At 39.7% G+C, this 72,089-nt stretch overlaps 5 protein-coding genes across 7 annotated transcripts in view; 3 read left to right on the forward strand and 2 right to left on the reverse strand.

Moving 5' to 3' along the window:
* The first annotated feature begins 2,533 nt into the window (after positions 1 to 2,533).
* On the forward strand, positions 2,534 to 3,484 carry LOC131488869 (olfactory receptor 5G3-like). The gene has a single exon (XM_058690716.1). It carries the CDS (start codon positions 2,534 to 2,536, stop codon positions 3,482 to 3,484), a length of 951 nt encoding a protein of 316 aa, XP_058546699.1.
* A 5,788-nt stretch (positions 3,485 to 9,272) lies between these two features.
* LOC131487852 (olfactory receptor 5G29-like) lies at positions 9,273 to 31,930 on the forward strand. Its single transcript, XM_058688999.1, has 4 exons — positions 9,273 to 10,440; positions 16,843 to 17,024; positions 17,265 to 17,533; positions 31,534 to 31,930. The coding sequence occupies exons 2-4, from the start codon at positions 16,946 to 16,948 to the stop codon at positions 31,540 to 31,542; spliced, it is 357 nt and encodes a 118-aa protein (XP_058544982.1). The 5' UTR covers positions 9,273 to 10,440; positions 16,843 to 16,945; the 3' UTR covers positions 31,543 to 31,930.
* Positions 31,931 to 33,663: 1,733 nt separating this feature from the next.
* Positions 33,664 to 36,552, forward strand: LOC131487853 (olfactory receptor 5G25-like). Its single transcript, XM_058689000.1, is given in 2 exon segments — positions 33,664 to 35,788; positions 35,790 to 36,552. Coding segments are annotated over 2 exon segments (945 nt in total). The 5' UTR covers positions 33,664 to 35,527; the 3' UTR covers positions 36,474 to 36,552.
* A 15,859-nt stretch (positions 36,553 to 52,411) lies between these two features.
* Positions 52,412 to 56,347, reverse strand: LOC131487854 (olfactory receptor 5G25-like). The gene is given in 2 exon segments (XM_058689001.1): positions 52,412 to 54,221; positions 54,223 to 56,347. Coding segments are annotated over 2 exon segments (945 nt in total). The 5' UTR covers positions 54,484 to 56,347; the 3' UTR covers positions 52,412 to 53,537.
* Positions 56,348 to 56,376: 29 nt separating this feature from the next.
* LOC131487855 (olfactory receptor 5G29-like) overlaps positions 56,377 to 72,089 on the reverse strand; it is a 20,033-nt gene continuing 4,320 nt past the window's right edge. For 2 of the 3 annotated variants that reach the window (XR_009249999.1, XM_058689003.1), the window contains one exon: positions 56,377 to 58,477. Coding sequence is in view for 1 of the 3 variants with exons in the window: in XM_058689003.1 (XP_058544986.1) it covers positions 58,469 to 58,477 (9 nt within the window). In the remaining 2 variants the exon portion in view is untranslated. Of the gene's footprint in view, positions 58,478 to 72,021 lie in introns of those variants that run through there. The other variant, XM_058689002.1, reaches the window with a different exon arrangement.

The raw sequence follows: 72,089 nt of genomic DNA on the forward strand, positions 1-72,089 counted from the left end.
CACGTTACTTGGAAGAAGTTACCACCACAAAGGAAGTTAGTGTTCCATTCTTCTAGAAAATGATCACTTCCTTTGAAGCAGTTAAAGGAGCTACATGCAGGATATCCTTAAAGAAGTGAGTACAGGGACACCTAGATGGCTCAGTTGGTTAAGTGTCTGACTCTTGGTTTTGGCTCAGGTCATGATCTCAGGGTTGTGAGATGGAGCCCAGTGTTGGGCTCCATGCTGACCATGGGGCTTGCTTAAGATTCTCTCCCACCCTCTCCCTCTGCCCCTCCCCTGCTCATTAGTGAGTGCACGCTCTCTCTCTCTCTCTCTCCCTCTCAAAACAAAAATAATAATAACTGAGTACATTGCATTTTGGATAATGTGAAGTTTTGAAATCTGGTGGAGGAACATCAGGATGAGTTTGAATGTCAGGAAAATAACCTTCCTAGCACAGGCTCTCTAAAGAGAGCAGACTTTGGCATTTTGTTCATATCCTCCTGAGACTAAACAACTGTTTTGTGTGACTTTTTTAAACTCAATTTCCTGCTTATTTCTTTGTAATATAAAGACATGGCAATGTTCATGAGGATTTCTAAGATCACAGAATGTAGTTATTGAAGGGGCATAGAGATCATTCTTGTTTTGTAAACACTCAAAATAACTTATTCAAAGAAAGAAGTAAGAAAGAAGGAAAGACAGAGAAAAGAAAAGAAAAAGAAAGAAAGAAAGAAAGAAAGAAAGAGAAAGAAAAAGAGAAAGAAAGAAAGAAAGAAAGAAAGAAAGAAAGAAAGAGGAAGAAGAAAGAAAGAAAGAAAGAAAGAAAGAAAGAAAGAAAGAAAGAAAGAAAGAAAGAAAGAAAGAAAGAAAGAAAGAAAGAAAGAAAGAAAAGAACTTAGGAAGGGAGGGAGGGAGGGAGGGAGGAAGGAAGGAAGGAAGGAGGGAAGGAAGGAAGGAAGAAAGGAAGGATCAAAGTTAAAAGTAGTGTGATTGTGCGATGCCTGAGTGGTTCAATTGATTAAGTGTCCAACTTCAGCTCAGGTCATAATCTCACCGTTTGTGAGTTTGAGCCCCACGTCGGCCTCTGTGCTGACAGCTCAGAGCCTGGAGCCTGCTTCAGATCCTGTGTCTCCCTCTCTCTCTGCTCCTCCCCTACTCATTCATTCTCTCTCTCTCTCTCTCTCTCTCTCTCTCTCTTTCTTTCTCTCAAAAATAAATAAACCTTTAAAAATTTTTAAAAAAAAGAAGTAGTGTGATCGTACCATCCCAAACACCACACACCTATATTATCCACATTTGGATTGCCACAAACGAAAACATTTATGCCCTGTGTAACGCTCCTAAAGCCTATAATTGCCTTTTTGACTGCTGAAAATATATGCCATATGGCATGAAGCAAATAATCATGATAATGATAAAGCAATCATAAATTAAATACATACAGTCACTACTTATATCATGTATGAAGCTCCAAATATAATTATAGTATAATTCCACTGTAGTATATTGCTTTTATTTTAAGAGGACATTAAATGAAGTGATAATACATGTTACTTAGAACCAATTGTTTTTCATATAAATTATCCTACATAGTGATCTTTCCTAGGCATTTTGAACAGCTTGATTTTTTCTTCCTTTACTAATGAGTCAAAACCTAACATTTTCTTGAGGGTATTTGCTGAATAAAGTATTACTCATTTGATATTTTACATACATAATTACAGTTATAGTTATAATGAATAAATTGTAATTGCCTGACAAATTTCCAGAAAAATGTCTCAAAATCAGTTTACGGAATATATGGGAAATCACAAAAAAACAACTCTACATTATTTAGATGCACCAAAGTCTTAATTTTCTACACAATTTCCATGAAAAGTTGCCGTCTCACATTTGCCAGATCACTTGATCTCAAAGGCAAGGCCTCTCTATTTCTTCCATGACACCATATGCCTTTATATGAATCACCTCTTTGTAAATTGTGTATTATCCTTTCCACCTGCCATTACCAGTGAAAGTACAGAGTAGACTGATAAGCCCATCTATGAACTATGTCCTAACAATAATAGAATGGTACTGATCTTTCAATAAGAACAGGAACTCTCCTGCTTAGTCTTTCCCAGATGTCTAATGTCAGGATCTGAATATCACACTGGTGAGATTTGGCAGCATTCCCAGTAAAGATATTCTAAGAGAGTTTTGTTATCCCATTATCCAGTAAAATGAAATATGGAGACTAATTCCCATTTCAAATATGATTTTATGACTTGAGGGAGATTTAAACCATACACTTGAACTCTTCTTTTTATGGGAGAGAGTACCAAATCCAAAGAGATCAGGGATGAATTGTCCAAGTTTACACAGTATCTTTGCACAACTCCCAGAACTAGTACATGGAAATACTGTCTTCCAGGTCAATAATATTTCCATAACTTCCTGTTAGAGACCTGTTTAGGGTAATCTGTCATTAACTTAAAATATTATTTGTAACTATTGATGATTGATTTTTTAAATGTTTTTGCTTCTTGTAACAGGTTAAAACTGACCAATGGAAAATAAGAATCAGACCGAAGTGACTGAATTTCTTTTCTTGGGTCTCACAGACATTCTCCAAGAGCAGATTGTCCTCTTTGTCATGCTCTTCATTGTCTATCTTGTCACCCTGGGGGGTAACATAGGGATGATCATTCTCATATGGACTGATCTCAGATTCCACACTCCTATGTACTTTTTTCTCAGCCACTTGTCCTTTGTAGATATTTGTTCCTCTTCTTCCATTGCCCCCAAGATGCTGTGTGATATCTTTGCAGAGAAAAAAGGTATCTCTTTCATGGGTTGTGCTACACAGATGTGGTTCTCTGGTTTCTTTGTGGCAACTGAATGTTTCCTCCTGGCTTCCATGGCATATGACCGGTACATGGCCATCTGTAAGCCCTTGTTGTATACACTCATAATGTCCCAGAGGGTCTGTGTGCAGCTGGTAGTAGGGCCTTATGCCATGGCTCTTCTAAGCACAATGACCCATACAATTCTCACTTTTCGCTTACCCTTCTGTGGTACAAATATCATCAATCACTTCTTCTGTGACATTTCACCATTGCTTTCCTTAGCATGTGCAGACATCTTGATCAATAAATTAGTGCTGTTCATCTTGGCTGGAGCTGTAGTAATGCTCAGTGGCTTGATCATCATGGTCTCCTATGTTTGCATCCTGGCAGCCATCTTGAAGATGCAGACTGCTGATGGGAGAAGGAAAGCTTTCTCCACCTGCTCTTCTCACCTGGCAGTTGTCTCCATCCTGTATGGGACTCTTTTCTTCATCTATGTTCAGCCTGGCTCAAGTCCCTCCCTGGATATCGATAAAGTGATTTCTCTGTTTTATACCGTGGTGATCCCCATGTTGAACCCCCTCATCTACAGCCTGAGGAACAAGGAGGTAAAAAATGCACTCAGGAGGAAGTTTGAAAGGAAAAATTCTCTAATGGTTTTGGCAAAATAGAACCCTGCCGTGTTGTACCATAGATGTTGGTGCAGGCTGTGTAGGAGAAAGATCACTGAAGTGGAAATCAGAAGCTGCATGTGAATTTGTCCACTGCCAGGTCATAAGTGATTTGAAAAATGGACTAGTACTTAAATATTTTTTCTGCCCCATCTTGTTGTCTGTGACATGACAAGAGTTTCAAAACAAAATAGTGAAATATTGAGAATATTAATGTGAAAATATACTGAAAGAAAACTTAGGTGAATATTTTACTATCATGGATATTTGAATACTATTTTATCCAGACAAGAAAACCAAAAGTTATAATAAAAAGTTCAGAGTACCACAAACAATATTAAAAAGTAAACAATAAAATGAGAAACTGTTTGTGACATGTGCCAAATAATGAGATAATATCCCTAATAATGAAAGAACAGTCTAAAATTCAATGGAAACAAAACTAGATAAATGGGGAAAAAATGAACAAGCAATTCACAGAAATGGTGATCCCTACACAGAAAGGTATGGAAAAAAGGTTCACTATCATCATTGGTCAAGTAAGTGAAATGAAATTAAAATGTCAGTGCAGTGCCTTTTAATAGAGATGAAATATTATTAGTTTTCAATGACAATGAAGTTCCTGTTTGGCCATGTACATTCTGTATTTTCTGTTTATAGTATGAATTCCCCATTACCCAAAAAATCTGGTAGTTTCCATATAAAATGATCAATTTACACAGCATTTGACCTAGAATTTCTCCTTTATAAATCTGAACAACAGAAATGTAAAGGCCAATGAATAAGATTACATATATATAACTATTATGCATGGAAAAATAAAATAAAGAAAATAGTCTGTTTTACATCATTATAAGAAAAGTCAACTTGTGTTTGTGTGTGTGTGTGTGTGTGTGTGTGTGTGCAAAATGCACAACAAATGAAAAGATTAGATAAGGTAATTATGGACTGACCTGGAGAAGACAATTGTATGCAGTCACTGTCAGGTGGAAAAAAACTCAAGCTGAAGATCAAAGTGTAGTTATGATCACTAAGAACAAGGACGAAAGCTGTATAATAAAATGTGCATGTGCATGCAGGTGTAAATGAGTACAGGGAGAACTATAAAGGATGCACAGCAAGCTGTTGACATTGATCACTTCAATGGGAGCTGCATTTGAGGTGGGAAAGGAGAAGTTTTATTCATGTACATTTGAATTGCTGCTTAATCACGCCCTCTGCCTTTACTTGGGCTCCATTTATATGGAGTTCCATTTACATCTTATGATTTCTGCTTTGCCAATTGTACTTTATTTATTGGAGGATCTGACAGGACCCACGGCATTAGAACAGTCCTGGATACATACACACATGGCGGCTTCTGGGAAAGACTTCGCTTTTATTATGGCCCACAAACATACCAGGAGCTCTTTCTCAAAAGCCATAGCATTCTTTTTGCCAATGGTATAGAATGGCTTCTGAAGCTCGGGACCAGCAGCATTCCCACTGAGGTTTGTAATAAGCTCCATGTTGCTTTTTTCCCATGACCATCACTTTCCTTATAGATCCTGTTGTATCACGTGGCCCAAGGGGCAGGGCTGCTTGCACTACACCTGGACCTGCTGCAGAGCCTCTCCTGTTCTGCATCCCACTTAATGCCTACAGCCTTCTGTGCCATTTGGTATCCTTGTTGGAGATCTATTCCTAGCTGTGGAATAGGCTGCCTCCAAGACCCAAAGAGGCCTACTGGGACCCTCTGGTTCTTTCTTCATAAATTTTACTTCGAATGGAGTATTCTAGCATATCCCTAACCACTGGACCTGTAAAACTCACCCGACATTTCACGTTCCTGAATCCTAACAGGTGTTTGTGTGTTTGTGTTCTGTCTCCCACCGTCTGGAGCGCAGGTGTCTTATCAAGGTCTCCAATGTTCCAGCATCTGCTTGTGTAACCTGCTCTATCAGCATGATATTACCAATATAGTAGACATTACAATTAGTATCCACTAAGTGTAGTAGGTAGGAGGCCAAATACCTTAGGGGGCCACATACCTGGAGACTATATTAAGGAGGGGAGGCGAGTTAATATAGCCTTGAGGAAAAATTGTAAATCAATATTGTTGTTCATCTCATATGAATATAAATTGTTTCTCATCCTCCATTCTAGGCAGAATAGAAAAGGATACATTTCCCAAGTCATTAACTGCATACCATGCATGGGAGACCTTGTAAACGATCCCATGTAAGGTGTGGAGCTGCTATTGGGCCACTATTTGGTTGAACTTTAAGCAGTCTACAGCCATTCTCTAAGAGCCATCTGATTTCTGGATGGCCAGACTGCTGACTTAAATAGAGAGATAATATGATTACTTCTGCTGTATCCTCTATGTCTTTGGTGGTGGCATTAATTTCTTTATTCACGTGTTCTGGAATCCTATCATTCTCCCTGGCTCTAGGAAGCCTGGATGCATAACAATATCTCATACCACTGGCTTCCCACCAGCTGGAGCCCCTCTTATTAGTGCCTTTCTTTATTGTTTCAGTGGAAGAAGTGTCCTCTCAGGGAACATAGTCCCTTGGTATCTTTTTAATGGATTCCTGATAGCATCATCATCATCATATATATTTACTTATATCATAATTCCTTTCAAGCGTCCTAACATCTCTGAGCCTTTGGGCCCCTTCTTCAATACTCTCCCACGGTAATAATGGTATTTCTACTGCACTTACTGTAGGCTGTCATTCGTTTCAAAGCTCAAGGAGATACCCTGATAGTACATAAGAATACACTCCTGGTGTCTTGCCTAGAAGGTAACTTTTGAGTCACTGGAGTTCTGCATCAGTAAATTCTTCCTCATCCAGCTTTATATTCCTCCCTCCCTAAGCACATTACCTTCAAGCTGTTTTCCATTTCTGGCTGGTACTTATTAGCCAAGCCCTGTAACTCTTTTTGTGGCCAATTCTCTTTAGTCTTCAGACCAAACCATTCTAAGCCTTGCTCTTGGTTTAGGTCGAAAAGCTAAAAGGGGAGGTGGGACAAGATATTGAGAAAAATATTTATTATCTTGTGTCACACCTCCCTCAGGTGAGGGCTCTTTATTGTCTCTGGCAGTGGAAGGTTGGTCTCTTCCAGCAAGGGGGAGAGGGCTACTTTACAGGGTCAGAAGATTTGGGAAAAATGGAATATCCCAAACACATCAGATGTCTTATTCCCTATTCTCAGTGTCCAACTCCTTCCCTATCAGAATCCTGACTTTTATACAGGAAACTTGCAGAGGTATGAATTCAGCTCCTTTCTTATTCTGTTTTCCAGTATCAGGTTGTTGGATTGAGCTTCTATGCAGTCTGGTCTCTAACTGTAGGAGATGAAGACCTTTTTAAATGTTGCCTATCTGATTTTGACATCATATCATGCATTGGAAATTGGCCTGTTATTTTCATCCTTTAGCATGTGAGAGGTATTCATTTAACAACAAACTTCATAGTCCAATAGTTACCATATCTTCTGCGCTTTCACAGCCTAGAGATAATTAAATAATTCAATGTGTAGGTTTCACCTGTACCCCAACCCAATCCACTGGTCTTAGTGATTGCAATGCTTGGGCATGCTAGTGGTTATGACTGCCCCATTCCACCATTAAGGGACTCTTCTGCCAGGTGTCCAGTGAGTGATCTGATTCCAGAATTCCGCCCAAGAATCTGCTGAATTCATTGATCAAGCAAGTTACTAAGGGCAGCCTACATTCAAACGCAAGGGAAAAAAACCTCAGTCTTTCAATGGAGGAATAGCACACATTTATAAGAAAGGAGGTAATAAGCTATGGTCATGTATGAGGTAACCCAATAAAAGCTGTTGGAATTACAAAGCTGAACAAAATTTAGCACCCATATTATAAATAAACAAAAAAACCCTCATAGTTTAACATGGTACAGGCATCTGAAATAACTCAATCCACTTACCTGGATAGTTCAATGAATTTATAATACAAAGAGATATGGAAAACAATTCCTAATAAAATTTTGGATAACTATATTACAAAAAAAAATATCCTTTAGAAACTGCTTGCCCTTAGGCATTTTAACTCTCATTTACCTCTTGGACGACAAGAGGAGACTCCATTAAGAACAGACTCAGCATCTCTAAAACTTGAACCTAGCACAGAGTTCTCTAAAGAGTCTGGCTACAAGAATAAAGGACAATTCACTTAATCAATTATAGCATTTGGAAACTAGTCAGTCAGAGAAAGACAAATATATGACTTCACTCATATGAGGACTTAAAGACACAGAAGAGATGAACACAAGGGAAAGGAAACAAAAATACTGTAAAACAGGGAGGGGGACAAAACATAAGAGACTATTAAATATGGAGACAAACAGAGGGTTGCTGGAGGGGGTGTGGGGGGGGGGATGGGCTAAATGGGTAAGAGGCATTAAGGAATCTACTCCTGAAATCATTGTTGCACTAAATGCTAACTAACTTGGATGTAAACTAAAAAAATAAATAAATAAATAAAATAAAATAAAAAGTAAACTAAATGAATAAAAATTTTAAAAAAATAACAAGTACTTCAAGCTAAAGCTAAAAAAATAAATAAAATAAATTATAGCATTTGTAGTTTATATGCACAATAGAAGTTCTCGGCCATTAACTGAGCCACAAAATAAAATGTTGCCATTAGTAATCAAATTTATGTGTCTAGAGGGTTTAATGCTAATGAAATAAGTCAGTCAGAGAATGACAACTATTATATGATTTCACTCATATGTAGAATTTAAGAAACATAAATAAGTAAGTAAATAAATAAATAAATAAAGAGGCAAACAAAAAAACCCAGAGTTTTACATATAGACAACAAACTGGTGGTTTCTAGAGTGGAGGTGGGGTGGGGGGATGAATGAAATAGGTGAAGGAAATTAAGAGTACACTTATCATGATGAGAACTGAGTAATGTATAAAATTGTTGAATCATTATAATGTCCACCTGGCACTAAGAAAGCACTGTATGTTAATTATACTTGAATTGATAAAAAAAAGTAATAATACATAATGTGAATTAAAATGTAGGTTAAAGGGGTGTCTGGGTGGCTCAGTCGGTTAAGCACTGGACTTCAGCTCACGTTTCATGATTCATGGGTTCAAGTCCCACATCGGACTCTGTGCTGACAGCTCAGAGCCTGGAGCCTGCTTCAGATTCCCTCTCTCAAAAATAAGTAAACATTAATTTTTTAAATGTGGATTAAAAAGTCATAATTATGAAAAAGTAGCTAAGCAGAATAAAAAACTGAAAGAAAATTGGCTCAAATGTTATAATTGCTTGTCCTTGGATGGTAAGATTCTGGGTAACATTTTTCTCCTCTTCCTTTTTTGTTTTCTAAAATTCGTAAGATAAAGGTATTTTCATTTGAAAAAAAAAAAGGAAGTGCAGCATAAAAATTTTAGTAAATAGTGTATGGTGACAGATGGTGACTACATTTATCATAGTGGGCACTGAGTAATGTATATTGTTGACATAATATATTGTACACTCAAAACTAATTGTATATCAAATATACTTCAATAATGAAAAATGAAAATAATAAAATATAAAAATTAAAAACATTAAACAACAAAAAAGAGATCTGGATCTCAAGTGGCATGGCTTAAGAATAAACTTCACAAGCATCTTCCTTTACAAATGCAAGGAATTCATTGCCACTGATCTCTTCTCTGCCAAGCCTGCTTCCCTGGGCAGAGAAGAGGACTCTGCCCAAATACTTTGCTGCAGTCCCACAGACCAAGTCAAAGCAAGGTTGGCCTTTCCGTGGTTTGAAGTTTCACACACTGTTTCCCTGGGCACTTTAAAAAGTAAATCCACTCATTGAATACAGGCATTTTTCAAAGATGTAGAAGTCTTTTATTTAACTCTAAAAACTTGGCGTTGACCAAGGAAAGAGGCAAAGCTAAAATAAAACCAAGCATTATATTTGGGGGTCTCAGAACTGCAATTTGGGGGACACAGATTTGGGTAGCAGCCCAAACTGTGTCCTCTCAGAGAACAAAAGTCAAGAGGTTATGAAGACATAAGAGATGGCTTGTATTTGTTGTTTACAAAGAATTTTGATTGGTGTTGGAGGCAGAAAACGAAACTGAATATAATTTGTTGCTAAGGCTATCACTAAGCAAAGTTTCCTAGTGTAGCAAGTTGCAGGTGTTTGGGCTGAATCCTTGGAATATTTGTGGTTTAGCCCCATCCAAAAGTTGATGGTTTCACTGATGAGGACGCACAAAAGGCCCATCTCCTTTCTGGCCTCCTGGCTCCATTTAAAAACCCCTAGACATATGTGACCTCATTTCATCTCCCATTTCAGTGTCAAAGGGTAAGACTACAAATTTTTCGGCCTTCTTCTAACTGTGACGGTAAAAAATGCTCTGTTATTACTTGTATCCTAATGGCAGAGGCTTACGTGGCAGGAAAGGACCTGGCTTGTTTCTAGAGGCTTGAGACAGAAATCTCTAACAAGAAGTCTATAAAATTCCCTTTCGAAAATGCCGGCAGGCAACACGGAGATGTGTATCAGTAAAGAAACAACGGCCTGAAACCTGCAACACTGTGTGGTATCACCAAGGAAAACAATAATTTAAGCATCAGAGTAATTTGCTGTTTGCATTTCAGTTTACTGCTGGCAATGTGCCCTACTGTTGGGTTTGCTCTAGCCTCAAAAAGTTTACTGTTCCACTGTGATTGTTCCAAGTCGCTCCCAATTATTGGCGGTTTCCTTTCCTAGGCTTCATCATCATCGTCATCGTCATCATCATCATCGTCATCGTCATCATCGTCATCGTCATCATCGTCATCGTCATCCTCCGATGAAATCAGCTACAAATGTTTTTAATTATTGGAAGCATCAGTATTACTACCGTTTATGGAGGAACTGCTATGAAGCCTGTTCTCTGCTAAAATGTTTGCTAACATTTTATATTTACAACTCTTTAAGGTAAATCCTACACTGAAAGAAAGAAAATATCAACCCAAAGTCTTTAATCAAGCATGTATTAAGAGTGCTAAAATGTGGGGAGTAGCTTAACATGAGTGTTCTGTGGGGAGCAAGTAGCTGAACGATTTTAAGGCTGATTGGGGATGGTCATTCGAAACTTAATTTTCTTCTAAGAATTGTTCCCTGTGCAAATTCTTGGAAAGTAGGAGGAAATGAGTCATCTTAGTCATGGGACAGAAGGTACGAACAGGAAGATGGAATCTCAGGGTAACAGTTATTGGCTGCTCAAGTGCATTTAGGGATAAGAGGTTGCGGGAACATTTGGAAGCTACGAATTTTGCAGGATAGCTAAGGTTTAGTATTGTGATTGTCTGGGATGATTGCACTTATCCCTTGAGTTAGTAGTTAGCAGATACACAGAGGCATTTACACTCTAGGCACTATAAAATATGGGATTACAGTGGTAAGGAACCCACGAAATAGTATCATTGGTAGACTGTGACACGTCTCTTTAGTCCCCCCACTTATCATTCCTAGTCTCAACCAAGAAAGCACATCCGAAGGATTGAAGGCAATTGTTTAAAATGCATTTGCAGGGTGCCCGGGTGGCTCAATCAGTTAAGCATCCGACTTCGGCTCAGGTCATGATCTCCCAGCCTGTGAGTTCAAGCCCCGAGTCGGGCCCTGTGCTGACAGCTTGGAGCGTGGAGCCTGCCTCAGATTCTGTGTCTCCCTCTCTCTCTGTCCCTTCCCTGCTCGCTCTCTCTCTCTCTCTCTCAAATAAGTAAACTTTAAAAAATAAAAATAAAACAAAATGCGTTTGCGATGTTCACATGATCTTTCTGCATTGGGTCTTGCCTGTGCTCTACCTTTACACTTTTATCAGGGCTATAAGTTTGGCTAATGGAACATGTTATAGAAATATTCTCAATAATTTTAAGTGAAATTGCCCTATCAATGCTGATCTAAGATTTTAGTCAATTTTCCTCTGTTTTGTGAACTAGCAATAAAGCAAAGACAGTATAGAATCCTCTGATGAGGGATAACACATAATTAACCAAGAGTTAGTCTGTTGATTACCCTGGAAGTAATCACATATAATAAACATGGAGGACACTGACCATTCTCCAAAGCCTTTGATGGACTAATAAAACATCCACACACGATTGCCACTAACTGCTTACTTTTGAGATGTGATTAGAAACAAAATTAACCAGTAGACAGTTCTTGTACCAATTTGTATACTTGAACCTGAGGACCGTCCTTTTCACCTAAGATGTATACAAACATTGAAACATATTTATGTTTGTATCTCTTACTTTCACTAATAAAACATTGAGGACAGTATTTTTCTGATAGTCTCTTAGTTTTTTCCTGTAAGTCTAGTAAAGATGGATTCTTAAGTAATCAAACACTTGAGAGAGACAACAGAAAGCACAGGAAATAATTCTGATAAAGCACAGATTACTTAGAAGAGAAAGAAAAACTCTCACAATCTTATCAAGATAGAGCAATAGTCCAAGAAACCTTCATGGCTTAGCAGATGAAGGAAAATTAAGTTTTAGTTCTACGTAAGCACACCTCAGCTGCCAGCCCTGAAGACAGCAGAGGGTGGACACCTGCCCTTTCTTCTCTAACCTCAGCTCTTCTAACTTTCTAACGCAAGCGTCAGTCTCTAGCTGTGCGTAGGTGACTAGGCAGGCTTCCCACAGCAGAGGCCAGCCCACCATGCAGCCACTTCTTTCGTACTTTGCAGCAGTCCCACAAACAGGGGCATCGAAGCAGCTGGCATCTGGGGGCATCTCTGCACTCAAGCGGCGGTCCACCAGCATCTACACACAGGCCACCCCTCCCCATACAGAGGTCACGGGCCAACTTGAGATTTCCCTCCCAGTGCCTCTTTCCCGAGACTCCATTCTTAGGTCTCCTAGCTGGCTCACCAATTGTTGGTTCCTAAACTTGGGAATTACCTAGGTAACATCTAAAACTGGCCGCTGTAGTCAGAGGGCAGGAGAGACTGAGGAAAGAGGCAGCCCACATCGTATGGCAGGTGGCAAGTTTAACAAAGAAGAAAACTTCCAGATAATGCTTCTTTGGGACAGCAGCATGATGAGCATCTCTCCACACCTGCCTGCCGGAATCTTTTAAAGTTTATTAATTTTTTGAGAGAGATAGAGAGAGAGCATGAGCAGTGGAGGGTTAGAGAAAGAGAGAGGAAGGCAGAAGATCTCAAGTGGGCTCCATGTGGTCAGTGCAGGGCCGGATGCGGGGCTCAAACCCAGGAACCATGAGATCATGACCTGAGCTAAAATCAAGAGTTGGACACTTAACCAACAGAGCCTCCCAGGCGCCCCCTTAAACGTTTATATAGGGGCCTTCACTGGGTTCAGTCACATACGCCATCCAGATCGTCTCAACAACACATTACTCCCTTGAGGCTGCCTCCTTGAAAACAGCTCCCGCTCTGGACAGGTGGGCAGAGTGTACACTCCAAGGACCGTGGGTGGGGGCCTCAGAGCCTCTGATTGCCCAGGTCCAGCTAGACAGTCAATGGGTAGCTACATCCTCTTGACGACCACCTCTAGTCAGCCAGTTAGCTAGCCTTTATATTAAGCAATTATATCTTTTTTTTTAGTGTTTACATTCTTCAGAGGGAAAATTTTTCTCAATGTCAAAGTGAAGCATTTTCCTATAATAGAATTTGCTTTATCATATTTTTCATATCATATCATTTCCTTCTCTTGAAGTTTCATAAAGTGTCATTTTCTTTATCTTTTCTTGTTGTTATTGTCCGTTTCCTTACCAGTTTTGGTTGGTTTCAAGTGGAAAAATGGGGCAAAATGGCTTTATACTACTTGATTAAAAAAATTAAGTTCATTTATTTATTTTCAGAGAGAGAGATAGAGGGAAAGAGAGAGACCTGAGGAGGGGCAGCGAAAGAGGGAGAATCTCAAACAGGCTCCACAGTTAGCACAGAGCCTGATGCAGGGCATGAACCCACAAACCCTGAGGTCATGACCTGAGCTGGAATCAAGAATCAGATGTTTAACTGACTGAACCACGCACGTGCCCCTATTCTACCTCCTTTAAGCAAAGTGTATGATATAATTTAAATGCTACATTCAAATTATTATGGATTGTGAAATATTTTTGCTTTAATTTACACGTCGCTCAAAAATGCTTACAGAATATGTCTTCTCTGCAACTCTCTGACATCAGGACTTCATAGGATATAGACCATTGTAAGACCATGTCCTTGACTCTAAAAGTCAGATGACACTGGAGACGAGCTACTGGGGAAATGTTATGGCAGTTTCAGAGGTGGGAGATCATAACCCTTTTAGGGGATCATAGAAGGTTTTTGAGAGAAAGTGGTGACTGAGGTCATCCAACCTATGTGTTTTAGTTTCTCAATGCTGTCCTGACAAATTACCACAAGTTCAGTGGCTAAAACAACATAATGTTGTATACACAATGTATTGATTTAATGCTCTGCAGGCTAAGGAGTCCTACATGGGTCTCACCGGACTACAATCAGGTGTTGGCAGGATTGCATTGCTTCCTGGAATCTCTAGAGGAAAATGTTTCCCGCTTTCTCCAGCTATTAAACCGTGCCCACATTTCTTAGCTGATGGCCCCTTCCTTCATCTTCAAAACCCTCAGAGTTGCATATCTGCCCATGTTCCTTACTTACATCTCCTGAGAAGGGCTCACAGATAATCTCCTCATTCCAAGGTCCTTAAGTTAATAACATGGGTAAAGTCACTTTTTACCATGCAAGGTGACATGATCACCGGTCCCTGGGGTTAAGAGGTGGACATCACTGGAGACCATTATTCTGCCTATGCCACTATTCCCTCAATGTGATATTTTCTCTTCTCCTTCATGAAGCTTTATTCCAATCAAGTTGAATGTTCCTGCCTCCCTGCCTCTGTTCATCTCCTTAGTTCTACCTGAAATGTCTTTCCTCTCAATTTCAGGTCATCTCAAACTTGTCCACCTTTCCAAACCAATCTGCCCATGAAATATTTCCCAACCATTTTCGTGCACAATGACATCTCCTTCTTTGAAAAGTCTGTGCTTTGATTTACCTTGAACTCAGCCAGGGGTACTATGAACTTAAAGAAATGAGTATCCCCCATATTGATTAAAAGCAAGTTTTGAAATACACTAGCAAGACTTCGGAATGAACCTGATCTGTGGGAACATAAACTCATTGTCCCAGTACCCCAGAGAGAGTGGTCTTTGGTTTAGTCCAGCTCTTCAGGTCACTAAATAACTGAGGTTTTGATCCCGATTTTAAGCCGGATCTTCTTCTCTCTTTCTGATACTTCACCGTCCAGGTAAATTCTCGGGTCACCGAATGTAGAAATGCAAAGGTCATAGAAATCGTCCCCCTTACAGGGGAGGCGGAGTCTTATTCCTGTTTGCGTGCTGAGCAATGGAAGGATGGAAGCACGTTCCCCTCACCAAACGCCCTCCCCTGGTAGGTCCACAAATGTCCACAACCACTGCCTGCCATTGCACGTAGATTTTGAACTGTGTTAGGCATGAAACGAAAGCAGTGTTTTTCCAACCACTTCAGCTCTCAGTGAAGAAGGGAGCTTTCTCTGAAATGGTGCGGCATATGTCGTCTTGGATTTATCAAGCACTGCTTTGAAAAGTGGGCTTTCTTTTTATGCCCAGGCACTATTTCCTGCGATTGATTTTAGTGCTGCCATTAATAAGCAATTGCCCTGGGGAAAATGCATTCCACAGATAATTCTCAAGTAATGATAAACTCAGGGGGCACAAACATTATATTAACGATTGTTTTGTCACGGTAGCATTTCAGGGTTCACATCTTAATCACTGTATCTTCAAAGTGTGAATACTTTTTTTAATATAGGAAATTGTTTGACCTGGTAACAAACATATGAATCTGGACTCTTTCTTACGGATAATCCGACACCTTGTGTTTCTTACTGGCATTTTAAACAGCTTGGTGTGTTTTTACTCAGTTGATGAGTCAGAAAAATACTTAAAAATTTTGTAACAATAAAAATGGTAAGCATTTCACACATTGTGTTAATAAAATAGAGATCACCTGTCAGAATTTATGCCTTAAATAGGTTTATAAACATTACAGGGAATTAGGGGAAATAATTTTATTTCAATGAACAAAATATATTCATATATTCATGGAAATGTATGGTAACATTGCCGCTAATGATCACGTCAGTTGAGACTAGAGTGGCTACTTAGTTTTCTTTTGATTTCCATGGGAAGTTCCTATACAATATTTGATAGATTAATTAATCTCAAAGGAAGGGCATCTCAGTGCCTTCCAAACCATTATATTTCATTTTTTGTATTATATGATATGATTATATGAATTACATGATCTGGAAATTTCTTCACTTCATTTAATCCCAAACATGAATCCTCTGTTCCTATTTCTTTCTGCCATTCCTGTATTCATGATAGTTAAAGAGTAAATGTATCGAATCTCTCATTTTCAGGCCTGTCCTTTATAAACATAAGAATGACTATTATGTGTTTCCATGGAACTCCCCCTTGTAAATAATGCTACCGACATTTGTTGACATTTCTCTTTGTACCTTTTATAAGGGAAGAGATTAATATACACAGATATGAATGTTGTCCTCATTTCATCTGAATGGCACTATCCTCTGCATCAAAACAGGAACTGAAAGGGCTTTATTTCTGTTCTGTTTAGCCGGTCCCAAATGTCTATTATCAGGGTCTGAATTTTTCATCATTTCTTACAATCTCACTGGTTGCGGTATTCCTAGGTATGCATTGTTATTCTATCATGTGATAAAGTTGAAATACAGATACTTATTCTCGTTTCAAATACAATTTTAGAACCCATGGGAAATTTAGATTTGATACTTAGACTGCTCTTTGGATGGCAGAGGGTGCCGAATCCAAAAAGATCAAGTATAAATCGCCCAAGTTTGCACGGTGTCCCAAGGGACAGGAACTATTCCTCAGGAATACCGTTGCCAGTCCAGTGCTGTTTTCCTAACTGCCTCCTTTACAGATTGAAAAACACTTGTAATACATTGAAGAAGCTATGATGAATATGGGGCGCCTGGGTGGCTCAGTCAGCTGAGCGACTGACTTCAGCTCAGGTCAGGATCTTATGGTTTGTGGTTTCAAGCCCCGTGTCAGGCTCTGTGCGGAAGCAGGAGTCTGCTTCAGGTTCTCTGTTCCCCATCCAGCTCTCCTCCTCCCCTAAAAGTTCTGTCTCTCTCTCTCTCAAAATAAATAAACATTAAAAATTTTTTTAAAGAAGCAATTTTGTGTATGCTAACTAACATTGTAAAAATAAAATGTACTTTTAAATTTCTTACACAGGTTACAACTGACCAGTCAAAGACTATGTATGTTTGTTAGCCCCTCATCCTTTTAGGTATTGTTCCTCTTCCATCGCCCCCAAGATGCTGTGTGATATCTTTGCATAGAAAAAAGTCAGCTCTCTCAGGGTTGTACCACACAGATGTGGTTCTCTGGTTTCTTTGTGGTATCTGAATGTTTCTTCCTGACGTCCATGGCACATGACTGGTATTTGGCCATCGGTAAGCCCTTGTTGCATGCCCTCATTATGTCCCAGAGGGTCTCTGTGCAGCTGGTTGTAGGGCCTTATGGCATGGCTCTTCTAAGCAGCATGACCTATACGACATTGACTTTTTGCTTACCCTCGTGTGGTCCAAATATCATCAATCATTTTTTCTGTGATATTTCCCTTCTGCTTTCTCTTACATGTGCAGACACTTCCGTGACTCAACTTACATTTTTCTTTTTGGCTGGATCTACAGGAATCCTCAGTGGCCTGATCATGATGGTCTCCCATGTTTGCATCCTGGTGGCCATCTGGAAGATCCAGACTGCTCATAGGAGGCAGAACGCTTTGCCCACCTGCTCCTCTCACCTGGTAGTTGTCTCCATCCTGTATGGGACTCTTTTCTTTATCTCTGTTCGACCTGGCTCAAGTCCCTCCCTGGATATCAATAAAGTGATTTCTCTGTTGTATACTGTGGTGATGCCCATGTTGAACCCCCTCGTCTACAGCTTGGGGAATAAGGAGGTAAGATATACATTTGGGACGAAGTTTGAAAGGAAAACTTCTCCAGCAGTTTTGGTAATTAGAACTCTGTCGTGTTGTACCTTAGACATTGGTTTATAACATGTAAAAGAACACTGGGCTGAGAACTACAAGTTCCCTTTATTCCTGAGTACTTACCAGGTTGCTTATAGACTACGTATATTTTTTTTCATCAGTCTTCTCCATTCCCCTTCCATAAAGTGAAGGGGAATACAAAATAATTTACAGATATATTAAAGGTACAAATGTACTATATGCCAACAGAAAGTACAGAGGAACATTTATATAGTCTCATATGTGGGAGGACATTTATTCCAGATTAGAAGAGCAAATGTTGTAAGAGAAAGGTCAACAGTGTTCATTAATAAAGGTTCATACACCTTGTTCTGTTGAACAATGGAAAGTGAGAGGGCTTTTGCAAAATAGGTGACTGACAATAAGGTAATGTCCCGATGAGAAAGTCCTGAACCCAAATGTACGTGTGTATGACACACAGTAGAGACATGGACCAATAAATGGCTGGATGAGCAATGGGTACAGCAGGAAATGGGAATGGCCAAAAATATAAATATACTAAAAATTGCTGAACTTCACAATGGCTGGGAAAAATGAAATCACAATGACAAGACAGTGTTTCTTTTTCATTTGTCACGTTAGCAGACATCACAACGATTTGTGCAATGCTGGTAAGGTTGCCAACGAATGTTGACCACGACATTACACTTAGCGACAGTGGCTAAGTATAGAACAGCTACATTTTCAGAAAGTAATTTGATGATTTCGGTTAAAATTCACATACTCGTTGACCTGGCTCTCTTACATTTGGAAATCTGTGCTGTCGCAATATCAACACCAGATATAAATGCTGCAACATCATTTGTAGGGGGGAAAGAAAGGAAACAACCTCAATTTGTATCATCAGGAGAAACATACATTCTCTCCTTGAAGTGTTGGGTGGCTAATTATTAAAAAAAGTAAATTAAATATTAATGTTTTGGTTCGGAGGAAACGTCCTGATACAATCATTGATAGATGAGAAAAAAAATCAGGTCAAACCTTAATCTGTAGAACCGATCACAGTTTGTGTGGGTTTGCAACTTCCTGGGGAGCTTCCGCTGAAATCCACAACCGGCCCCATCACCAAAGGCAGGGAGAGACCAAAGAGAGAAGCAGGCCGCTCCGGAATGGTAGGGAGCAGGTTGACCAGACAAGAGAACTTACTTGTGAGGTTGTCCTGGGCGCAGCAGTAAGACCATAGCCCTTCTGCCTCCCGCCGAAACTTGAAAGATTAGATAGAGGCAGTCACACATGCCGTCCAGAGCGTCCAAGAACACATCACTGTCTCAAGGCTGTGTCCTTGGGGCAGCTTTTGGGAGCCGAGAAAGCAGGCAGAATGCACGTTCCAAGGACAGGGTCTGGGAGAGGAGCCTCCAGTTGCCAGGGTCCAGATCACAGTTCAACCAGAGGTCAGATCTTCTCGTTGACCAACCCCCCAACATGTAAACAAAGGTGAACAAGGGGGGGGGGGGGCGTAAAACCTACCTCATGTGTAAAAGACATTGGTGTGTGCCTATGGACATGATCATAGAGAGAATTGTGCAAAGTCACTGGCCACGCTGTTAACATTGGTTACTTTAGTAACATGACATTGAAAGGAGCCACAGAGAGTGGGGGTGCTTCATGCTTGTCTGAGTTGTCGGACTTGTTTTGCAACAAATATGCTCAATTTCATAACTAAAATTTACTCTTGAAAAGCTGCCATCTGTGTCAAAACTGAATGAATGAATAAGTGAATGAATGAAAATAGCCATAAGTAAATAGATTTAGGCAGATGGACTCAATGACTTCTGGTAAAGCTATTTCTCCATCCTAACACTCTCTGGTTTAATGAAACACTTTTACCTACTGGTGATTGAAATCTTTGTCAAAAACTAAGTAAAAGCGAGAGATTCTTAGCAACTCTCTGCTCCCATGTCACTTTTTCCTCTGAGGACCTGTATCTCCCCTCATCCCTCACCCTTCACCCCAGAATCTGTCATTTTTATACAAGGTGGTATGTTTTCTCTTTATTAAACACTTTGAAATGATAAAAAAAATGCTGAATTCAAAATGACACAATGCAAATGATGCAATTTGAAAAGTAAACTACTAAGTGAATTAATTACTAATATTCAGGTAAATTTTATAGTTTATGTAGCACAGCATTTCATACAAAGAATGTATGCTTCTCCTAGTGATACCCCTTCAGCTGGTTTCCTTTTATTCTCCCTACAAATGACGTTGCCACATGTGTATCTGAGATTTATATTTCTGTAGCACAGATTTCCAAATGTAAGAGAGCTAGGTCCCAGATTATGAATGAGTAACTTTGTTAGTTGTTGGGGGCACTGGGGTGGCTGGGTCGGTTGAGCGTCCGACTTCGGCTCAGGTCATGATCTCACAGCTCGTGAGATGGAGCCCTGCGTCAGGCTCTGTGCTGACAGCTCGGAGCCTGGAGCCTGCTTCCGATTCTGTGCCTCCCTCTCTCTGCCCCAACCCACTCACATTCTGTCTCTGTCGCTCTCAAAAATAAATAAACATTTAAAAAATTATAATTTGTTAGTTGCCAGTTTTGTGACATTTCCCAGCACCATTTTACTAAGACTTTTTTTTTTTTTTATTAAAGATTTTGAGTGTTTATTTTTTTTTTCTTTTTTTTTTTTTTATTTTTTAATATATGAAATTTACTGTCAAATTGGTTTCCATACAACACCCAGTGCTCATCCCAAAAGGTGCCCTCCTCAATACCCATCACCCACCCTGCCCTCCCTCCCACCCCCCATCAACCCTCAGTTTGTTCTCAGTTTTTAACAGTCTCTTATGCTTTGGCTCTCTCCCACTCTAACCTCTTTTTTTTTTTTTTCCCTTCCCCTCCCCCATGGGTTTCTGTTACGTTTCTCAGGATCCACATAAGAGTGAAACCATATGGTATCTGTCTTTCTCTGTATGGCTTATTTCACTTAGCATCACACTCTCCAGTTCCATCCACGTTGCTACAAAAGGCCATATTTCATTCTTTCTCATTGCCACGTAGTATTCCATTGTGTATATAAACCACAATTTCTTTATCCATTCATCAGTTGATGGACATTTAGGCTCTTTCCATAATTTGGCGATTGTTGAGAGTGCTGCTATAAACATTGGGGTACAAGTGCCCCTATGCATCAGTACTCCTGTATCCCTTGGATAAATTCCTAGCAGTGCTATTGCTGGGTCATAGGGTAGGTCTATTTTTAATTTTTTGAGGAACCTCCACACTGCTTTCCAGAGCGGCTGCACCAATTTGCATTCCCACCAACAGTGCAAGAGGGTTCCCGTCTCTCCACATCCTCTCCAGCATCTATAGTCTCCTGATTTCTTCATTTTGGCCACTCTGACTGGCGTGAGGTGGTATCTGAGTGTGGTTTTGATTTGTATTTCCCTGATGAGGAGCGACGTTGAACATCTTTTCATGTGCCTGTTGGCCATCCGGATGTCTTCTTCAGAGAAGTGTCTATTCATGTTTTCTGCCCATTTCTTCACTGGGTTATTTGTTTTTCGGGTGTGGAGTTTGATGAGCTCTTTATAGATTTTGGATACTAGCCCTTTGTCCGATGTGTCATTTGCAAATATCTTTTCCCATTCCGTTGGTTGCCTTTTAGTTTTGTTGGTTGTTTCCTTTGCTGTGCAGAAGCTTTTTATCTTCATAAGGTCCCAGTAATTCACTTTTGCTTTTAATTCCCTTGCCTTTGGGGATGTGCCGAGTAAGAGATTGCTACGGCTGAGGTCAGAGAGGTCTTTTCCTGCTTTCTCCTCTAAGGTTTTGATGGTTTCCTGTCTCACATTCAGGTCCTTTATCCATCTTGAGTTTATTTTTGTGAATGGTGTGAGAAAGTGGTCTAGTTTCAACCTTCTGCATGTTGCTGTCCAGTTCTCCCAGCACCATTTGTTAAAGAGACTGTCTTTTTTCCATTGGATGTTCTTTCCTGCTTTGTCAAAAATGAGTTGGCCATACGTTTGTGGGTCTAGTTCTGGGGTTTCTATTCGATTCCATTGGTCTATGTGTCTGTTTTTATGCCAATACCATGCTGTCTTGATGATGACAGCTTTGTAGTAGAGGCTAAAGTCTGGGATTGTGATGCCTCCTGCTTTGGTCTTCTTCTTCAAAATTACTTTGGCTATTCGGGGCCTTTTGTGGTTCCATATGAATTTTAGGATTGCTTGTTCTAGTTTCGAGAAGAATGCTGGTGCAATTTTGATTGGGATTGCATTGAATGTGTAGATAGCTTTGGGTAGTATTGACATTTTGACAATATTTATTCTTCCAATCCATGAGCAGGGAATGTCTTTCCATTTCTTTATATCTTCTTCAATTACCTGCATAAGCTTTCTATAGTTTTCAGCATACAGATCTTTTACATCTTTGGTTAGATTTATTCCTAGGTATTTTATGCTTCTTGGTGCAATTGTGAATGGGATCAGTTTCTTTATTTGTCTTTCTGTTGCTTCATTGTTAGTGTATAAGAATGCCACTGATTTCTGTACATTGATTTTGTATCCGGCAACTTTGCTGAATTCATGTATCAGTTCCAGCAGACTTTTGGTGGAGTCTATCGGATTTTCCATGTATAATATCATGTCATCTGCAAAAAGCGAAAGCTTGACTTCATCTTTGCCAATTTGGATGCCTTTGATTTCCTTTTGTTGTCTGATTGCTGATGCTAGAACTTCCAGCACTATATTAAACAGCAGCGGTGAGAGTGGGCATCCCTGTCGTGTTCCTGATCTCAGGGAAAAAGCTCTCAGTTTTTCCCCATTGAGGATGATGTTAGCTGTGGGATTTTCATAAATGGCTTTTATGATCTTTAAGTATGTTCCTTCTATCCCGACTTTCTCAAGGGTTTTTATTAAGAAAGGGTGCTGGATTTTGTCAAAGGCCTTTTCTGCATCGATTGACAGGATCATATGGTTCTTTTCTTTTTTTTTTGTTAATGTGATGTATCACGTTGATCGATTTGCGAATGTTGAACCAGCCCTGCATCCCAGGAATGAATCCCACTTGATCATGGTGAATAATTCTTTTTATATGCTGTTGAATTCGATTTGTTAGTATCTTATTGAGAATTTTTGCATCCATATTCATCAGGGATATTGGCCTGTAGTTCTCTTTTTTTACTGGGTCTCTGTCTGGTTTAGGAATCAAAGTAATACTGGCTTCATAGAATGAGTCTGGAAGTTTTCCTTCCCTCTCTATTTCTTGGAATAGCTTGAGAAGGATAGGTATTATCTCTGCTTTAAACGTCTGGTAGAACTCCCCTGGGAAGCCATCTGGTCCTGGACTCTTATTTGTTGGGAGATTTTTGATAACCGATTCAATTTCTTCGCTGGTTATGGGTCTGTTCAAGCTTTCTATTTCCTCCTGATTGAGTTTTGGAAGAGTGTGGGTGTTTAGGAATTTGTCCATTTCTTCCAGGTTGTCCAATTTGTTGGCATATAATTTTTCATAGTATTCCCTGATAATTGTTTGTATCTCTGAGGGATTGGTTGTAATCATTCCATTTTCATTCATGATTTTATCTATTTGGGTCATCTCCCTTTTCTTTTTGAGAAGCCTGGCTAGAGGTTTGTCAATTTTGTTTATTTTTTCAAAAAACCAACTCTTGGTTTCGTTGATCTGCTCTACAGTTTTTTTAGATTCTATATTGTTTATTTCTGCTCTGATCTTTATGATTTCTCTTCTTCTGCTGGGTTTAGGCTGCCTTTGCTGTTCTGCCTCTATTTCCTTTAGGTGTGCTGTTAGATTTTGTATTTGGGATTTTTCTTGTTTCTTGAGATAGGCCTGGATTGCAATGTATTTTCCTCTCAGGACTGCCTTCGCTGCGTCCCAAAGCATTTGGATTGTTGTATTTTCATTTTCGTTTGTTTCCATATATTTTTTAATTTCTTCTCTAATTGCCTGGTTGACCCACTCATTCGTGAGTAGGGTGTTCTTTAACCTCCATGCTTTTGGAGGTTTTCCAGACTTTTTCCTGTGGTTGATTTCAAGCTTCATAGCATTGTGGTCTGAAAGTATGCATGGTATAATTTCAATTCTTGTAAACTTATGAAGGGCTGTTTTGTGACCCAGTATATGATCTATCTTGGAGAATGTTCCATGTGCACTCGAGAAGAAAGTATATTCTGTTGCTTTGGGATGCAGAGTTCTAAATATATCTGTCAAGTCCATCTGATCCAATGTATCATTCAGGGCCCTTGTTTCTTTATTGACTGTGTGTCTAGATGATCTATCCATTTCTGTAAGTGGTGTGTTAAAGTCCCCTGCAATGACCACATTCTTATCAATAAGGTTGCTTATGTTTATGAGTAACTGTTTTATATATCTGGGGGCTCCGGTATTTGGCGCATAGACATTTATAATTGTTAGCTCTTCCTGATGGATAGACCCTGTAATTATTATATAATGCCCTTCTTCATCTCTTGTTACAGCCTTTAATTTAAAGTCTAGTTTGTCTGATATAAGTATGGCTACTCCAGCTTTCTTTTGGCTTCCAGTAGCATGATAAATAGTTCTCCATCCCCTCACTCTCAATCTAAAGGTGTCCTCAGACCTAAAATGAGTCTCTTGTAGACAGCAAATGGATGGGTCTTGTTTTTTTATCCATTCTGATACCCTATGTCTTTTGGTTGGCGCATTTAATCCATTTACATTCAGTGTTATTATAGAAAGATACGGGTTTAGAGTCATTGTGATGTCTGTATGTTTTATGCTTGTAGTGATGTCTCTGGTACTTTGTCTCACAGGATCCCCCTTAGGATCTCTTGTAGGGCTGGTTTCGTGGTGACAAATTCCTTCAGTTTTTGTTTGTTTGGGAAGACCTTTATCTCTCCTTCTATTCTAAATGACAGACTTGCTGGATAAAGGATTCTCGGCTGCATATTTTTTCTGTTTAACACACTGAAGATATCGTGCCAAGCCTTTCTGGCCTGCCAAGTTTCAAAGGAGAGATCAGTCACGAGTCTTATAGGTCTCCCTTTATATGTGAGGGCATGTTTATCCCTTGCTGCTTTCAGAATTTTCTCTTTATCCTTGTATTTTGCCAGTTTCACTATGATATGTCGTGCAGAAGACCGATTCAAGTTACGTCTGAAGGGAGTTCTCTGTGCCTCTTGGATTTCAATGCCTTTTTCCTTCCCCAGTTCAGGGAAGTTCTCAGCTATAATTTCTTCAAGTACCCCTTCAGCACCTTTCCCTCTCTCTTCCTCCTCTGGAATACCAATTATGCGTATATTATTTCTTTTTAGTGTATCACTTAGTTCTCTAATTTTCCCCTCATACTCCTGGATTTTTTTATCTCTCTTTCTTTCAGCTTCCTCTTTCTCCATAACTTTATCTTCTAGTTCACCTATTCTCTCCTCTGCCTCTTCAATCCGAGCCGTCGTGGTTTCCATTTTGTTTTGCATTTCATTTAAAGCGTTTTTCAGCTCCTCGTGACTGTTCCTTAGTCCCTTGATCTCTGTGGCAAGAGATTCTCTGCTGTCCTGTATACTGTTTTCAAGCCCAGCGATTAATTTTATGACTATTATTCTAAATTCACTTTCTGTTATATTATTTAAATCCTTTTTGATCAGTTCATTAGCTGTTGTTATTTCCTGGAGATTCTTCTGAGGGGAATTCTTCCGTTTGGTCATTTTGGACAGTCCCTGGAGTGGTGAGGACCCGCAGGGCACTTCCCCCGTGCTGTGGTGTATAACTGGAGTTGGTGGGCGGGGCCGCAGTCCGACCTGATGTCTGCATTTTACTAAGACTTGATAAAACTTGGGCTTAGGTGAGCCAAAGGGAAATGTATTTTCATCTAGAGAGATCAACACTTTCTTCCCAGTCACACTTTGCCTTAAAATGACTCTATCCTGCGTCTTCATTATATGACAGGCGTCAGATCTGTCACCTATTGAGATATGCATTGCCTAGTAGGAGAGCTGAAGTGTTTTCTTTGGTCCTAATTGCTCGGTAAACATTCGTGATGCAGGTGCTATTGAACGGGGATTGGGAGGAGAACAGCAGGAGGCAAGTGATAATTATAAATTTCCTGAATTGCCGTAAGGTCCTTGTCTAAGTGTATGCAAATATATTCAAACCAACTGTCTTCCTCTAGCTCTGGTTATTGCTGTTCTGATCTGCTCATGTAGTCTGCCTACAATTCTCTTCCTGCCATATTCACATGGATTAACTACTTGCTTTTCATATACTGTTTCAGTGTTACCTCCACTGGGGACTCACCCTAAGGGAGGATTAGAGACAGTGTCACTTAGAGCCCGTGTATTGTCCTCTTACAGCACCATCTCCTTTTCCCTTAGACTTTATAGCTGTAACCCAGTGCCTCTTAAAATAGATTTTTGTTTTGTTTTTATTAGTAGGAAATGTTCCCGACTGATTCTTCCTAGACGGCAGGGACAGAAATTCAAGGGCAGGTGCATTTTGCCGTTCGTTTGTTCACCCCGGAAGTCGTTAAGCGGTTGTGCCTATTTTGTAAAGAATCGCCAGTTAGTCCCAGTATCAGGGGGAAATTGCCTGTCAGTTAAGGCCTCCACTCACTGAAGTCTCCCGATTTGTAAATTTGGCGCCCAGTACAAGGCCACTGACTTTTAGGAGGGGCGGTTTCTGAGAGATCAACTGTGATCCTTTGTTCCTCTGTAGGTGATGTGTCTTTCTGATTCTGCCTTCTTTGAAGATTGTTTTCTTTATTTCTGATTTTCTGTACTTTAAAAAGTGTACGCCTAGGGGTGGTCTTTGCTGGCATTTATTCTGCTTAGTGTTCTTTATGTTGTCACGCGGGGTGGGAACTCGGGGATGGTCACCCTGATGTGGATGGATTCCTGACTCCAGAAACCCATGTAGTTTCTCCTTGAAACGTTGTCCTTTGTGGGCGTATGCTCCTCTTCTTCCGCTGCTCCGTCGATGTGGTGTGATCCCTTTCGGGAGAGAAAAGTCATCTCCTTTGTGAGCTGTGCTGTACTGATGTGGTTTTTGGTCAGCCTGTAGTGACTAGCCTGTTTCCTCATGGCCGCCAAGCATGTGACCGGTACACAGCCATCTGCAAACCCTTGCCGCGTACAGTCATCATGTGCCAAAGGGCCCGTGTGCAGCTGGTGGCGGGGCCCTGTGCCACGGGTCCTCAAAGTGCCATTGTCCATGAGACCTTCACTTTTGCCTAGGCTTCTGTGGTCCAAATGTGGTCAACCACCTTTTCTGTGACATTCCCCCTTTTCCCTCCCTGGCAGGTGCTGCTACCCAGAAGAGTAAGTTGGTTCTTTCCATTATGGCTGGATTCATAGGAATCCTGTGTGCCCTCATCATCCCGGCCTCCTGCATTTTTATCCTTCAAACCTTCTGAATATCCAATCCGCTAAATGCAGGCAGCAAGTTTTCCCTACCTGCTCCTCGTGCTTGGCTGCTCTGGCCATCACACATGGGACACTTTCCTTCCTTTGCATACTTCCTCGTTCAAGTTCATCTCAGTACGCTAATAAATTCGATTTTGCATTCTATTCCACATGGATGCCCACGTTGAGTCTGCTCCTTTACTGCCTGAGGAAGACGGATGTAAAAGAGGCATTTAGGGGGACATTTGTTAGGAAGAATTTTCCGCTGGGGAGGGAATTCGGACGGTGCTTTTACCAATGTTCAGGTGGAATTGCAAAACGTGTACTAAGAAAGAGGTGGACTAGACTTAAGGAGTTGTCAGTTTGAACCTTGACTCTTCCCATTAGAAAGAGGATTAAAAGTTAATGTGCAGTGTTGGGTTCGTTTCCCGTGTACAACCTAGTAATGCGACAGTCTTCAATTTGCGTGTGCCTGGATATTAATTGGTAGTTACACTTTAATCATTCTTATTTCAGAGTGTACAGGATCATGACATGCTGGAGTTCTCTTTCAGATCGAAATAACTTTTAGACTAAAACCGTGCCATTTAAAATAAATTTCTCTGGCATTTCAAAAAGAAAAAAAGGATGAAAAGAGGATAAATTCTATACCATTTCTGGTTCTCAATGTCTTACTTTGTAAACTGAGGGCAATAGACTCAATGTCATTTATATTACTTTTTTCTCTAAAGTTCTGCGATTGTACACAATATGTCCAACTCCTATGAATGCCATCTTTTTATACACTGGGAAAAAAAGAAAAAAAGAATTTCCTGGCAATGATACCACCCATTTTTCCAGTTTTCCTTTCTAGGGACTTGTTCTCCATTTCCATTCCTTGATTCAATATATCAAATGCGAGACTTTACAACTCAGTATCTTATAGTCTCACACATCTTTGTTAAAAATAACTGAGTGCAAAAAAAGTGTAATGAAACTATAACCCTTTAACAACAATACATTGAAGCCTTAGATGGAAAATTGCAAGGAGGCCAATGTCATGTGTGGTTTGCACACAGATTAATCGATGATACATATAAGAGCACCTAACACATAGGAAGTTCTCAAGAAAACATGTTAAGTGAGCGAGTGAACAAAACAAATATAAGGCACATAGTTACTTTAAGTCCTAATTATCATCTTTCTTAACAACCTGGACCCAAGTGTGGTTTAAGGTCATACGTCTTTCCATATCAACTTCATCTCATTCTTTTTCTGCTCATTGATGTCTTACCTCTTTTAAATTTTTTCCAGCTTTATTGAGGCATATTGACAAATATAATTGTAAGATATTTAAATTGCAACGAATGTAATAAGGAAGGTTTGATATACGTGTACCCTGTGACGGGATTCTCCCCATCGAGTTAAATCGCACATCCCTCACCTCACATAGTTGCCTTTTGGGGGTGGCGAGAACCTTTCAGTTCTACTCTCTTGGCACATTTCACTTCATACAATACAGTGTTGTCAACCACAGTCACCATGTTTTCCATTAGATCCTCAGGCCTTATTCATGTTACAAGGGAAAGTGTGTGCCTTTGATGTCTTTTGCACCCAAGCTGTCGGAGGACCCTCATCACTCCTCTGGGAAGGATCACGCGCCAGGATTACTCTGCGTGCAAGTGCTTCTAGGTCACAGTCGAGTGTATTCCTGACGACTTTTATTTCCACTGCTCTAGCTGCCGTGGTACTAGCAGCCTACTCTGCTCTTACGTGGGAATTTGAAACTAAAGTTGTCTGTCCTTTCTTCCACTCTTCAAAGGCCAGCCATGGCCATTCGTCTCCTCAAGCAACATTTGTTCTTTTCTCCTTTCTTTTGTTCCCTTTTCTCTGCCTCTTTTCCCTCTGTTCCCATCCTTTCCCTTTCTGATCTTTCTCATGAGATTGGTGTATGAGAGATGATGTAGATTGCCCTTGATTTTCTTTGTTTTTTTTTTTTTTTTTTTGCCCTTGACTTTTGAGGAACTATCTCACTTCTAAACTGAGTCCTCCACAAATAGCCCAAATCATTGGCTCTATTTTTCTTTTTAATGTTACAGCATCTTGCATCTTCCTATGAGGAAACTCTTTTGTTTTTGCTTTTTTGAAGTTTTCTCTGAGACCTCAGATCAATTTCTTGGGTATTCGGAATGATTTGATATTTATCTCCCTGTGTTTGAAGGATAAGGCAAGCCTAGGGTCCTGCTAGTACTCCGCCATCTTATCCCCCCCCACCCGCCCGTTTTTTGTTGTTGTTTTTTGTCCTTTGATGTCCTGAAAATAGCAAGTTTTCTCACTAAATGGTCCATGATTAGACTTCAACTCTCTCATGTGTTTCATGAGACCCTTCTTCTTTGAGGCTGGCACTCTTCTCAGAAAAATCACTTGCACACTATGGCTATTTGCATTAGTGCCTGTGGATTTGTAGGCTGGCTAGATCTAGGAAGGACCGGAAAATACTTTTATCGAGTTTTAAACTCAGTCTCTTGCTTTCTTCCACATTAGGGTCACACTTATGGGTTGTTTCTTCTGATGGTTCATGGAATGATAAATGTACAATGTCAAATTTATTTATAGACTCTTAAGTGTATAAAGAAAAATAATGGGTTTTCAGGGAAGAGGAGTGGGCATATTTTAGATGTCGTAACAGGAGGACCTGTGATGCAATGTTTATCCAATGCAGCAATTTGACTAGGCCGCAAACAAGCTCATGTGATTGTTGGTGAAGTTAGTTGTCCTGTTTCTTAGGAGGTTGATCATATTTTCAGAAGAGGTTTTGTGAATGCTGACACGAGGACTGACACATTCAACATACATGGAGCCCCAAATATTTTCATGGCTGTGATGTTGAGGATTTAATCACATCAATGGTTATGTTTTTTTTTTTTTTCCTTTTAACTGATTTGCTCACTGATGTATCCAAAGCACCTGGAACATGCTTGCTACATCATGGGTAATCAGTAAATGTTGATGAATTGAATGAATACATACAAGGGTTTCATATGGAGCCAAAATATAATCCAGCATTTTCCTCTTAACCCCTTGTTCAATCTGCTTCCACCTCTGTCCCCTTCATTGCTGTGACAACAGGGGAAATAAGAGGGGAAGTTCTGGGTCAACCTCCAAGATTATCTGGTCTATCATCAATATGTTGTGATGTATACATTTAAATGGTCATTTAAGCTCAGAAATCTCTGGTATTCTCAGAGTTCTCAGCTGTCATACTGTGCTGTCTATGGCTTCATGAATTCTACACCTCCTAATTCAGATATATTAAATTCTGTTAACCTTACATAGCTGAAGCAAGAAATATCAAAGTGTAGAGAGTGAGAGAAGATAGTCTCTCCCATAAAAATGAATTCCTTACCATGACACTAGCTGTCGTGATAGTAGAACCGAAAAAAAAAAAAAAAACACCCAATATAACAGAAAAGGATATCTAAAAACAGATAGATGAGTAGTTTGGGAATTTATGCATGATATGTTTAGCACTTCACATTCCATTTTTCAGTTTTCTTGTATAGGAAATTCACACCAGGCATGACAATTGGAAAGATTGGAAAGATTCTCCATAGTTATGGAGAATCACCCTATTAGATAGAAAATATAAGATAACACATTAGCAATTAGAAATGTGGCAGTAAATTCCTTATTGTAGTATAACTGGGATGGCAGGAAAATAGTAAAGCATTCGAGTAAATACTAGAGAAGATGGGAGAATAAAAGATTTATGTTCTTTTAGTTAGATCGTCTCTGCCTGCTTTCTGGTAGTTTAGTGCTACATACTGGTCTTTACTGTCTGGGGATCCTATTATCACCACGGACATTAGTTATCTCTGTGTTTCTGTAACATTGTCTCCTACTGCCGGTCTGGTATAGAGAGAAGAGATACCACTAATCATATCAGTGAGACTAGTGTCCCATGTCTTTTCCAAAGACAGTAGAAATGGACCTGTATCTCTAAAGCCCAGTGATCTGTGCGGTGAGACCAAGTTTTGGTCTTTTGGGCCAGTCGTGATCTTGGTGGAAAATAATTCCAGAAGGTGTATAAGGGAAGAAGTCAAAGTTCAGCTAGGCAGTTGAGGCCAAGGAAGATAGATAAGCATTGTCCCAAATCTGGCTCTTAGAATTGAACCTTGGCTCATCTCTCTCTCATCCAGCTGCAAACATATCCATTCAGGTTTGATCTCTCTAGGATGGTCTCCCAAAGAAACAATTTAATTCCTTTCCATTCTCACAGGAAGTTCACATTACCCAACACCTAGAAGAAGTTAATCTCCTGATTTCTCTTCCTGCAGCCACATTCTTAAAATCATGTGCCCACTTATTAATGTCCTCATTTGTGTAAAAATATTAATTGAACACTTACTCCTTAAAACACTATTCCAGAAGCTGGAGGTGTATTGTGGAAAAACGAAACAAAATTTATACTTGTTGTGATAGAGTGCTATGATGCAATACAAATTCAATGGTATGTAACGGTAATTGATTGAAGAAAAATAAACTAGATAAAGAGGGGAAGTGTAGGAGGGTTGGGGTGTGGTGAACTGTACTCTTTTACAAAGGATGATTAAAGGTGGTCTCCACGATGAGCAGAAGTCTGAAGAAAATTGCACAGATACCTGGAGCACAGATACAACAGGAGCCGAAGGAAAAGAGAGGAAGATTCTGAGGTAGAATCCTGTTCTGCCTGTTCCAAGAATAGCAAGTGGACTGCATGAGGTGATGGCAGGTAAGAGAATCTAGATCTTTCTATTCATCCCCTCCATTGAGCTCTTAGGAGGACTGAATGGGTTAATACTCTCAAAGCACTTTGAAGAATGCCTTGCATATAGTAAACTTCTCCTGTGACAAGACTGACGTTCTGTGGCAACTTTTCTTGTGTGTGTGTGAATAAATAGATGTCACCTGTTTTCTGAAATTCCTTGAAGGATTCCTTACTGCTTACAGATATAAATTCAAACTGCTTTGCTTCATGAAGTGTTTTTGAAGTTTGATCCCAAACCCAGTCTTCTACCTTTGTATTTGAAATTTTTGTACGTCCAATGTCGACTGCTTTTGTCTCTCAAAAATTCTGTCCAAAGTGATAGCTGTCCTCTGCTGCATAACACCCCAATCCACCTTATTTTTATGTGCCTATAGCTTCCTTCCCTTTGAGATTAGTCACAACTAAGAGACTCTTTTCAACATCTCTGGTCACAACGATCCTACCATCCTTGTAAGTCATGGACTGACCACGGGGTCCCTCGTGCTGCTGTGTGCCCAGACTCACCTTCTGATGACAAACTTTCTGAGACCAGGCTTAATTTTAGATTCCCCAACCTGCACAGCACCAAGGGCCGGTGCTCATTATGCAACAGGGAAGGCTCAAAACGGGATTTGGAAGTGTGTGAGGGGGTAGTCTCAAAGGGAGAGGTAGGTTTATTTTGTACAATGACAATGGATTCAAGTCACAGTACTGTTCTCTTGAGAGAACTTTAATATCTTCTCTATAGGCCCAATCTCCTGAGCTTTTGATGCCCTGAGGGACTTGGCTCCAATTTACACACAGCCCTTTAGAAAAATCTCTCTGATGTGTTGTGCAGAATGGAGTCAATGAACCCCGTTTTAAAGCGCTATTGGAATGCCCAGGCTTCAAGATGGTATCATTGTGTTGTTTATCTCCCTAGACACCTGAAGAAGCTGAGACGGATGACCAGTCTACTACGTTTGTAGGGTAATTCATTTTCATGTCAGGGAATGCTACTTTCATAACTTACTATGACATAAACAGGCAACGGCTGTAGGGAGGTTTCTTCAGATGGGTACATTGAGTGAATTCCTAAATGGCTTTCAGGAGCCTAGGTATCAAAAAATATCAAAAAATGATTTTAGATGTCTGCAAAAGCATCGTCTCTAAGCTTACCACGAAGAATAATTTGGTGCAAGGGAAACATTCCATCCGTGTCTCTTGCTTTAAATGACCTAACTTGAATGAACATGTCGGTTGAATTTTGTGTTTGGCATAGAGATAGTGAAATGTGCTGCAAGATTTATGGCGAATGGGACGCTCACGGGAACGAAGAAGAGGCCTTGGCCTCTTTGGCTTTTAATTTCTTCACTTGCCCTACATGGAGTTTGAGAAGTAGAAAACAAACCACTGAATCTGCTGACCTGAATTCCATGCTGCTCTTACCCGAAGCCACACGCATATCTAGGATCACGATGGCTCTATGCTAGAATTTTTGCATTAAGCAAGGTTGGAAAAAAGAAAGCAATATGCATTTTGACAGTCAGAAACTATGGTTTTCACACGATAGTTGGAGTTGGTTGAGATCCTAGATGGGGAAATTCTAGTTTCATCCTCATAAAATGTTTTCATAGCCCAAATCTACTGTGGCACTGAAAACACTTTGTTTATATCTTCTTTGAGTGAATAGCAAATACACACATAAATGACCTGCAATGGCTTTGCATGTTTAGAAAATACTAAACTCTGGAAACATGTCACTAACTACAGTATAGCTTTTCTGACTATTCTTAAATTCTGCCCCACCAGGCCTTTCCTTTCCAAGCTCCATTGCTTCTGGGACAACAGGAGTGGGTTTTCATTTCATTACTTCCTGTTATTCAACTTCCTGTTAAGCAAAACCCCTTTCAAGCTTTCTTACCAGGGAAAAATGTTAGATTTCTCCTGCTGCACAGGAGGGTACTTCTCCTGCCGCACAGCCCATTGGTATTTTTGTGTGATTGTGCTGTTGTAATCATGATGATTATTTCAACGTCCAGAATGTGCGTTTGTCTTCCTCAGTTTCCCGTTTTATTTGGGTATTACCCTTACTTCATGTTTCTCTCACTTCCCGTTCATTCACCCCCCTTTTCTTTTATAAAAGAGTGTTATTCTGAAATAAATTTTCATAAGCAGCTTCAAAGGTAGTACAGAGAGGCTCCCATCCCCTTCACCCAGGTTTCCCCAATGGCTACATCTTACCAACTACAGCGCAGCATCAAATACAGGAAATGGAGATTGGTGTGATGTGTGGATTGCTCTATACCATTTTACTTCGTGTGGAGAGAGATTTGTTTAACCAACTCAACCATCAAGGTACGGAATTCTTCCATCTCTACATGGATGTCCCTGTGCTACACCTTTACAGTCGCACCTTCACCCTCCCTGCCTTTCCCAATCTCAGACAACTACTAACCTGTTCTTCCTTTCTATAATTTTACCATTTTGAGAAGATAATGTAAAAATAGAGTTCTGAACTTTGAGATGGGCTTTTTTCAACTCAGTGTAATGACCTTGAGACCCATTCAGGCTTGTATCTGTATCATATTTTTTCCTCTTTCTGACGGAATAGTATTCCCTGGTATGGACATTCCAGATTGTTTAACCATTTACGTATGGTAGGAATTTGCGTTGTTCCAGATTTCTGGCCATTATGAATAGAGCTTGTGTCAACAAAATTTACAGGCTTTTGTGTGGGCATAAATTTTCTTTTCTTTGGGATAAATGCTCATGTGTGTCCTTTTCATCCCTAAATTATTGTTTTTCTTTTCCAGCTCCTATTACTACTTAATTGGTTACAACACTTACTCAATATTTAAGAACTAGTTTATTCTTTGATGAACTAACAAATTTGATGGACTTTGATGAGATTAATGGGTACATACACCAATGGCTGGAGGAATGTAGCTGTTTGTAAGGTGTCACCAAGGAGATCCTGTGGAAGATTTTAATCCCTGGTCAAAGCCATCCTCCCAGGTATGAGCTTGCCCTCCTTTTTGGAATCACAAGTCTGTCTTTTACACACCACAACTGACTGTTTATCTAGAGTCTAAAGGAACCGGCAAAGAAGTTACATTTCTAATACCCTGAACCTACAGTTAGGGTAGATAAGGTATTTGCCTGAGTTCATAAAAATTCACATAATGCTTCTTGTCTAGAAGATGTTTCTTAAAGGATACTCTGTGCAATGTAGGAATTTTAAAGAATGGGATCTGGCACAGTTAGAGGACTTGCTTTAGAAGGTCACCAAAGGTCACATCGCGGTCTAAACTTCTGTGATTTTCTTCAAAAATCTTGTGATCGGGAATAAACTCAAGTGCTGAGAGAGGTTCAGTGTTTAGTATCACACAGATAGCAAATACTGAGGATGGCCATTTGGAGGTAGAAGTCAAGAGTGTGATCTCTCAGTCTATCTACCCTATGAACTTGAAAAATGGTGGGAGTTAAATTCAGTTTTTTACATTGATTTGTTTATTTTGAGAGAGAGGGTGCACGCCCGAGAGTGAGGGAGGGGCCAAGAGAGAGGCGAGGGAGGGAGTCCCAGGAGGGTCCATGCTGTCAGCTTGGAGCCTGACTAGGTGCTCAAATCCAAGCACCATGAAATCATGACCTGAGCCAAAATTAAGAGTCAGACACTTAGCCAACTACTTAGTCAACTACTTAGCCAACGACTTAGCCAACTCCCAGCTACCCAGGTGCCCCAAAGAAGTTAAATTCATTTTTAAAAACAATTTAATTATAAATTAATTGTAATGAAAAATCTTTCTCTCATTACAGACTAAATCAGAGAAATGGAATTTAGAAATCAAACTTTGGTGACTGAGTTTTTATTTGTGGGCTTAACAAATTGCTTCCAGCACCAGGTTGTTCTGTTTGTGGTGTTTCTCTTGGTTTATCTGGTCACTCTTCTGGGAAATGTGGGGATGATCACCCTCATTGGGATGGATTCCAGGCTCCACACTCCCATGTACTTTTTTCTCAGCCACTTGTCCTTTGTGGATGTCTGCTCCTCTTCTGTCATTGGTCCCAGGATGTTGACAGACATCTTTGTGAAAAAAAAAAGTAATCTCTTTCTTGGGTTGTGCTGCCCAGTTATGGTTTTTTGGTCAGTTGGTAGTGACAGAGTGTTTCCTGTTGGCCTCCATGGCTTATGACAGGTATATGGCCATCTGTAAGCCCTTGTTGTATACACTCATTATGTCCCGGCGAATCTGTGTGCGGCTGGTGGTAGGGCCTTATACCCTGGGTCTTATGAGCGCCATGACCCACACGACGTTCGCCTTTCGCCTGCCTTACTGTGGTCCAAATACCATCAATCACTTCTTCTGTGACCTTCGTCCTGTTCTCTCCCTGGCATGTGCAGACACCCAGGTCAATCAGGTTTTACTTTCCATCTTGGCTGGAGCTCTGGGAGTGCTCAGTGGTGTGATCATCCTGGTTTCCTACATTTACATCGTGGTCACTGTCTTGAGGATCCGCTCTGCTGAGGGGAGGCGCAAAGCCTTCTCCACCTGCTCTTCACACCTGACTGCCGTCTCCATCCTGTGTGGGACCCTCTTCTTTATCTACGTACGCCCCAGTTCTAGTTTCTCCCTGGACATCAATAAAGTGGTTTCTGTGTTCTACACAGCCGTGATCCCCATGTTGAACCCCCTTATCTACAGCCTGAGAAACAAAGAGGTCAAGGATTCATTCAGGAGGACGTGTGAGAAGAAGAATCTTCTTCTGAGTAGGTAAACTACATGCCATTTGTACTACAGATTGAGAGGTGATATAGACACAAGATGTAGGGCATGGGTTGGGTGATGGGAGTCCTACTTTTGTGTTGAGATTCAATTTTTATTACTGTGTGTCATTGAGAAGTCACACAGCAGCTGTAGGTCACGATGTTCTCATTCAATGTTTCTATTTCTCAATTCACAGGACTGAAATGATGAGCTTTAAAGTGCAATGAGTGGCTTAGAGAACTCCAAAGCTTTAGAAAATATATTTTATAGTGGAAAATGAGATATGCTTTGTTATATATGAAATAAGTGGAAAAATCTTAACCAAAACACCTAAGAGTATCTCTGTTTTCCTTTACAAGATGTTGAGAACTGTCAATTCTTTGCAAGTTTACCTTTCATTATTTTAGTAAAAATGGTATAAAGGGTATTTTTCTGGTGATATGGAACCATTGCACTCCCTAATGACACCTGCATGCTTGGAGTAGATATTTGAGAAAGGCCTTGTATATATGAGCTATAGTTTCTGCTCATAGTAACAACTTGTTGAGGTTTTGCCACTGTATTCATGTGATTCATGAATGTAAAGTGAGGACTGTATTGCACATCTTTAAGAAAGTGGTAGTAATTATTATTGTTATTTGTTTATTTTTTATGTCATCAGCAGGGAATTAATTTCCATTTTATAGATGATGGGCCTGATAGCTAAGAAGACTCAGTGGATTGCCCATGACTTCTTACTGTTCCCACATTTTTCTCTGTGCTTACAATGTTCTTGCAACTCTCCTGTTTTGTTTTTGTTTTGTTTTGTTTTGTTTTGTTTTTAACACAGCAACAAATGCTAGAATGATGTGATGGAGCATGTGTCTTATATAAATTGAAAACTCATACAGAATTTTAGTGCCTTCTCTTGAAGGTCTTCTTCCAGAGGCATTTAATTTTAATCTGCTGACTTTGAAGAATGTAAATAGCTTCTAATGCCTAGAATTTTGTCTTTATTTTTTTCCACTTTTCTTCCCCATGCTTTCTGCCAGTGATGGTGCCTGTAATGGCTAATGACTCAGGATGAAATGCAGTAAGATGCCATTTAATCAAGAATGAATGGAACTCAGTTAATGGTGCAACATTTAATTAACAACTAATTGTTACATATGCCTCTTATGTGCCTGACACTTTATTGGGTGGTATTCATATTGAGTGAAAATATCTTCATGGAAGTTAGAGGCTTGTGAAGAAACAGAAACAAAAATAAAAATAAATAAATAAATAAATAAATAAATAATTCAGTGTATATCCATGGTGATTTTTATGACAAAACCAATCCAGGAGCCAACATAGAGATTTAGGGTATCGTTAGAAAAGGGTAGTACAGAAAACTCTCTGTAAAGAGGAAGGGGCTAGAAAACAGGAATAAGTTGTGTTTTAGGTTAAATTTTCCGCAGAGTATGGATGTCATGAGTTAGGTCAAGAAAGGAAAAGAGCCCTCCCCAAATAAGTAACCAAGTTTTCCAAGGCTGCGGGCAAAGACTGAGAGCTAATTTGTTCTGACTCTCAAGGTATTTTTCCTCATTGCCTTATGATATGCAGGTTGTGGGATGGGCAAGTTTGCATAGCACATAGTGCCTATTGGGAGAAGAGACTAATTATGAGCGGTATGAGTGCTGACGCAAACGATCACTTTTGAGCATAGAGTGAAATACTTGTTATCTCTCACCAGGTGACTCTTTGCTTCATCAATCTGTAAGATCTTCCAGGCATTTGATGCTGGGTTCATTGTGGTCTAGTTCCTCCTCACTCCGAGTCTCCATGCATCATGAATGTAAAACCAAACAGAAAGCTGAGCAGATTGCCTTGGTAGCCTTTAACAGCACAGTCTGATTGCTGTTTTTGAGAGGGCCACATCCCTTAGGGCACATTCCCATACAGTGATCTGTGCACCATCCAGAGGCTTCCTCTGTGGGATATCTTCAGTCATTCTTGGGGTCTTATGTGTCCTTTCCATTTTCTGTTTCCTCATCCTGGGGCAGTGTTGCAGGTCAGTCTTTACCTCCTCTGCATCTCTGCTCAAATGTGATGCCATCGAAGAGGCCATTTGGACCTCTTACACTAAAACAATTCTCCGCTCCTATCATATTCCAAAAATTTCCCCTTTTTTCTTTCATATTTTTTGAAATACTTATACATACTCATTATTGTCTATTTACTTGTTTCATTATTTTGTGTCTCTCCTTGCAGCGCATGAGATTCACGAGAGAAGGATGTTTACGTTCACTGCTTTATCCATGCCTCCATAGCCCAGCACATAATGGGTGCCCAATGTGTTAGTGGATTGAACAATAAATTTGTGGTGAAAACAATATTCTTTATGCTCTGCCCATTATAGTTCAACAGGCCTATGTTCAAGTATCCACTCTGGCTCTGTTTCCGTGGATGCAAGGCTTGTCCGAAGGATGAATAATGTTTCATCATTGGAAATATGCATACATATGCACGTGTGTGACTTAACACAGAGTTTGGCAAGCAACAGTAATAAGAGTGGTAATTTTTTGGAGCATATTTTTAAAATTATGATTTTATTCCATTTTTCACTGTATGGAAATTATAGTGATATGATTTAAGTATGATATTTGGTGGAGTGTCATATGTTGCAATTTTTTCCTATAATTCGTAGTTGTTTCTCCCTTACAGACATCCATTCGCTCTATTTATGTCTACAATAGTAGATACCTGATTTCCTTTTGGAGATTTATCTCTTACCTATAGATAACAGTCATGATAGGATTGTAACTCAGGTCCCTGCCTTCCTATAGCAAGTTAACAGCATATGAACTAAACTTGAACTACTTCTACTTGGATTTTGAGAGGTCAAGAGAATGACACAATGGCAGGGAAATGATTGGAGCTCATTCATTCTGGCCAAGGTCTCCTGAGTAAACAAATGGTCTCTGCTATGCTCAGAGTTTTCTTGGTTCTTGTCTAGCTGATGCTCCGAGCTACCCAATATACTTCTGGTGAATTTCCTAGGTCTGTTGCTCACAACTGAGGAACTCTGATATATTGTTTAATTTTTCTTTGATTACCAAAGTATTCAGTATTTATTGTCCTTCTCTGTAATAACGTCTTCCATATGATCTAAGCTTAGCATTCATTATTTAGCATACCTCAGGAGGGGGGACTAGCTTAAATTGGGATTTTATTTCAATTAAAATGTTAATTGAGGCTCTCGGTCATGTTTAAATGATTCTGTTTTGATAGCCAGCATAATTCCACTTGTGGAATAGTCCTGATAACAAATATCATTGATTGAACTTCCACAGTGTAGGAGGAAGCACACTATGTTCTTTCCAGAATTGTCATCTCTGATATCTCTGTTAGTATAGATATGCACTCAAGGAAAATATGGCTGTTTCCATTATTTTAAAGATGAACATGCTCCTGTAGTCAGTTTCTACTGCTGCACAACAAATAACCACAAAGCTAGTAAGTCCTAACCACACGAAGGTACCACCTCTCATTTTCCCTGGGCCTTGGGTCTGGATCCATCGTGGTCTGATTATCTGCTCAGGGTCTCACAAGGCTGAAATCAACATGTTGGCAGGGCCTGGCTCCTTTCTGGAGGTTGTGGGGAAGACTCATTTCCAAGCTCACTGGTGTGTTTGAGGAAATTCAGTCCTTGTGGTTGTAGGGCTGTGGTGCCTGGTTCCCCAGGAGCTGTCAGCCAGCTGCCTCTCTCAGCTCCTTAGGTCTTCCCTGCTTTCCTTTTGTGGTCCCTCCAGCTTCAGACTAGCAGGGACTTGTCTAGCCCTTCCCATATTTCCAGCCTCTCTGACTCTTCTGCACTCAGCTGGAGAAAGCTTGGGACCCACCAGCTCATCTAGGTTCATGTCTCTTTGAAGGTTAACTGTGCCTCATAGTGTAACATAATCATATGAGTGGTATTTCATCATATGCAGAGATTCCTGGGATCAGGGCAAAGATTAGGGATCTTAACAGGACCCTTTTAGGAATTCTGCCACCCATCCTCATACTCACAGAATAAACATTATGCTAAAGAACAGTAGTCTGTAAGGGGTAGAATTGACATTTGAGGTTGTTCTTGCTAATTTGTGATGTGTGCGTGTGTGTGTGTGTGTGTGTGTGTGTGTATTTTCCTTCCTGAGCATGCAGTTGTGTTATTTTTATTTTTATGCTAATATAAATTTTAAATTTATGCTAATATAATTTTTGAAGCACTCATTAATACAGAATATTTATTTCATAATAGTAATGCTATTTCATCCATTTGGTGAGGATTTGCTATATCATACACACTGTGGTAAAGGTTTCATTAACATCTCAGTGAATATTTTAGTCCTCATTTGTGGTTGGTTTCTTAGGTCTTCATTAGAGCTGGAGAAACTGGGGCGTCAGAAAGCTTTAGCACATGTTTTAGGTAAGAGATCTTCTGAATAGAACAGGTGGTTTTTAACTATACTTGTGTCCTCCAAAGTCTGAGTCGTTTCATGTAGACAGAGTAATGTCATTCAGTAGGATAGGAGTTTTGTATTTTTCCCTCAAAATTTTTCATACATTTATTGTTCCAGACAAAATGAAGACAAAATGATTTAGAAAGTATTCTTGAATAATGTTCTGATAATATTTTGTAAAACTATGCAATAAAAGGAATAGAATCTTGCCAGTTGGAACAATATGGATGAAGTTACAGAGTATAATGTTAAATGAAGTCAGTCAGAGAAAGACAAATGTGGGGAATAAGCTTTGGAATTCCCTGAGCCTGCACTGATGGGTTAACAAGGCATAGAGAATTAGAAAGCCATAGGATGCTCACACCCAAGTTTGGGTAAACAAGAATAGGTGAATAGGTATAGAGAGGGCAGGGCAAAGGCCCCAGTGTAGAGACAGCAGGCAAGGCCCCAATATAGTACAAAGGTATATGAGGTAAACAAGATTAGGTATTCAAGGCAGATATCCCACCTCCCCCCCTCCCCACCCCCCAACTTAGTACAATAACAGAAAGCTGCTTTCACAGGAAGGAAGGACCAACGTATGTAAACAGGTAAATAGGCTATAGACCACTGATGGGGAAGTTGCCCAGAATGGAGCTAATTAACAACAGAAAGGTGCCTTGTTGACCCTGAGGTGGCAAGCTCTGTCTTTCTTGTCCCTTAGGCCAGTTTAGGTAAACAGAGGTAAACAACCTGCTATAAACAACCTTCCACCCAGTGCCAGGGTTTTGTTTTATATTAACCCAAACCCCTAACGCTGCATATTTACAAAACCTCCATTCCATCACCCCCCTGAGTTAATGTTCACAGTTTTATTGTCTCTTTGTGCACATCCATCACCTTGTTTGTAAGCCTTCTGATCCTAATAAAAATGGAGCAAGTACCTTTAATCGGGACTCTTGTCTTCTCCCAGACATTAGCCATCTCTCACATTTTAATCCTGTGTCCTGCTTTATTGCTGGACAAGAAAGAACTCTAGACCCAGAGTCTACGACAGACAAATAGCATATGATTTCACTTATATGTGGAATTTGAGAGACAGAAGAAAGGGGCACATGAAAAAAGAGAGAGAGAGAGAGACAAACCAAGAAACAGACTTTTAACTATAGAGAACACAATGATGGTTATTGGAGGGTAAGTTGGTTGGGGGATGGGTGAAATAGGTGATGGAGATTAAGGAGTGCACTGTGATGAGCACCGGAAATTATATGGAAGTGTAGAATCGCTATATTGCACATTTAAAACTAATATTACACTGCATGCTAACTGCAATTTATTTATTTATTTATGTATTTATGTATTTATTTATTTATATTTCTTTGTTGATTTTTTTTTGTTTTTTTAATTTTATTTTTAATTTTATTTTTAATTTACATCCAAATTAGCATATAGTGCAACACTGATTTCAGGAGTAGATTCCTTAGTGCCTCTTACCCATTTAGCCATCCCCCCTCCCACAACCCCTCCAGTAACCCTCTGTTTGTTCTCCATATTTATGAGTCTCTCCTGATTTGTCACCCTCCCTGTTTTTATATTCTTTTGGCTTCCCTTCCCTTGTGTTCATCTGTTTTGTCTCTTAAAGTCCTCATATGAGTGAAGTCCTATGATTTTTGTCTTTCTCTGACTAACTAACTTCACTTAGCATAATACCCTCCAGTTCCATCCACGTAGTTGCAAATGGTAAGATTTCATTCTTTTTGATTGCCGAGTAATACTCCATTATAGATATATATACCACATCTTCTTTATCCACTCATTTATCGATGGACATTTGGGCTTTCCATACTTTGGCTATTGTTGATAGTGCTGCTATAAACATGGGGGTGCATGTGTCCCTTCAAAACAGCACACCTGTATCCTTTGGATAAATTCCTAGTAGTGCAATTGCTGGGTTGTAGGGTAGTTCTATTTTTAGTTTTTTGAGGAACCTCCATACTGTTTTCCAGAGTAGCTGCACCAGCTTGCATTCCCACCAACAATGAAAAAGAGATCCTCTTTCTCCGAATCCTCGCCAACATCTGTTGTTGCCTGAGTTGTTAATGTTAGCCATTCTGACAGGTATAAGGTGGGATCTCATTGTGGTTTTGATTTGTATTTCCCTGATGATGAGTGATGTGGATCATTTTTTCATGTGTCAGTTGGCCATCTGGATGTCTTCCTTGGAGAAGTGTCTATTCATGTTTTTTGGCCATTTCTTCACTATATTCTTTGTTTTTTGGGTGTTGAGTTTGATAAGTTCTTTATAGATTTTGGATACTAACCCTTTATCTAATATGTCGTTTGCAAATATCTTCTCCCATTCTGTCGGTTGCCCTTTAGTTTTGCTGATTGTTTCCTTCGCTGTGCAGAAGCTTTTTATTTTGATGGGGTCCCAATAGTTCATTTTTGCTTTTGTTTCCCTTGCCTCCAGAGACGTGTTGAGTAAGAAGTTGCTGCGGGCAAGATCAAAGAGGTTTTTGCCTGCTTTCTCCTTGAGGATTTTGATGGCTTCCTGTCTTACATTGAGGTCTTTCATCCATTTTGAGTTTATTTTTGTGGATGGTGTAAGAAAGTGGTCCAGGTTCATTCTTCTGCATGTCGCTGTCCAGTTTTCCCGGCACCACTTGCTGAAGAGACTGTCTTTATTCCATTGGATATTCTTTCCAGCTTTGTCAAAGATTAGTTGCCCATACATTTGTGGGTCCATTTCTGGGTTCTCCATTCTGTTCCATTGACGTGAGTGTCTGTTCTTGTGCCAGTACCATACTGTCATGATGATTACAGCTTTGTAACATAGCTTGAAGTCTGGGATTGTGATCCCTCCTGCTTTGGTTTTCTTTTTCAAGATCACTTTGGCTATTCGGGGTCTTATCTGGTTCCTTACAAATTTTAGGATTATTTGTTCTAGCTCTGTGAAGAATGCTGGTGTTATTTTGATAGGGATTGCATTGAATATGAAGATTGCTTTGGGTAGTATCGACATTTTAACAATATTTATTCTTCCTATCCAGTAGCATGGAATCTTTTTCCATTTTTTGGTATCTTCTTCAACTTCTTTCCTAAGCTTTCTATAGTTTTCAGTGTATAGATTTGTCACCTCTTTGGTTAGATCTATTCCTAGGTATTTTATGGTTTTTGGTGCAATTGTAAATGGGATTGATTCCTTGATTTCTCTGTTTCTACATTGTTGGTGTATAGGAATGCAACCAATTTCTGTGCATTGATTTTATATCCTGAGACTCTGCTGAATTCATGAATCAGTTCTAGCAGTTTTTTGGTGGAATCTTTGGGGTTTTCCATATAGAATATCACGCCATCTGCAAAGAGTGAAAGTGTGACCTCCTCCTGGCTGATTTGGATGCCTTTTATTTCTTTGTGTTGTCTGACTGCAGAGGCTAAGACTTCAAATACAATGTTGAATGACAGTGATGAGAGTGGACATCCCTGTCTCATTCCTGACGTTAGGAAAAGCACTCAGTTTTTCCCCAGTGTGGATGATATTAGTGTTGGGTCGTTCATAGCTGGCTTTTATGATCTCGAGGTATGTTCCTTATATCCCTACTTTCTTGAGGGTTATTATCAAGAAAGGATGCTGTATTTTGTCAAATGCTTTCTCTGCATCTATTGAGAGGATCATATGATTCGTGTCCTTTCTTTTATTGATGTGATGAATCACGCTAATTGTTTTGCAGATATTGAACCAGCCCTGCATCCCAGGTATAAATCCCACTTGGTCGTGGTGAATAATTTTTTTCATGTATTGTTGGAGCCGATTGGCTAATATCTTGTTAATGCTTTTGCATCCATGTTCATCAGGGAAATTGGTCTATAGTTCTCTTTTTTTCGTGGGGTCTCTGTCTGGTTTTGGAATCAAGGTAATGCTGGCTTCATAGAAAGAGTTTGGAAGTTTTCCTTCCATTTCTATTTTTTGGAACAGTTTCAAGAGAATAGGTGTTAACTCTTCCTTAAATGTTTGGTAGAATTCCCCTAGAAAGCCATCTGGCCCTGGACTCTTGTTTTTTGGCAGATTTTTGATTACTAATTCTATTTCCTTACTGGTTATGGGTCTGTTCAAATTTTCTATTTCTTCCTGTTTCAGTTTTGGTAGTGTATATGTTTCTAGGAATTTGTCCACTTTTTCCAGATTGCCCATTTTATTGTCATATAATTTCTCATAATATTCTCTTATTGTTTTTATTTCTACTGTGCTGGTTGTGATCTCTCCTCTTTCATTCTTGGTTTTATTTATTTGAGTCTTTTCCTTTTTCTTTTTCATCAAACTGGCTAGTGGTTTATCAATTTTGTTAATTCTTTTGAAGAACCAGCTTCTGGTTTCATTGATCAGTTCTACTGCTTTTTTGGTTTTGATAGCATTAATTTTTGCTCTCATCTTTGTTATTTCCAGTCTTCTGCTGGTTTTGGGTTTTATTTGCTGTTCTTTTTCCCAGCTCCTTAAGGTGTAAGGTTAGGTTGTGTATCTGAGATCTTTCTTCCTGGATTGCTTTATACTTTCCTCTTATGACCACCTTTGCTGTGTCCCAGAGGTTTTGGGTTGTGGTGTTATCATTTTCATTGACCTCCATATACTTTTTAATTTCCTCTTTAATTTCTTGATTAGCCCATTCATTCTTTGGTATGACATTCTTCAGTCTCCAAGTATTTGTTACCTTTCCAATTTTTTTCTTGTGGTTGATTTGAGTTTTATAGCGTTGTGGTCTGAAAATATGCATGGTATGATCTTGATCTTTTTGTACTTACTTAGGGCTGGTTTGTGTCCCAGTATATGGTCTATTCTGGAGAACATTCCATGTGCACTGGAGAAGAATGTATATTCTGCTGCTTTAGGATGAAATGTTCTGAATATATCTGTTAAGTCCATCTGGTCCAGTGTGTCATTCAAAGCCATTGTTTCCTTGTGGATTTTTTGATTAGATGATCTGTCCATTGCTGTGAGTGGGATGTTGAAGTCTCCTACTATTAAGGTATTACTATCAATGAGTTTCTTTATGTTTGTGATTAATTGATTTATATATTTGGGTGCTCTCACATTTGGCGCATAAATGTTTACAATTGTTAGGTCTTCTTGGTGGATAGACCCCTTGATTATGATATAATGCCCTTCTGCATCCCTTGATACAGTCCTTATTTTAAAGTCTAGATTGTCTGATATAAGTGTGGCTACTTTGGCTTTCTTTTGTTGACCATTAGCATGATAGATGGTTCTCCATCCCCTTATTTTCAATCTGAAGGTGTCTTTAGGTCTAAAGTGGTTCTCTTGTAAACAGCATATCGAAGGATATTGTTTTCTTATCCATTCTGTTACCCTATGTCTTTTGACTGGAGCATTGAGTCCATTGACATTTACAGTGAGTACTGAAACATATGAATTTATTGCCATTATGATAGTTGTAGAGTTGGAGTTTTCTGGTGGTGTTCTATGGTCTTTTCTAATCTTTGTTACTTTATATATATATATATATATATATATATATATATATATATGTAAATATATATATAAATTCATCTTTTCTCCCCTCAGAGAGTCCCCTTGAAATTTCTTGCAGGGCTGGTTTAGTGGTTAGAAACTCCTTTAATTTTTGTTTGTCTGGGAAACTTTTTATCTCTCCTTCTATTTTGAATGACAGCCTTTCTGGATAAAGAATTCTTGGCTGCATATTTTTCTGATTAAGCACACTGAATATATCCTGCCACTGCTTTCTGGCCTGCCAAGTTTCTGTGGATAGTCTGCTGCAAACCTGATCTGTCTTCCCTAGTAGGTTAAGGACTTTTTTCCCTTGCTGCTTTCATGATTCTCTCCTTGCCTGAGTATTTTGTGAATTTGACTATAATATGCCTTGTTTATGGCTGGTTTTTGTTGAATCTAATGGGGGACCTTTGTGCTTCCAGGGTTTTGATGTCTGTGTCTTTCCCCAGGTTAGGAAACTTTTCTGTTATGATTTGCTCACATAACCCTTCTACCCCTATTTCCTCTCTTCCTCTTCTGGGACTCTTATGATTCTGATGTTGTTCCTTTCTAATGAGTCACTGATTTCTCTAATTCTTAAATTGTGCTCTTTTGCCTTAATCTCTCTTTTTTTCTGCTACATTATTCTCTATAAGTTTGTCCTCTATATCGTTGATTCTCTGTTCTGTCTCATCCATCCTTGCCACCACTGCATCCGTCCATGATTGCAGCTCAGTTATAGCATTTTAATTTCATTCTGGCTTTTTTTTTTTTTACTTCTTTTATCTCTGCAGAAAGGGAGTCTAATCCAGTTTTGACTCCAGCTAGTATTCTTATTATCGTGATTCTAAATTTTGTTTCAGACATCTTGCTTGTATCTGTGTTGGTTAAATCCCTGGCTGTCATTTCTTCATGCTCTTTTTTGGGGAGTGAATGCCTTCGTTTTGTCATTTTGAAGGAAGAAAAGGAATTAATGAGGTAGAAAAAGTAAAATGACAAAATATTAAAATTAAAGAAATATTAAAATTAAAAAATTAAAAACACACACATACACACAAAAATCAAATAAATGATGCTAAAATCTATGTGTGTTTTGTCTCAGTGTTGAAAGTGATTTGACAGATTAGAGAAAAAGAAAAAAATAAAGAAAAAAAAGGGGGGGAGAAAAAAAATTAAAAAATTAAAAAAAGGAAATCGTTTGAGAATTTGAAGAATGAATACACTGAAGTAGATGAAAATGAGATGATGGGAGTAAAATAGAATTTGAAAAAATATATGAAAAAGTAAATAATAAGGTAGAAAAATTAAAGAATATTAAAAAAATTAAAAATAAATATGAATATTTTCTTTTTCTGTATTCAAGAAAAGAAACAAAAGAGAGAAAATATATTTAAAAAAAGAAAAAAAAGAAATAGTTTGAAAATTTGAAAAAGTGATTACACTGTAGTAGACTAAAATAAAGTGATGGAAGTAAGTAGAATTTGAAAAAATTTACATAAAACAAAAAATATCATAAAAAAATTAAAGAAAAATATTTTTAATAGAAATTGAAATGGAAAATGAAGTTTTTCTCTTTCTGCATTCGAGAAAAAGAAAAGAAACAAAAAAGAAAAAAAGAAGAGAAAAAAAGAAAAAAAGGAAATTGTGTGAAAATTTGAAAAGGTGAATACACTGAAGTAGATTAAAATAAAATGATGGAAGTAAAGTACAATTTGAAAAATTTACACAAAAGTAAAAATATGGTAATAAAAATTAAAGAAAAATATTTTTAATAAAAATTGAAAATAAAAATGAGGTTTTTCTCTTTCTGTATTCAAGAAAAAGAAGTGTAAAAGAGAAAAAAAGGGAAGAAGAAAATTGAATAGATGGACCTGCTAACAGATTGAAGTAAGACTAAAATTATTTCATTTTCCCCTAGAAGTCAGTCTATGTAGCACTTTATAGTCCATAAACTAAGCGGGCGGTGAGACTTGTGTTCTTGACAGTGAAGTTGGCCCAGGTGGGCGGAGCTCAGTGTAACGGCTCCGCTCTCCACTAGATGTCGCTGCTAGCCTACTGGGGCAGATTGTTGCCATGCTTGTAGATGGGTATGCACATGCACGGGAGTGGTGAAAATGGCACCACCCAGCTACCCATTCTGTTTTCTTGGATCAGCAATCACGTACCTGTCCTCTGTCTTCAGCTTTCATCCACTCCCCGCTTTTTCACTCTCCATGACCAGGCCCCAGGCAGTACCTTCTCCCAAGTTTTGTCTCAGATGTGGCTGTTTTCTCTGGCCCCTTATTTCCGAAGGACTGCAGCTTTGACCCATTCTGCCCCTGTGCTAGAGGGTCTCACCGAACAATGGCTGAATGAGCCATGGCCAAATTTTGGCTGCACCCAGGAATACTTGCTGGACCCTGCTGCTGCCAGTGCCCCAAAACTGCGGCCAGATGCCAGCCTGCCCCAGAAAAAGTTCATGAGATAATGTAGCAGCAGCGTTTGAGGGATTATGGAAAATCACAACACACATCTGGCACCAGGCTTCACCCTTAATGACCTTGTTCCAACACTAGCGAATGTGGCCATTTTCTGGGGTCCGCTGGGACCAGGTGGCTTCAACAGTCTCAATGGAATGTCCTTCCAGCAGTGGAACCGCTTTTCCCCCTGTGGCCTGAGAACCTCCCGGACCCCATTCTGCTCCTGGGGATTCGCCCTTCCCACCAGAGCACCACCAGGTATGGAACTGCGGAGTTGCAGCCTTTGCTCTCCCCTTGTTTACAGTCTTAATGGAATTTAAACCCTCTCCTTTCTCCTTTCTCCCTTTTTATTTTAGTCACTGCAGCTGTTTCCAATTTTCCACTTTCTCTCCAGCTGCTTTTGGGGAGAGGGGATTTTCTGTATTCTCTCCCCCCCCAACCCCGTCTCCGTCCTCTCTCCATTCACTAAAGCACCTCCCTTCCTGTACCTTCTCACTCCCCAAGTTCACTTCTTCATGCTGCATACCTGCTGAATTCTGTAGTTCAGGCTGTGCAGATTGTTGTGTTAATCCTCCAGTCAGTTTTCTAGGTGTGTAGGATGGCTTAGTTTTGGTCTGGCTATATTGCATGGATGTGAGACACACAAAAAAACTTCCATGCTATTCCACCATCTTGGCTCTTCCCTCTATCATTTCTTGAAAGTGCACTCTAACTGAAATTTAAATAAAAACTTAAAGATAACACAAAATATGGGAGGAAATACAAAAAGAAAAAAGAAAAAAGAAAAAAAAGCCATAGTGAAATGTCATCTTGGGCTTGCTAGAAGGCTTGAAAAAGTCAATATTTAAGAAATATTTGTGAGGATATAAAGCAAAGGAAACTCTGTTATATTATTGATGGGAATGTGCATTTGTGCAGTCATCTTGGGAAACAATATGCAGTTTCGTCAAAAAATGACAAATAGAACTACCGTATTCTCTGGCAATCCCACTTCTGAGTGTTTATTCAAAAGAATTGTAATAAGATTTCAAAACAATACCTATACTCTCGTGTTTATTGCAGTGTGATTCAAAATAACCTAGGTAAGGGAACAAAATAAATGTCCATTGAAAGATAAAAATAAAACAATTCTGTTTAAAGGACCAAAGGTTATCAGTTTTTCCAAGTTTTGCAGTACACTTTGGGAAGACAGTTTTTGCAGACTGGTTCTAATAAATATGTTTTGTGAATTTTAGTGTATTTTTCTTTGGAAATGCAGGTACACCTTGAGTGGCTTGGTTGCCTGACAACAGGTTTCTCCCTACATAAGTAGCATCCTCATATACATGATGACTCAGAACATACAAGTATACACCTATAACTGACTTTGATAATGCCTGTTAAATCCTAAAATATGATAGTTGCCCTACCAACGTGTGGTAAGCACAGGAAATAATGGAAAAACAGAATGATATACTATGGTGTCATTTCTAAGTACTACGTGGAAAACAAGTGGAATATTACCGCATTTCACAACACACACTAATGAACTCCTGCTGGCTGGAGATCAGATGTGAAAGGCAAGGAAGTAAAACAAACAGAAGATAATTACATGTATTTATGTGCATATGTATATTATTCAATTCAGATGCATTTTTAAATCTGCATATAAGCCATAAACTATGCAAAGAAACATGGCCAGAGTTGATAATTGAGCCTATGTCTGTCAAGCTATAGCATTCATGGAATAAAACAATATAGTTTTGACTATATATTTATTGTTCATTCAATCACCAAACATACATTGAACACCTATTACATGCCAGGCTGGGGCATCAAGCATTAAGTGATGACCATGAACATCCTTTTTCATTAATCTCATCTACAGGGAGAGCCTGACACAGAGCCTGAACTCGCAAACCACAAGATCATGACCTTGAGCCGAAGTCAGATGCTTAACCAGCTGAGCCACCCAGGCACCCCAGTAGGGTTTGTTACTATTTTGCTGGGCCCTTTCTTCATTTATGATCCAAATAGTGACCTCTGGACTCCTTGGAAAGCCGTACTGTAAAAATAATTTCTTTCATCTTTCTCAATCCCTACTTTCTTTAAAGAGGCTTTTATTTTTTTATTACCCTGGCTAAAATATTCTGTTACATTCTCTCTTGGTTCCTTGATTATCTTTATCACCGAAATAACCATGGGTATATAACCATTTTTAATCTCTTTGTTTGTCTTTCAACTGCACTAGCCTGACCTCCAGGAGGACTTTGCCTCTCAATGTGAACAGTACCCAGTAAAGTGTCAGGCACGTGAGAGGCATATGTAAAAATTTGTTGAATTAATTATTGATTGTAACATTCTTTGAGTCCCATTTCCTATTTATTAAATAGCATCTTGACCCATGTCATAACCCAACACAGGCACAAAAACTGGCAGAAATCGTGATGAAAACAATAAAGACAAGCCAAAATATTCTAAGGTCTTAGAGGCAATTGACCTCCTTCAAAGTCAGTGGACTAAAATTAAATGCTTTTTTAAAGGTTTTATTTATTTAAATTCAAGTTAGTTAACATACAGTGTGGTATTGGTTTTAGTAGTAGAACCCAGTGATTCATCATTTATAGAAAACACTCAGTGCTCATCCCAACAAATGCCCCCCTTAATGCCCATCATTAAGCTCATCCCTCTACCCACCTCATTTAGCTCATCCCTCATTTAGCTCATCCCTCTACCCACCTCTCCTCCAGAAACCGTCAGTTTGTTCTTTGTATTTAAGAGTCTCTTATTGTTTGCCTCTGTCTCTCTTTTTATTTTTTCATCCCTTTCCCTTACGTTCATCTGTTTTGTTTCTTAAATTGCACATATGAGTAAAATCATATGATATTTGTCTTTCTCTGACTGACTTACTTTGCTTAGCATAATACACTCTAGTTCCATTCATGTTGTTGCAATATCTTCTTTACCACATCTTCTTTATACATTTATCAGTCGATGGATATTTGGGCTCCTTCCATACTTTGGCTATTGTCAATAATGCTGCTATAAACATTGGGGTACATGTGTCCCTTCAAAAGAGCACACCTGTACCCTTTGGATAAATACCTAGTAGTACAATTGCTGGGTCATATGGTAGTTCTACTCTTAATTTTTTGAGGAACCCCCATACTCTTTACCAGAGTGGCTGCACCCCTTTGCATTCCTACCAACAGTGCAGAAGTGTTCCCCTTTCTCTGCATCATTGCCAACATCTGTTGTTTTGAGTTGTTAATTTGAGCCATATTAAATGCTTTTTTTAAAAAGGCCTTCAAGAGAGGACAGAGTGTGGCTTTCAATGAGTCATAGGTTACACAAAACATGGTTTATCTGCTAATTTCTTTGATTTGTTGCTACATTCCAGAAAACAAAACACAGAAGTATGGTTGAAAGAGTATTGTACCTGGAAAAAATAAGAGTGTGACCCAAGTTATGAGGTCATGGGCATTGATTCTTCATATGTGCCAGGCTGAACATCTGTAAAAATAGAATTCACCTCCTTCTTAGGACACAAAAATCAATAAATCACTAGAGCATAGCCAACACTTTATTAAAGACTTGCAATGCATTCTGAATTTTACATGCATAAGTGTAAATACAGTGACAAAATCTCAGCAAGGTATTATATAAGTAGAGAGGATCAGGAATGTAAAAGGCCCTTTGCAAATTATCTACTCCAAACGGGAAGGTGCTATTAGAGAGTGCTATGGCCACATACTTCCTGAATAATTAACTTTTTCTCATTTTGTTGATACATAGTTGACATATCACATTGTATTAGTCCCAGGTGTACAACATAATTGTTTGATATACATATATATTGCAAAATGATAACCACAATAAGTTTAGTTAACATAAATAACTTTATGTAGTTATTAATTTTTTTCTTGTGAAGAGAACTTTTAAGATCTGCTCTTTTAACAACAAACAAATGTACACTATTGTTAACTATAGTCACCATGTTTATATTACATTCCCAAGACATATTTACCTTGCAAGTAGAAGTTTCTATATTTAACCATAATATACTTGTTATTGGCTTTTGTTTAAAGAGTCAAGGCTAAGCTTCCAGAAAATTGAGGGATCTCAGCACCTTGTGAGCTAAACAGAAGTAGCGTCAAGTCACTGATTATGATTCTAACATAATCATAATTTAACAGGACTTAGCAAAGAGCCTCTCATACCCTAGTCACAAACACTGAGAATATTTTTTATTTTATTTATTATGACAGAGGAAAGAGAAAGAAGGCATGGGAAGGACAGAAAGTGAGGGAGAGAGAAAGAATCCCAAACAGGCTCAGCACTACCAGTGCAGAGCCTGATGTAGGGCTTGAACACAAACCCTGAGATCATGACCTGAGCCAAAACCAAGAGTTGGAGGCTGAACCGACCAGGCCACCCAGGCGCCCCAACACGGAACGTATTCTTAAAGCATTGGGGTTCAATAATCCATGTACTTCAGTTTAACATTTTAAAACTCATTTCTGTTCAATAACAAGTGAGAAAATTGTAATCTGAAGATATATCACTTCTCAATGACACACAGTAATAAAAAGTGAATCTCAACACAAAAGTAGGACTCCCATCACCCAGCCCATGCTCCTGCATCTTGTGTCTATATCACCTCTCAATCTGTAGTACAAATGGCATGTAGTTTACCTACTCAGAAGAAGATTCTTCTTCTCACACGTCCTCCTGAATGAATCCTTGACCTCTTTGTTTCTCAGGCTGTAGATAAGGGGGTTCAACATGGGGATCACGGCTGTGTAGAACACAGAAACCACTTTATTGATGTCCAGGGAGAAACTAGAACTGGGGCGTACGTAGATAAAGAAGAGGGTCCCACACAGGATGGAGACGGCAGTCAGGTGTGAAGAGCAGGTGGAGAAGGCTTTGCGCCTCCCCTCAGCAGAGCGGATCCTCAAGACAGTGACCACGATGTAAATGTAGGAAACCAGGATGATCACACCACTGAGCACTCCCAGAGCTCCAGCCAAGATGGAAAGTAAAACCTGATTGACCTGGGTGTCTGCACATGCCAGGGAGAGAACAGGACGAAGGTCACAGAAGAAGTGATTGATGGTATTTGGACCACAGTAAGGCAGGCGAAAGGCGAACGTCGTGTGGGTCATGGCGCTCATAAGACCCAGGGTATAAGGCCCTACCACCAGCCGCACACAGATTCGCCGGGACATAATGAGTGTATACAACAAGGGCTTACAGATGGCCATATACCTGTCATAAGCCATGGAGGCCAACAGGAAACACTCTGTCACTACCAACTGACCAAAAAACCATAACTGGGCAGCACAACCCAAGAAAGAGATTACTTTTTTTTTTCACAAAGATGTCTGTCAACATCCTGGGACCAATGACAGAAGAGGAGCAGACATCCACAAAGGACAAGTGGCTGAGAAAAAAGTACATGGGAGTGTGGAGCCTGGAATCCATCCCAATGAGGGTGATCATCCCCACATTTCCCAGAAGAGTGACCAGATAAACCAAGAGAAACACCACAAACAGAACAACCTGGTGCTGGAAGCAATTTGTTAAGCCCACAAATAAAAACTCAGTCACCAAAGTTTGATTTCTAAATTCCATTTCTCTGATTTAGTCTGTAATGAGAGAAAGATTTTTCATTACAATTAATTTATAATTAAATTGTTTTTAAAAATGAATTTAACTTCTTTGGGGCACCTGGGTAGCTGGGAGTTGGCTAAGTCGTTGGCTAAGTAGTTGACTAAGTAGTTGGCTAAGTGTCTGACTCTTAATTTTGGCTCAGGTCATGATTTCATGGTGCTTGGATTTGAGCACCTAGTCAGGCTCCAAGCTGACAGCATGGACCCTCCTGGGACTCCCTCCCTCGCCTCTCTCTTGGCCCCTCCCTCACTCTCGGGCGTGCACCCTCTCTCTCAAAATAAACAAATCAATGTAAAAAACTGAATTTAACTCCCACCATTTTTCAAGTTCATAGGGTAGATAGACTGAGAGATCACACTCTTGACTTCTACCTCCAAATGGCCATCCTCAGTATTTGCTATCTGTGTGATACTAAACACTGAACCTCTCTCAGCACTTGAGTTTATTCCCGATCACAAGATTTTTGAAGAAAATCACAGAAGTTTAGACCGCGATGTGACCTTTGGTGACCTTCTAAAGCAAGTCCTCTAACTGTGCCAGATCCCATTCTTTAAAATTCCTACATTGCACAGAGTATCCTTTAAGAAACATCTTCTAGACAAGAAGCATTATGTGAATTTTTATGAACTCAGGCAAATACCTTATCTACCCTAACTGTAGGTTCAGGGTATTAGAAATGTAACTTCTTTGCCGGTTCCTTTAGACTCTAGATAAACAGTCAGTTGTGGTGTGTAAAAGACAGACTTGTGATTCCAAAAAGGAGGGCAAGCTCATACCTGGGAGGATGGCTTTGACCAGGGATTAAAATCTTCCACAGGATCTCCTTGGTGACACCTTACAAACAGCTACATTCCTCCAGCCATTGGTGTATGTACCCATTAATCTCATCAAAGTCCATCAAATTTGTTAGTTCATCAAAGAATAAACTAGTTCTTAAATATTGAGTAAGTGTTGTAACCAATTAAGTAGTAATAGGAGCTGGAAAAGAAAAACAATAATTTAGGGATGAAAAGGACACACATGAGCATTTATCCCAAAGAAAAGAAAATTTATGCCCACACAAAAGCCTGTAAATTTTGTTGACACAAGCTCTATTCATAATGGCCAGAAATCTGGAACAACGCAAATTCCTACCATACGTAAATGGTTAAACAATCTGGAATGTCCATACCAGGGAATACTATTCCGTCAGAAAGAGGAAAAAATATGATACAGATACAAGCCTGAATGGGTCTCAAGGTCATTACACTGAGTTGAAAAAAGCCCATCTCAAAGTTCAGAACTCTATTTTTACATTATCTTCTCAAAATGGTAAAATTATAGAAAGGAAGAACAGGTTAGTAGTTGTCTGAGATTGGGAAAGGCAGGGAGGGTGAAGGTGCGACTGTAAAGGTGTAGCACAGGGACATCCATGTAGAGATGGAAGAATTCCGTACCTTGATGGTTGAGTTGGTTAAACAAATCTCTCTCCACACGAAGTAAAATGGTATAGAGCAATCCACACATCACACCAATCTCCATTTCCTGTATTTGATGCTGCGCTGTAGTTGGTAAGATGTAGCCATTGGGGAAACCTGGGTGAAGGGGATGGGAGCCTCTCTGTACTACCTTTGAAGCTGCTTATGAAAATTTATTTCAGAATAACACTCTTTTATAAAAGAAAAGGGGGGTGAATGAACGGGAAGTGAGAGAAACATGAAGTAAGGGTAATACCCAAATAAAACGGGAAACTGAGGAAGACAAACGCACATTCTGGACGTTGAAATAATCATCATGATTACAACAGCACAATCACACAAAAATACCAATGGGCTGTGCGGCAGGAGAAGTACCCTCCTGTGCAGCAGGAGAAATCTAACATTTTTCCCTGGTAAGAAAGCTTGAAAGGGGTTTTGCTTAACAGGAAGTTGAATAACAGGAAGTAATGAAATGAAAACCCACTCCTGTTGTCCCAGAAGCAATGGAGCTTGGAAAGGAAAGGCCTGGTGGGGCAGAATTTAAGAATAGTCAGAAAAGCTATACTGTAGTTAGTGACATGTTTCCAGAGTTTAGTATTTTCTAAACATGCAAAGCCATTGCAGGTCATTTATGTGTGTATTTGCTATTCACTCAAAGAAGATATAAACAAAGTGTTTTCAGTGCCACAGTAGATTTGGGCTATGAAAACATTTTATGAGGATGAAACTAGAATTTCCCCATCTAGGATCTCAACCAACTCCAACTATCGTGTGAAAACCATAGTTTCTGACTGTCAAAATGCATATTGCTTTCTTTTTTCCAACCTTGCTTAATGCAAAAATTCTAGCATAGAGCCATCGTGATCCTAGATATGCGTGTGGCTTCGGGTAAGAGCAGCATGGAATTCAGGTCAGCAGATTCAGTGGTTTGTTTTCTACTTCTCAAACTCCATGTAGGGCAAGTGAAGAAATTAAAAGCCAAAGAGGCCAAGGCCTCTTCTTCGTTCCCGTGAGCGTCCCATTCGCCATAAATCTTGCAGCACATTTCACTATCTCTATGCCAAACACAAAATTCAACCGACATGTTCATTCAAGTTAGGTCATTTAAAGCAAGAGACACGGATGGAATGTTTCCCTTGCACCAAATTATTCTTCGTGGTAAGCTTAGAGACGATGCTTTTGCAGACATCTAAAATCATTTTTTGATATTTTTTGATACCTAGGCTCCTGAAAGCCATTTAGGAATTCACTCAATGTACCCATCTGAAGAAACCTCCCTACAGCCGTTGCCTGTTTATGTCATAGTAAGTTATGAAAGTAGCATTCCCTGACATGAAAATGAATTACCCTACAAACGTAGTAGACTGGTCATCCGTCTCAGCTTCTTCAGGTGTCTAGGGAGATAAACAACACAATGATACCATCTTGAAGCCTGGGCATTCCAATAGCGCTTTAAAACGGGGTTCATTGACTCCATTCTGCACAACACATCAGAGAGATTTTTCTAAAGGGCTGTGTGTAAATTGGAGCCAAGTCCCTCAGGGCATCAAAAGCTCAGGAGATTGGGCCTATAGAGAAGATATTAAAGTTCTCTCAAGAGAACAGTACTGTGACTTGAATCCATTGTCATTGTACAAAATAAACCTACCTCTCCCTTTGAGACTACCCCCTCACACACTTCCAAATCCCGTTTTGAGCCTTCCCTGTTGCATAATGAGCACCGGCCCTTGGTGCTGTGCAGGTTGGGGAATCTAAAATTAAGCCTGGTCTCAGAAAGTTTGTCATCAGAAGGTGAGTCTGGGCACACAGCAGCACGAGGGACCCCGTGGTCAGTCCATGACTTACAAGGATGGTAGGATCGTTGTGACCAGAGATGTTGAAAAGAGTCTCTTAGTTGTGACTAATCTCAAAGGGAAGGAAGCTATAGGCACATAAAAATAAGGTGGATTGGGGTGTTATGCAGCAGAGGACAGCTATCACTTTGGACAGAATTTTTGAGAGACAAAAGCAGTCGACATTGGACGTACAAAAATTTCAAATACAAAGGTAGAAGACTGGGTTTGGGATCAAACTTCATAAACACTTCATGAAGCAAAGCAGTTTGAATTTATATCTGTAAGCAGTAAGGAATCCTTCAAGGAATTTCAGAAAACAGGTGACATCTATTTATTCACACACACACAAGAAAAGTTGCCACAGAACGTCAGTCTTGTCACAGGAGAAGTTTACTATATGCAAGGCATTCTTCAAAGTGCTTTGAGAGTATTAACCCATTCAGTCCTCCTAAGAGCTCAATGGAGGGGATGAATAGAAAGATCTAGATTCTCTTACCTGCCATCACCTCATGCAGTCCACTTGCTATTCTTGGAACAGGCAGAACAGGATTCTACCTCAGAATCTTCCTCTCTTTTCCTTCGGCTCCTGTTGTATCTGTGCTCCAGGTATCTGTGCAATTTTCTTCAGACTTCTGCTCATCGTGGAGACCACCTTTAATCATCCTTTGTAAAAGAGTACAGTTCACCACACCCCAACCCTCCTACACTTCCCCTCTTTATCTAGTTTATTTTTCTTCAATCAATTACCGTTACATACCATTGAATTTGTATTGCATCATAGCACTCTATCACAACAAGTATAAATTTTGTTTCGTTTTTCCACAATACACCTCCAGCTTCTGGAATAGTGTTTTAAGGAGTAAGTGTTCAATTAATATTTTTACACAAATGAGGACATTAATAAGTGGGCACATGATTTTAAGAATGTGGCTGCAGGAAGAGAAATCAGGAGATTAACTTCTTCTAGGTGTTGGGTAATGTGAACTTCCTGTGAGAATGGAAAGGAATTAAATTGTTTCTTTGGGAGACCATCCTAGAGAGATCAAACCTGAATGGATATGTTTGCAGCTGGATGAGAGAGAGATGAGCCAAGGTTCAATTCTAAGAGCCAGATTTGGGACAATGCTTATCTATCTTCCTTGGCCTCAACTGCCTAGCTGAACTTTGACTTCTTCCCTTATACACCTTCTGGAATTATTTTCCACCAAGATCACGACTGGCCCAAAAGACCAAAACTTGGTCTCACCGCACAGATCACTGGGCTTTAGAGATACAGGTCCATTTCTACTGTCTTTGGAAAAGACATGGGACACTAGTCTCACTGATATGATTAGTGGTATCTCTTCTCTCTATACCAGACCGGCAGTAGGAGACAATGTTACAGAAACACAGAGATAATGTCCGTGGTGATAATAGGATCCCCAGACAGTAAAGACCAGTATGTAGCACTAAACTACCAGAAAGCAGGCAGAGACGATCTAACTAAAAGAACATAAATCTTTTATTCTCCCATCTTCTCTAGTATTTACTTGAATGCTTTACTATTTTCCTGCCATCCCAGTTATACTACAATAAGGAATTTACTGCCACATTTCTAATTGCTAATGTGTTATCTTATATTTTCTATCTAATAGGGTGATTCTCCATAACTATGGAGAATCTTTCCAATCTTTCCAATTGTCATGCCTGGTGTGAATTTCCTATACAAGAAAACTGAAAAATGGAATGTGAAGTGCTAAACATATCATGCATAAATTCCCAAACTACTCATCTATCTGTTTTTAGATATCCTTTTCTGTTATATTGGGTGTTTTTTTTTTTTTCGGTTCTACTATCACGACAGCTAGTGTCATGGTAAGGAATTCATTTTTATGGGAGAGACTATCTTCTCTCACTCTCTACACTTTGATATTTCTTGCTTCAGCTATGTAAGGTTAACAGAATTTAATATATCTGAATTAGGAGGTGTAGAATTCATGAAGCCATAGACAGCACAGTATGACAGCTGAGAACTCTGAGAATACCAGAGATTTCTGAGCTTAAATGACCATTTAAATGTATACATCACAACATATTGATGATAGACCAGATAATCTTGGAGGTTGACCCAGAACTTCCCCTCTTATTTCCCCTGTTGTCACAGCAATGAAGGGGACAGAGGTGGAAGCAGATTGAACAAGGGGTTAAGAGGAAAATGCTGGATTATATTTTGGCTCCATATGAAACCCTTGTATGTATTCATTCAATTCATCAACATTTACTGATTACCCATGATGTAGCAAGCATGTTCCAGGTGCTTTGGATACATCAGTGAGCAAATCAGTTAAAAGGAAAAAAAAAAAAAACATAACCATTGATGTGATTAAATCCTCAACATCACAGCCATGAAAATATTTGGGGCTCCATGTATGTTGAATGTGTCAGTCCTCGTGTCAGCATTCACAAAACCTCTTCTGAAAATATGATCAACTCCTAAGAAACAGGACAACTAACTTCATCAACAATCACATGAGCTTGTTTGCGGCCTAGTCAAATTGCTGCATTGGATAAACATTGCATCACAGGTCCTCCTGTTACGACATCTAAAATATGCCCACTCCTCTTCCCTGAAAACCCATTATTTTTCTTTATACACTTAAGAGTCTATAAATAAATTTGACATTGTACATTTATCATTCCATGAACCATCAGAAGAAACAACCCATAAGTGTGACCCTAATGTGGAAGAAAGCAAGAGACTGAGTTTAAAACTCGATAAAAGTATTTTCCGGTCCTTCCTAGATCTAGCCAGCCTACAAATCCACAGGCACTAATGCAAATAGCCATAGTGTGCAAGTGATTTTTCTGAGAAGAGTGCCAGCCTCAAAGAAGAAGGGTCTCATGAAACACATGAGAGAGTTGAAGTCTAATCATGGACCATTTAGTGAGAAAACTTGCTATTTTCAGGACATCAAAGGACAAAAAACAACAACAAAAAACGGGCGGGTGGGGGGGGATAAGATGGCGGAGTACTAGCAGGACCCTAGGCTTGCCTTATCCTTCAAACACAGGGAGATAAATATCAAATCATTCCGAATACCCAAGAAATTGATCTGAGGTCTCAGAGAAAACTTCAAAAAAGCAAAAACAAAAGAGTTTCCTCATAGGAAGATGCAAGATGCTGTAACATTAAAAAGAAAAATAGAGCCAATGATTTGGGCTATTTGTGGAGGACTCAGTTTAGAAGTGAGATAGTTCCTCAAAAGTCAAGGGCAAAAAAAAAAAAAAAAAAACAAAGAAAATCAAGGGCAATCTACATCATCTCTCATACACCAATCTCATGAGAAAGATCAGAAAGGGAAAGGATGGGAACAGAGGGAAAAGAGGCAGAGAAAAGGGAACAAAAGAAAGGAGAAAAGAACAAATGTTGCTTGAGGAGACGAATGGCCATGGCTGGCCTTTGAAGAGTGGAAGAAAGGACAGACAACTTTAGTTTCAAATTCCCACGTAAGAGCAGAGTAGGCTGCTAGTACCACGGCAGCTAGAGCAGTGGAAATAAAAGTCGTCAGGAATACACTCGACTGTGACCTAGAAGCACTTGCACGCAGAGTAATCCTGGCGCGTGATCCTTCCCAGAGGAGTGATGAGGGTCCTCCGACAGCTTGGGTGCAAAAGACATCAAAGGCACACACTTTCCCTTGTAACATGAATAAGGCCTGAGGATCTAATGGAAAACATGGTGACTGTGGTTGACAACACTGTATTGTATGAAGTGAAATGTGCCAAGAGAGTAGAACTGAAAGGTTCTCGCCACCCCCAAAAGGCAACTATGTGAGGTGAGGGATGTGCGATTTAACTCGATGGGGAGAATCCCGTCACAGGGTACACGTATATCAAACCTTCCTTATTACATTCGTTGCAATTTAAATATCTTACAATTATATTTGTCAATATGCCTCAATAAAGCTGGAAAAAATTTAAAAGAGGTAAGACATCAATGAGCAGAAAAAGAATGAGATGAAGTTGATATGGAAAGACGTATGACCTTAAACCACACTTGGGTCCAGGTTGTTAAGAAAGATGATAATTAGGACTTAAAGTAACTATGTGCCTTATATTTGTTTTGTTCACTCGCTCACTTAACATGTTTTCTTGAGAACTTCCTATGTGTTAGGTGCTCTTATATGTATCATCGATTAATCTGTGTGCAAACCACACATGACATTGGCCTCCTTGCAATTTTCCATCTAAGGCTTCAATGTATTGTTGTTAAAGGGTTATAGTTTCATTACACTTTTTTTGCACTCAGTTATTTTTAACAAAGATGTGTGAGACTATAAGATACTGAGTTGTAAAGTCTCGCATTTGATATATTGAATCAAGGAATGGAAATGGAGAACAAGTCCCTAGAAAGGAAAACTGGAAAAATGGGTGGTATCATTGCCAGGAAATTCTTTTTTTCTTTTTTTCCCAGTGTATAAAAAGATGGCATTCATAGGAGTTGGACATATTGTGTACAATCGCAGAACTTTAGAGAAAAAAGTAATATAAATGACATTGAGTCTATTGCCCTCAGTTTACAAAGTAAGACATTGAGAACCAGAAATGGTATAGAATTTATCCTCTTTTCATCCTTTTTTTCTTTTTGAAATGCCAGAGAAATTTATTTTAAATGGCACGGTTTTAGTCTAAAAGTTATTTCGATCTGAAAGAGAACTCCAGCATGTCATGATCCTGTACACTCTGAAATAAGAATGATTAAAGTGTAACTACCAATTAATATCCAGGCACACGCAAATTGAAGACTGTCGCATTACTAGGTTGTACACGGGAAACGAACCCAACACTGCACATTAACTTTTAATCCTCTTTCTAATGGGAAGAGTCAAGGTTCAAACTGACAACTCCTTAAGTCTAGTCCACCTCTTTCTTAGTACACGTTTTGCAATTCCACCTGAACATTGGTAAAAGCACCGTCCGAATTCCCTCCCCAGCGGAAAATTCTTCCTAACAAATGTCCCCCTAAATGCCTCTTTTACATCCGTCTTCCTCAGGCAGTAAAGGAGCAGACTCAACGTGGGCATCCATGTGGAATAGAATGCAAAATCGAATTTATTAGCGTACTGAGATGAACTTGAACGAGGAAGTATGCAAAGGAAGGAAAGTGTCCCATGTGTGATGGCCAGAGCAGCCAAGCACGAGGAGCAGGTAGGGAAAACTTGCTGCCTGCATTTAGCGGATTGGATATTCAGAAGGTTTGAAGGATAAAAATGCAGGAGGCCGGGATGATGAGGGCACACAGGATTCCTATGAATCCAGCCATAATGGAAAGAACCAACTTACTCTTCTGGGTAGCAGCACCTGCCAGGGAGGGAAAAGGGGGAATGTCACAGAAAAGGTGGTTGACCACATTTGGACCACAGAAGCCTAGGCAAAAGTGAAGGTCTCATGGACAATGGCACTTTGAGGACCCGTGGCACAGGGCCCCGCCACCAGCTGCACACGGGCCCTTTGGCACATGATGACTGTACGCGGCAAGGGTTTGCAGATGGCTGTGTACCGGTCACATGCTTGGCGGCCATGAGGAAACAGGCTAGTCACTACAGGCTGACCAAAAACCACATCAGTACAGCACAGCTCACAAAGGAGATGACTTTTCTCTCCCGAAAGGGATCACACCACATCGACGGAGCAGCGGAAGAAGAGGAGCATACGCCCACAAAGGACAACGTTTCAAGGAGAAACTACATGGGTTTCTGGAGTCAGGAATCCATCCACATCAGGGTGACCATCCCCGAGTTCCCACCCCGCGTGACAACATAAAGAACACTAAGCAGAATAAATGCCAGCAAAGACCACCCCTAGGCGTACACTTTTTAAAGTACAGAAAATCAGAAATAAAGAAAACAATCTTCAAAGAAGGCAGAATCAGAAAGACACATCACCTACAGAGGAACAAAGGATCACAGTTGATCTCTCAGAAACCGCCCCTCCTAAAAGTCAGTGGCCGTCTACTGGGCGCCAAATTTACAAATCGGGAGACTTCAGTGAGTGGAGGCCTTAACTGACAGGCAATTTCCCCCTGATACTGGGACTAACTGGCGATTCTTTACAAAATAGGCAGAACCACTTAACGACTTCCGGGGTGAACAAACAAATGAACGGCAAAATGCACCTGCCCTTGAATTTCTGTCCCTGCCGTCTAGGAAGAATCAGTCGGGAACATTTCCTACTAATAAAAACAAAACAAAAATCTATTTTAAGAGGCACTGGGTTACAGCTATAAAGTCTAAGGGAAAAGGAGATGGTGCTGTAAGAGGACAATACACGGGCTCTAACTGACACTGTCTCTAATCCTCCCTTAGGGTGAGTCCCCAGTGGAGGTAACACTGAAACAGTATATGAAAAGCAAGTAGTTAATCCATGTGAATATGGCAGGAAGAGAATTGTAGGCAGACTACATGAGCAGATCAGAACAGCAATAACCAGAGCTAGAGGAAGACAGTTGGTTTGAATATATTTGCATACACTTAGACAAGGACCTTACGGCAATTCAGGAAATTTATAATTATCACTTGCCTCCTGCTGTTCTCCTCCCAATCCCCGTTCAATAGCACCTGCATCACGAATGTTTACCGAGCAATTAGGACCAAAGAAAACACTTCAGCTCTCCTACTAGGCAATGCATATCTCAATAGGTGACAGATCTGACGCCTGTCATATAATGAAGACACAGGACAGAGTCATTTTAAGGCAAAGTGTGACCGGGAAGAAAGTGTTGATCTCTCTAGATGAAAATACATTTCCCTTTGGCTCACCTAAGCCCAAGTTTTATCAAGTCTTAGTAAAATGCAGACATCAGGTCAGACTGCGGCCCCGCCCACCAACTCCAGTTATACACCACAGCACGGGGGAAGTGCCCTGCGGGTCCTCACCACTCCAGGGACTGTCCAAAATGACCAAACGGAAGAATTCCCCTCAGAAGAATCTCCAGGAAATAACAACAGCTAATGAACTGATCAAAAAGGATTTAAATAATATAACAGAAAGTGAATTTAGAATAATAGTCATAAAATTAATCGCTGGGCTTGAAAACAGTATACAGGACAGCAGAGAATCTCTTGCCACAGAGATCAAGGGACTAAGGAACAGTCACGAGGAGCTGAAAAACGCTTTAAATGAAATGCAAAACAAAATGGAAACCACGACGGCTCGGATTGAAGAGGCAGAGGAGAGAATAGGTGAACTAGAAGATAAAGTTATGGAGAAAGAGGAAGCTGAAAGAAAGAGAGATAAAAAAATCCAGGAGTATGAGGGGAAAATTAGAGAACTAAGTGATACACTAAAAAGAAATAATATACGCATAATTGGTATCCCAGAGGAGGAAGAGAGAGGGAAAGGTGCTGAAGGGGTACTTGAAGAAATTATAGCTGAGAACTTCCCTGAACTGGGGAAGGAAAAAGGCATTGAAATCCAAGAGGCACAGAGAACTCCCTTCAGACGTAACTTGAATCGATCTTCTGCACGACATATCATAGTGAAACTGGCAAAATACAAGGATAAAGAGAAAATTCTGAAAGCAGCAAGGGATAAACATGCCCTCACATATAAAGGGAGACCTATAAGACTCGTGACTGATCTCTCCTTTGAAACTTGGCAGGCCAGAAAGGCTTGGCACGATATCTTCAGTGTGCTAAACAGAAAAAATATGCAGCCGAGAATCCTTTATCCAGCAAGTCTGTCATTTAGAATAGAAGGAGAGATAAAGGTCTTCCCAAACAAACAAAAACTGAAGGAATTTGTCACCACGAAACCAGCCCTACAAGAGATCCTAAGGGGGATCCTGTGAGACAAAGTACCAGAGACATCACTACAAGCATAAAACATACAGACATCACAATGACTCTAAACCCGTATCTTTCTATAATAACACTGAATGTAAATGGATTAAATGCGCCAACCAAAAGACATAGGGTATCAGAATGGATAAAAAAACAAGACCCATCTATTTGCTGTCTACAAGAGACTCATTTTAGGTCTGAGGACACCTTTAGATTGAGAGTGAGGGGATGGAGAACTATTTATCATGCTACTGGAAGCCAAAAGAAAGCTGGAGTAGCCATACTTATATCAGACAAACTAGACTTTAAATTAAAGGCTGTAACAAGAGATGAAGAAGGGCATTATATAATAATTACAGGGTCTATCCATCAGGAAGAGCTAACAATTATAAATGTCTATGCGCCAAATACCGGAGCCCCCAGATATATAAAACAGTTACTCATAAACATAAGCAACCTTATTGATAAGAATGTGGTCATTGCAGGGGACTTTAACACACCACTTACAGAAATGGATAGATCATCTAGACACACAGTCAATAAAGAAACAAGGGCCCTGAATGATACATTGGATCAGATGGACTTGACACATATATTTAGAACTCTGCATCCCAAAGCAACAGAATATACTTTCTTCTCGAGTGCACATGGAACATTCTCCAAGATAGATCATATACTGGGTCACAAAACAGCCCTTCATAAGTTTACAAGAATTGAAATTATACCATGCATACTTTCAGACCACAATGCTATGAAGCTTGAAATCAACCACAGGAAAAAGTCTGGAAAACCTCCAAAAGCATGGAGGTTAAAGAACACCCTACTCACGAATGAGTGGGTCAACCAGGCAATTAGAGAAGAAATTAAAAAATATATGGAAACAAACGAAAATGAAAATACAACAATCCAAATGCTTTGGGACGCAGCGAAGGCAGTCCTGAGAGGAAAATACATTGCAATCCAGGCCTATCTCAAGAAACAAGAAAAATCCCAAATACAAAATCTAACAGCACACCTAAAGGAAATAGAGGCAGAACAGCAAAGGCAGCCTAAACCCAGCAGAAGAAGAGAAATCATAAAGATCAGAGCAGAAATAAACAATATAGAATCTAAAAAAACTGTAGAGCAGATCAACGAAACCAAGAGTTGGTTTTTTGAAAAAATAAACAAAATTGACAAACCTCTAGCCAGGCTTCTCAAAAAGAAAAGGGAGATGACCCAAATAGATAAAATCATGAATGAAAATGGAATGATTACAACCAATCCCTCAGAGATACAAACAATTATCAGGGAATACTATGAAAAATTATATGCCAACAAATTGGACAACCTGGAAGAAATGGACAAATTCCTAAACACCCACACTCTTCCAAAACTCAATCAGGAGGAAATAGAAAGCTTGAACAGACCCATAACCAGCGAAGAAATTGAATCGGTTATCAAAAATCTCCCAACAAATAAGAGTCCAGGACCAGATGGCTTCCCAGGGGAGTTCTACCAGACGTTTAAAGCAGAGATAATACCTATCCTTCTCAAGCTATTCCAAGAAATAGAGAGGGAAGGAAAACTTCCAGACTCATTCTATGAAGCCAGTATTACTTTGATTCCTAAACCAGACAGAGACCCAGTAAAAAAAGAGAACTACAGGCCAATATCCCTGATGAATATGGATGCAAAAATTCTCAATAAGATACTAACAAATCGAATTCAACAGCATATAAAAAGAATTATTCACCATGATCAAGTGGGATTCATTCCTGGGATGCAGGGCTGGTTCAACATTCGCAAATCGATCAACGTGATACATCACATTAACAAAAAAAAAAGAAAAGAACCATATGATCCTGTCAATCGATGCAGAAAAGGCCTTTGACAAAATCCAGCACCCTTTCTTAATAAAAACCCTTGAGAAAGTCGGGATAGAAGGAACATACTTAAAGATCATAAAAGCCATTTATGAAAAGCCCACAGCTAACATCATCCTCAATGGGGAAAAACTGAGAGCTTTTTCCCTGAGATCAGGAACACGACAGGGATGCCCACTCTCACCGCTGCTGTTTAATATAGTGCTGGAAGTTCTAGCATCAGCAATCAGACAACAAAAGGAAATCAAAGGCATCCAAATTGGCAAAGATGAAGTCAAGCTTTCGCTTTTTGCAGATGACATGATATTATACATGGAAAATCCGATAGACTCCACCAAAAGTCTGCTGGAACTGATACATGAATTCAGCAAAGTTGCCGGATACAAAATCAATGTACAGAAATCAGTGGCATTCTTATACACTAACAATGAAGCAACAGAAAGACAAATAAAGAAACTGATCCCATTCACAATTGCACCAAGAAGCATAAAATACCTAGGAATAAATCTAACCAAAGATGTAAAAGATCTGTATGCTGAAAACTATAGAAAGCTTATGCAGGTAATTGAAGAAGATATAAAGAAATGGAAAGACATTCCCTGCTCATGGATTGGAAGAATAAATATTGTCAAAATGTCAATACTACCCAAAGCTATCTACACATTCAATGCAATCCCAATCAAAATTGCACCAGCATTCTTCTCGAAACTAGAACAAGCAATCCTAAAATTCATATGGAACCACAAAAGGCCCCGAATAGCCAAAGTAATTTTGAAGAAGAAGACCAAAGCAGGAGGCATCACAATCCCAGACTTTAGCCTCTACTACAAAGCTGTCATCATCAAGACAGCATGGTATTGGCATAAAAACAGACACATAGACCAATGGAATCGAATAGAAACCCCAGAACTAGACCCACAAACGTATGGCCAACTCATTTTTGACAAAGCAGGAAAGAACATCCAATGGAAAAAAGACAGTCTCTTTAACAAATGGTGCTGGGAGAACTGGACAGCAACATGCAGAAGGTTGAAACTAGACCACTTTCTCACACCATTCACAAAAATAAACTCAAGATGGATAAAGGACCTGAATGTGAGACAGGAAACCATCAAAACCTTAGAGGAGAAAGCAGGAAAAGACCTCTCTGACCTCAGCCATAGCAATCTCTTACTCGGCACATCCCCAAAGGCAAGGGAATTAAAAGCAAAAGTGAATTACTGGGACCTTATGAAGATAAAAAGCTTCTGCACAACAAAGGAAACAACCAACAAAACTAAAAGGCAACCAACGGAATGGGAAAAGATATTTGCAAATGACACATCGGACAAAGGGCTAGTATCCAAAATCTATAAAGAGCTCATCAAACTCCACACCCGAAAAACAAATAACCCAGTGAAGAAATGGGCAGAAAACATGAATAGACACTTCTCTAAAGAAGACATCCGGATGGCCAACAGGCACATGAAAAGATGTTCAACGTCGCTCCTCATCAGGGAAATACAAATCAAAACCACACTCAGATACCACCTCACGCCAGTCAGAGTGGCCAAAATGAAGAAATCAGGAGACTATAGATGCTGGAGAGGATGTGGAGAGACGGGAACCCTCTTGCACTGTTGGTGGGAATGCAAATTGGTGCAGCCGCTCTGGAAAGCAGTGTGGAGGTTCCTCAAAAAATTAAAAATAGACCTACCCTATGACCCAGCAATAGCACTGCTAGGAATTTATCCAAGGGATACAGGAGTACTGATGCATAGGGGCACTTGTACCCCAATGTTTATAGCAGCACTCTCAACAATCGCCAAATTATGGAAAGAGCCTAAATGTCCATCAACTGATGAATGGATAAAGAAATTGTGGTTTATATACACAATGGAATACTACGTGGCAATGAGAAAGAATGAAATATGGCCTTTTGTAGCAACGTGGATGGAACTGGAGAGTGTGATGCTAAGTGAAATAAGCCATACAGAGAAAGACAGATACCATATGGTTTCACTCTTATGTGGATCCTGAGAAACGTAACAGAAACCCATGGGGGAGGGGAAGGGGAAAAAAAAAAAAAAGAGGTTAGAGTGGGAGAGAGCCAAAGCATAAGAGACTGTTAAAAACTGAGAACAAACTGAGGGTTGATGGGGGGTGGGAGGGAGGGCAGGGTGGGTGATGGGTATTGAGGAGGGCACCTTTTGGGATGAGCACTGGGTGTTGTATGGAAACCAATTTGACAGTAAATTTCATATATTAAAAAATTAAAAAAAAAAACACTCAAAATCTTTAATAAAAAAAAAAAAAAGTCTTAGTAAAATGGTGCTGGGAAATGTCACAAAACTGGCAACTAACAAATTATAATTTTTTTAATGTTTATTTATTTTTGAGAGCGACAGAGACAGAATGTGAGTGGGTTGGGGCAGAGAGAGGGAGGCACAGAATCGGAAGCAGGCTCCAGGCTCCGAGCTGTCAGCACAGAGCCTGACGCAGGGCTCCATCTCACGAGCTGTGAGATCATGACCTGAGCCGAAGTCGGACGCTCAACCGACCCAGCCACCCCGGTGCCCCCAACAACTAACAAAGTTACTCATTCATAATCTGGGACCTAGCTCTCTTACATTTGGAAATCTGTGCTACAGAAATATAAATCTCAGATACACATGTGGCAACGTCATTTGTAGGGAGAATAAAAGGAAACCAGCTGAAGGGGTATCACTAGGAGAAGCATACATTCTTTGTATGAAATGCTGTGCTACATAAACTATAAAATTTACCTGAATATTAGTAATTAATTCACTTAGTAGTTTACTTTTCAAATTGCATCATTTGCATTGTGTCATTTTGAATTCAGCATTTTTTTTATCATTTCAAAGTGTTTAATAAAGAGAAAACATACCACCTTGTATAAAAATGACAGATTCTGGGGTGAAGGGTGAGGGATGAGGGGAGATACAGGTCCTCAGAGGAAAAAGTGACATGGGAGCAGAGAGTTGCTAAGAATCTCTCGCTTTTACTTAGTTTTTGACAAAGATTTCAATCACCAGTAGGTAAAAGTGTTTCATTAAACCAGAGAGTGTTAGGATGGAGAAATAGCTTTACCAGAAGTCATTGAGTCCATCTGCCTAAATCTATTTACTTATGGCTATTTTCATTCATTCACTTATTCATTCATTCAGTTTTGACACAGATGGCAGCTTTTCAAGAGTAAATTTTAGTTATGAAATTGAGCATATTTGTTGCAAAACAAGTCCGACAACTCAGACAAGCATGAAGCACCCCCACTCTCTGTGGCTCCTTTCAATGTCATGTTACTAAAGTAACCAATGTTAACAGCGTGGCCAGTGACTTTGCACAATTCTCTCTATGATCATGTCCATAGGCACACACCAATGTCTTTTACACATGAGGTAGGTTTTACCCCCCCCCCCTTGTTCACCTTTGTTTACATGTTGGGGGGTTGGTCAACGAGAAGATCTGACCTCTGGTTGAACTGTGATCTGGACCCTGGCAACTGGAGGCTCCTCTCCCAGACCCTGTCCTTGGAACGTGCATTCTGCCTGCTTTCTCGGCTCCCAAAAGCTGCCCCAAGGACACAGCCTTGAGACAGTGATGTGTTCTTGGACGCTCTGGACGGCATGTGTGACTGCCTCTATCTAATCTTTCAAGTTTCGGCGGGAGGCAGAAGGGCTATGGTCTTACTGCTGCGCCCAGGACAACCTCACAAGTAAGTTCTCTTGTCTGGTCAACCTGCTCCCTACCATTCCGGAGTGGCCTGCTTCTCTCTTTGGTCTCTCCCTGCCTTTGGTGATGGGGCCGGTTGTGGATTTCAGCGGAAGCTCCCCAGGAAGTTGCAAACCCACACAAACTGTGATCGGTTCTACAGATTAAGGTTTGACCTGATTTTTTTTCTCATCTATCAATGATTGTATCAGGACGTTTCCTCCGAACCAAAACATTAATATTTAATTTACTTTTTTTAATAATTAGCCACCCAACACTTCAAGGAGAGAATGTATGTTTCTCCTGATGATACAAATTGAGGTTGTTTCCTTTCTTTCCCCCCTACAAATGATGTTGCAGCATTTATATCTGGTGTTGATATTGCGACAGCACAGATTTCCAAATGTAAGAGAGCCAGGTCAACGAGTATGTGAATTTTAACCGAAATCATCAAATTACTTTCTGAAAATGTAGCTGTTCTATACTTAGCCACTGTCGCTAAGTGTAATGTCGTGGTCAACATTCGTTGGCAACCTTACCAGCATTGCACAAATCGTTGTGATGTCTGCTAACGTGACAAATGAAAAAGAAACACTGTCTTGTCATTGTGATTTCATTTTTCCCAGCCATTGTGAAGTTCAGCAATTTTTAGTATATTTATATTTTTGGCCATTCCCATTTCCTGCTGTACCCATTGCTCATCCAGCCATTTATTGGTCCATGTCTCTACTGTGTGTCATACACACGTACGTTTGGGTTCAGGACTTTCTCATCGGGACATTACCTTATTGTCAGTCACCTATTTTGCAAAAGCCCTCTCACTTTCCATTGTTCAACAGAACAAGGTGTATGAACCTTTATTAATGAACACTGTTGACC

This window comes from Neofelis nebulosa, chromosome 10 (genome assembly GCF_028018385.1).
Source record: "Neofelis nebulosa isolate mNeoNeb1 chromosome 10, mNeoNeb1.pri, whole genome shotgun sequence".
Lineage (NCBI taxonomy): Eukaryota > Metazoa > Chordata > Mammalia > Carnivora > Felidae > Neofelis > Neofelis nebulosa.

Coding starts and splice junctions, on each gene's coding strand:
- LOC131488869 (XM_058690716.1), top strand. CDS start 2,534: ATGGAAAATAAGAATCAGACCGAAGTGACTGAATTTCTTTTCTTGGGT.
- LOC131487852 (XM_058688999.1), top strand. CDS start 16,946: ATGTGGTTCTCTGGTTTCTTTGTGGTATCTGAATGTTTCTTCCTGACG. Junction 17,025..17,264: donor TGACTGGTATTTGGCCATCG/GTAAGCCCTTGT, acceptor CTGGATCTACAG/GAATCCTCAGTGGCCTGATC.